The sequence below is a fragment of the Telopea speciosissima genome, chromosome 11 (assembly GCF_018873765.1).
Source record: "Telopea speciosissima isolate NSW1024214 ecotype Mountain lineage chromosome 11, Tspe_v1, whole genome shotgun sequence".
In the NCBI taxonomy this organism is placed as follows: Eukaryota; Viridiplantae; Streptophyta; class Magnoliopsida; order Proteales; family Proteaceae; genus Telopea; species Telopea speciosissima.
Genome location: NC_057926.1, coordinates 50,388,672 through 50,455,203, shown reverse-complemented (window position 1 = coordinate 50,455,203; position 66,532 = coordinate 50,388,672). Strand labels below are relative to the sequence as shown.

General features: G+C 38.1%; 5 protein-coding genes across 7 annotated transcripts in view; 2 read left to right on the top strand and 3 right to left on the bottom strand.

Moving 5' to 3' along the window:
• Positions 1 to 5, bottom strand: part of LOC122645288 (F-box protein At4g22390-like) — a 660-nt gene extending 655 nt beyond the window's left edge. The window contains exon 1 of the mRNA XM_043838609.1: positions 1 to 5. This exon is cut by the window's left edge and continues 655 nt beyond it. Coding sequence (XP_043694544.1) covers positions 1 to 5 — 5 coding nt within the window.
• A 10,878-nt stretch (positions 6 to 10,883) lies between these two features.
• LOC122645287 (UTP--glucose-1-phosphate uridylyltransferase-like) lies at positions 10,884 to 26,844 on the bottom strand. The gene is made up of 23 exons (XM_043838608.1): positions 26,762 to 26,844; positions 26,214 to 26,261; positions 26,036 to 26,121; positions 24,133 to 24,223; positions 23,905 to 23,965; positions 23,720 to 23,797; positions 23,576 to 23,626; positions 22,891 to 22,964; positions 22,621 to 22,693; positions 22,458 to 22,515; positions 22,240 to 22,286; positions 22,106 to 22,171; positions 21,744 to 21,776; positions 21,489 to 21,541; positions 12,888 to 12,963; positions 12,752 to 12,808; positions 12,573 to 12,656; positions 12,392 to 12,481; positions 12,014 to 12,142; positions 11,712 to 11,915; positions 11,301 to 11,546; positions 11,136 to 11,225; positions 10,884 to 11,063 (listed from the first exon to the last, which is right to left on the bottom strand). Exons 1-23 carry the CDS (start codon positions 26,842 to 26,844, stop codon positions 10,884 to 10,886), a joined length of 2,058 nt encoding a protein of 685 aa, XP_043694543.1.
• Positions 26,845 to 30,256: 3,412 nt separating this feature from the next.
• On the top strand, positions 30,257 to 34,469 carry LOC122645552 (cyclin-J18). 2 transcript variants are annotated; one of them, XM_043838863.1, is made up of 10 exons: positions 30,257 to 30,352; positions 30,463 to 30,539; positions 31,515 to 31,614; positions 31,701 to 31,799; positions 31,884 to 31,901; positions 31,966 to 32,036; positions 32,286 to 32,412; positions 32,493 to 32,553; positions 34,204 to 34,291; positions 34,383 to 34,469. In XM_043838863.1, exons 1-10 carry the CDS (start codon positions 30,293 to 30,295, stop codon positions 34,417 to 34,419), a joined length of 738 nt encoding a protein of 245 aa, XP_043694798.1. In that variant the 5' UTR covers positions 30,257 to 30,292; the 3' UTR covers positions 34,420 to 34,469. The 2 variants fall into 2 exon arrangements, with proteins under 2 accessions (XP_043694798.1, XP_043694797.1); XM_043838862.1 differs by having other exon boundaries at positions 31,506 to 31,614; positions 34,383 to 34,467.
• Positions 34,470 to 45,241: 10,772 nt separating this feature from the next.
• LOC122646042 (65-kDa microtubule-associated protein 6-like) lies at positions 45,242 to 53,385 on the top strand. 2 transcript variants are annotated; one of them, XM_043839498.1, is made up of 12 exons: positions 45,242 to 45,817; positions 46,574 to 46,777; positions 49,894 to 50,160; positions 50,901 to 51,116; positions 51,196 to 51,352; positions 51,469 to 51,624; positions 51,700 to 51,851; positions 52,009 to 52,096; positions 52,183 to 52,256; positions 52,340 to 52,414; positions 52,504 to 52,863; positions 53,092 to 53,385. In XM_043839498.1, the coding sequence occupies exons 1-11, from the start codon at positions 45,746 to 45,748 to the stop codon at positions 52,843 to 52,845; spliced, it is 1,803 nt and encodes a 600-aa protein (XP_043695433.1). In that variant the 5' UTR covers positions 45,242 to 45,745; the 3' UTR covers positions 52,846 to 52,863; positions 53,092 to 53,385. The 2 variants fall into 2 exon arrangements, with proteins under 2 accessions (XP_043695433.1, XP_043695432.1); XM_043839497.1 differs by having other exon boundaries at positions 45,243 to 45,817; positions 51,196 to 51,351; positions 51,465 to 51,624.
• A 4,117-nt stretch (positions 53,386 to 57,502) lies between these two features.
• LOC122646578 (protein OPI10 homolog) lies at positions 57,503 to 58,267 on the bottom strand. The gene is made up of 2 exons (XM_043840155.1): positions 58,057 to 58,267; positions 57,503 to 57,970 (listed from the first exon to the last, which is right to left on the bottom strand). The coding sequence occupies exons 1-2, from the start codon at positions 58,157 to 58,159 to the stop codon at positions 57,507 to 57,509; spliced, it is 567 nt and encodes a 188-aa protein (XP_043696090.1). The 5' UTR covers positions 58,160 to 58,267; the 3' UTR covers positions 57,503 to 57,506.
• Positions 58,268 to 66,532: the final 8,265 nt, after the last annotated feature.

Genomic DNA, 66,532 nt, shown 5'->3' with positions numbered 1-66,532 from the left:
ATCATATAAGTGGAAGAAATGTGAGTCCAAGAAAGATGAGGGTGGGGGGAAGCAAGTTTCAATGAAATGGACTATTTTATACTCGTTGGTAGACTCAACATATGCAAAACCGAAGGTAGCATTATGAGAATCCCGAAATTGTGGCAATGTTATGGATTCATGTGTACTTGGATTGCAAACATAAAATTTATCGTAGGATTTGAGACATACCAGATCGAAGCGAGTAGGCAATAAGTGGGATATAGGATCAGTGATCTTGAATTCCCTTAACAAATTACGTGATAAGGAAAAGAGACGAGATGGTGATTTGGAATTGGATTGCTGAGAGTGGAGGTCAATGAAATAAGGATCACTGGATATGACATCAAACCATCGTTTACTTAGGCACTTGAACCTGAGGAGGGACTTCACGGGGAGCCATGAAAACACTTTGATCAACACATCTTCAGGTACCACCACCGCATCGTCAGTCCTGATCCTCCTCTCCTTCCTCCTACTCCGACTTATAAGACGATCTCTGTCTCTGTTAGTTATCATTTTCTCTTGATGAGTCAATCAAAGATAATGTTTTACAAACCTAAGAATGCAAAAAAGAAAGGCATGATCGAACAGATTAATATAAATATAGGACAAAGTTTCCCTCACAAACCCCTCCTAGGGTTTTAGTGTGAAGAATTGGAATTCAAGAAAACAGGACTTGTCAACTTACCAATGAGAGAAGAGGCGTGCAGCGTACTAATTACAGTGATTAAGTTAGGATTTAGGAAGGAAGAGAATGGGTCCTCTGTCTTCGCTTTTTATAATGTTGAATTTTCTTCTTCTTTACTTTATAATTGGAGTTTGTTACGTTACGTGCCTTCCTTCCTTTTTATTTGTTGGGAAGCAGTTCTCTGTCCGGAAGTGTGGTCTATGCCGGTACTCCCATGTGTCAATCTCTCTCCTCCTTAAAATAAAGGGGCAGAGATGTCTTCTCACATGGGGAGAAAAGAGATAGACTCATGGGAGTGTTGGTATAGTGTGCGCCACACTCCTAGACAGAGAACTTTTTCCCTTATTTGTTTTTCTTTTTTCTTTTGAACGTTGCTTGGGCCTCTAGATAATTTTATCTCTCTTGACTCCGTTGTGCCATCGTGGCACGTAGGATAAAGGTCCTCACAACTCTTTTCTATACTTTGTATAGTTTGTAGTTTTGAGGAAAAGATTTACCCCTATTTTGTTTTTAGGGTTTTATTGGTTGATTTGAGTTGTACCTTTGTAGATGAAGGTTCTTTCCAAATAAAATAAAGGCATGTCGGGTGTGCAATTTTAGATAAGGGTTGTCTTAAAATAAAGGGGCGTAGATGTTCATACTTCTTTTCTGTTGTCTCTATTTTTCACTTTTTCTTTGAAAGGGACACGTTTCAAATGGATTTGTATACTGAAGTGGATTAAGGGGATCTTTATCCCCTCAATTTATCTGCCCATCAATTTCTTCAATTCCATCTAGTAGTGGATGAAAATGACCACCCTACCCCCTGCTCGAACACACTGCCTGGGTGGAATCCACCTCCCTCTATTAAAGGGAATTGAGGGGATTGATGGGCAAGTAAATTGACGTGTTCCTTTATGCTTATAATTTCTTGATATCGGGTGATTTTAGTGATGGATTTGTGGAAGACTAACTTCTGAAATGGTTTGTGTTTATTTTTCTTGTCTTATCAGTTTTGATTGGGTTTTCTTAACCCCCCCCCCCCCCCAACCCCTTCTTCTATTTGGGGTTTATCCTCATTTCCTTTTCTGTTTGCTTGAATCGGGGTCTCTGTTTTGATGATTTGGGAATTAGAGATGCTGTAAGTTGATTCCATTATCTCTAAAGATGTCAACGGAGATTCAAAAATCCGTATTTGATTCGTGTCCATATCCGTTTAGGAGAATCTAAATCCGTCCGAAACTAATCGAATACGAATATGATAATCCCCTTATCGGACCGATTATTATCCTCAAACTCAGAGAAGAGAGAATTGGAAGAAACTATCAGATATGGAGGGGAAACCTGGTAGTGATTCATCAAGCCAAGGTGTCCTGGATAGATTTGCAAAAAAATGTATAAGTACTCCCACCAAGCAGGATCTGTGAAGAAGCTGATGTTTGATTATATAGCTCAAGTTATGGCTTCTGTGCTATATCATCCCCCTAGCAATCCTACAGTCATTGATGTAGAATGGATGGGCTTAGTTTTAATAGCTTATTTAGCTTTATTTTCATTCCTAGTTGAAGTATTAGGGAAATCTACTCGCCTGATTTGAATTATTTTCAGTTTGACTATTCTTAGATTTATATCCTGAAACTTAAACTCTCTAATTGCTCTCAGATTATCCAACCAATCACTCACATCTTCTGAAGGGTGTTAGTATTCATTGTAAGGGATTGATATCTAAAGTTTGTCCTTCATTTGAGAAAATTGACTTTTCTTTTGACTTTAACTTTTGGGTTGATTTTTGAGAGTTTGACTATTTATTGAGATCCTGCTGTGAGATTAGGTCTGAGATACTATTACAGGTCTAGTCTTGCATTACTCATACCTATCAACCACAATGTGTTCTACCAAAAAAAAAAAAACCCAGTATATGTGGAGAGTAAGAGACTAATCATTGATGAACATGGTGTACAGATAAGTGAGTAATAAGAGAGTTTAATGGGAACAAAAATTGGGACTTAATTAACCCTTGGTATTAGCACTCTTGCATTGTCAAATTCAAGTCACTATACCGTTCAAATCACTGCCAACCCCCTACCCCTAGCATATATTGCATGTACTTGATTTCCACTTCCAATACCTAAAACCCTGTTTATTACTCCCCCCTGTTTGTTGGAGGTTCGAAATGTCCTTCACTATTCCCTAGCAGCCATCCAAGGCTAGTGATAGTCATTTCACCATGGCTTTAGAAAAACTCGGTCCTGAAACTTAGGATTTGTGTGGCAACATTCAAAAAAATTGTTTCTGGTGTTTTTGTATATTTTTTGCAATACAAATGGAACAGACTGTTTTCGTCCAGTCTTTTTTTATCTGGGAATTAACTGGGCTAAAATATACATTTGGAATAGTTTTGAGAAACAACTAAAAAAACTCCAAAAAACAAAAAAACAAAAACACAAAGTTAGGACAAGAACACGCATGAAACCGCCACTGCACCACCACCTCCAATGCAACTTCAACCATCGCCCCCACCACCACCACTTCTAGCACCGACCACTAGAAGATATACTTTTGTGAAGAAAGTTTGGTTCCTTTGTATGTTCCAATAGGTGATCGTACATGTGAGAGCTGAGCACATTTTAATTTTTGTTTCCAAAAATACCCCTCCTCTCCTTGTGAATGGCAAAAATAGGATAGGTGGTTGGCTCTCACATGTACGTTCACTTGTTGGTACATGCAGATGATCCATTCTCTTGTGAAGATGCATTCCATACATATTTCTTTTTTCTTTTTTTTGGAGTAGCAACATGATTTTTTCCAGTGAACGTACAGAAGATTGTTGTAATTGTGAATTGCCTAATTTAGTTGGCAAGTTGAAACATCTATGGTTTTTTAATCTCTCGTTTTCTGATATTGTGAGGTTACCCGACTCAATTGGAAATCTTTACAATCTACAATTGTTGGCCCTCACTGGCTGTGCGAGGCTTAAACAGTTGCAAGGTTTACTTCTCCATACAGACACTTACAGGAGATTGGCTAAATATAATTTACATAACAGATTTACATTTTCATTGCAACCATGAAGCCTACAGGCACTAATCGCATAAAAATCACCTTATTTGGAAGTGATCTTCGATAATCGAGGGGGTGTTGTGAGTATGAATTAAAGTACAAGGGTGGTCCATTTAATTTACACTTTCTTTTACTACCAAAAGAATAAAAATAAAAAGGGAACCAAATAATTATTACAACTCCAAACTCTCTGGGATGAACATACTTACTCTTCAACATATATATGTAATTCAATGGCCCAGAGAATTAAATCATTGGAATAAGAATGTACTCAAGAATCCACAATGACAAGTTGACGCCCTCACCAAATTATTTAATCTGAGAAATTTCCTAAGTAGGCAATAAATGCAAACATGCAAATCAAATATGACCAATTACCCCATCAGAAGGAACCATGAGTATTAAAACATGTGACTAATGGCTAAAACAAACAGACTGCATCACATTTTTTTCGTTTACGGATCCTTAAAATAAGATGTAAAGAAAATGACCAAATGCAAACTACCTGGGAAACACTTTGAACCTGTTACTCCTCTAGACTAAGGCTACGTTTGGTAAATGTCTGAACAGCGTTCAAAACTGTTTTTTCGTTCTTTAAGAACAAAAAAACGTGATTTTGTGTTTGGTTTGACGGTTCATTTTTTTGTTCTTTTAAAACGAACTGGAAGAATATTTGATGTAAAGAACAAGAACGATCGATCGTGCGATTCACAAGTAAAACCCGTGACCAAGGCTTGAAGACAAAAAAAACACAAAGACAGATTGGGAAAGGAAGAGCAGTAGCAGGTCGATCTCCTCTCTCTCTCTCGCTCTCTATCCCTCTCTCTCTCTCTCTCGCTCACTCTCTCTGTTTCTCTCTCTCGCTCATTCTCTTTGGGAATATAAATTTAGGACTAGTAGAAAAGGTCAGTACATGGAGGACTAGTGGTTACTAAAGTCTTTGTTCTTTTTTTTTTTTTTGGGTGCGGGAATATAAATTTAGGGAAAATGTTCTCTGCACTAGGAGACACATGGGGGTAGACGAAATGACCAACTGGCCCCCTGAATGATCGAAATAACGAGCCCGTCCCACCCCATGTGTCTAGGCATAGCTTGCGCTCCCAGGCAGAGAACATCACCCCTTAAACGTAATAATTTTTTGTGATATTATTCATGTAGCATGATCGAATTTACTTGCTATGTAGTAGAATTTGAATGTGCGTATGTGAGTTCATATGATAGATCATCCCATGGCTATGTCATCCATTATATTTCAGTCTAAGAGCAGCATGACAAGGGATTAAAAAATTCCATATAGTACAAGGATATTATTTCATTATAAAGTATTCCTGTATTTTTGTAATTTGTTTGTCAAATTGAATTTAATTTTAACAGTCTTCCCCTCCTTGTTTGGAGTTAAAATTTAACTAATAAGATGTGTGAGTTTTCTATCACATGGATCCACCTTTGTTTGTCAATGTTCTATTGTTTAGATGTGCTTCACATCACAAATTTGTGCAACCTGAATCTTGACCCCTTCCCCCCCTCCCCCCTTTTTTTTAAACTCTATTTTATATTTTGTGTTTTATCTTCATTGAGGTAACCTGATTGATAACTCTCACAAGTAAATCTTGAACGAATTTTATTTTTGGATGCTCATTTGGTAGATGGGGGTGAATGCCAAGTTCTTGAGGGATCACGTACAGTCACAACTCCTTTTCATCGGCATCATAGTTATCGCACCAAATCACATCACATGTGAAGGATTGGAGAATGCTACTTCCGGATTAAGAACATGAAATATTCATGTGTTGACGATTGGTTTAGCCAAAATCATGGAGAAATAGGGAAGAGTGTTATATCCGCATCCACATCCGATTAGCTTTCGGACGGATTCAGTTAGTGCTAAACGGATACAGATACAGATATGGAAGCGACTGAACATTTTGCATTTTCCACTTTTTGAGTAAATGTATATTTTCATATCATTCTCTATTTAATACAATGTAGACCATTAAAGTAGTTCACTTTAGTGTACATAGTAAATGATTTTTTTTTTTTTTAAATGTTTGATGCATCATAATCTAACCTTTTTTTTTTTTTTGGTAGGAATCATAATCTAACCTTGCATGTTGGTATAAGACTTGTTATCATAGGAGATTCTTATAAATTTAGAATCTAGTAGAAAGATCAGTTTAACTGGGTGAGATGGGGTGATAATACATTCCCACACTTGTAACCTAACCACTTACCCAAAATTTTTGACCAAACCATATGGAATCACGTAGCCCCTTCTGCTCACCTCGGATGGGGCTAGGTGGCGACTCCATTTATTTTAATTTATGAAACATGACCCCAATCCCTATGTTGATACGTCAAGATTCGATGCCATCCACAAACCCACACGTCATACGACACTCCTTTCTTCACCAACGGACCAAGCGAAACCGATTCCCACCAGGATTCAGACCACGTTACCTACACATGTGTATGACAGATTGGCCATGTTCCATTATGTGCTTTCATGACCTTTGTTATTTGTCTGAAGCTATAGGTTGTTCATTCACATGACTCTTTTATTCAGTAAATTTCTTTTCGACCAAAAATAAAAAATAAAAAATTAGACTCTATCATTGTTAATTACACATGGGAGTTAGTTAACCTTCTTCCAGGGACTAAGGTTCTTGACACAAAGTGGATCTTCATGAAGAAACTCAAACCTAATGGATCTCTTGACAAATTCCAAGCTAGACGTTCTCAAAGGATTCAGGCAGAATAGAGGATATAGACTACTTTGATACGTTTTTTTCCTATTGCTAGAATTGCAACTATTAGGCTACTGATTGCTGTTGAATCGGTGTACAAGTTTGTTATACATCATGGATGTAAAGATAGTTTCCTAAATGAAGACGTAGAGGAAGAAATCTATATCAAACAACCAAAAGGATATGTTGTTCTAGATGAAGAGCATAAGATTTGTAAGCTTATGCGTTCTTCATATGACTTAAAATAATACCAAAACAATGGCATGAAAAATTTGACAATGTCTTAATCTCAAATGGTTTTCATATAAATGATTCTGATAGATGTTTGTATATTAAATTTCACCATAACAAAGGTGTGTTTATAATTTTATATGTGGATGACATGCTTATAATGGGAACTAGGCATGATATTGTTAAATCAACTAGTCAAAATTTGCTTCTTGGGGCTACTTCTAGTGCGTTAATTGCTACCCACTATTTCTTGAAAACATTACTTCTAAAGGATCGAGGGCGGGCTTTGGTGCAACGATAAGGCGGCTCAATTGTGGCCAAGTGGTCACGGGTTTAAATTAGGAAACAAACTCTCTACGTAAGCAGGTAAGGCTTCGTACCTTGCACTGAGTATGCCCTTTATGGCTTCTAAAGGATCCAGACTTATTATCAAACACCTAATGCCCATGGTAATGTAGAGGGGAGTACATAATAGTCAATTTGTATGTTTATGTGGTTATGGTGTACCCAAAAAAAAAAAAAAAATGTTTATGTGGTTATGTTAATCCTCCTTGTTTTGGGGTAAGTTGGGAATGTTATAAGTTATGGAAATTTTCATCGACACCCCTTCCAATAGCCCGTTAAATTAATGCCACCTCACTAAGGGCCAAAATATCAAGTTTGGCTAAAAAACTAATGGAAAATGCCTTTTAATTGTTAATTAATGATGTCAACGTGTTAGGTTTTTTGTAAGGACAATTTTGCCACCATTGTTTTTATTTCTTTTTCTTTCCTTCTTCTCCTTCTGCTGTTTTTTGCCGTCGCCACTGCCACCGCTAGCACCACCACCACCACCGTCCTCCATCTCTCGCTCTTATTCTCCCTCCACCGCAACCCCCCACCACCCTCTCCAGTCTCCCCTGCCCCACCATGCTCTCAGCAATCCAACCCCATACATAGGTGCACTTTCCCTTTCCCTTTTATCCTATTCTCTCCTTGCTTCTTCTTCTTCTTCTTCTCCCTTTCACATACCCTGAAACCTCTCCCATAAAAATGTGGGTTTTTTTTTAAGACACTGAACAGAGAAGTATAATTTTCTCATAATTTTTGAAAACAAAGAACTGAATCCCGAAGATCCATCCAAAACCCACCATCATAAACAAAAATCCAAACTGGGTTTCCAGTTTTAAGTTTAATTAACATCTCATTCTTATCTTCTCCAAATTTATCTCTCTTGCTCTATTTCTCCCCCTATAATTTCTCTTTTATTTTATTTTCTATTTCGGATTATCTTGCACATATCACTTTATCTGTGACGTTGTCTAACAAAAACAACTTATTATCTGAACCACCATAGTTATCAAAAAGAATTAGGCGATGTGGTTGATTCTTCTTTGATCTTTCAAGCTGCAATTCAACGAATGATTGATCTTTTGTCAAACTGAACCAGCTTTTACACACGCTCTTGATTCGCATAAGAGACTCTATGGGGAGCCTTGACAAATATCTCTGAGATAATATCAAAATGTAGATGATGATGATAATGATGCTTAACTTGTTGGTCTTCCATTTGATGGACTTATTTACTTACCTTCAATAGATGAGAGGATGTGTTTATAAAGTTTTAAAGATGAGGGGGGTTAAAACATGCCATGGTTGAGGGTGTGTCTATATTTTCCCCTTTATTTTTTCTCGTTGGGCTTGTCAAACAATGATAAGCAGTATGTAAGGGCGGTGGAAGTGGTTGTTTCTCTTTTACAATAATCGGTCAAAAATACATGACCGATCATGGATAATTATTTTCGGTCAAACTGACCGATCAAGATGACATATGCCCCTTAGCTCTAGGGGTGTCATTAATACTCGGTGGATCCGAACCCACCCTGAGTCCGACCCGGACTCACCCCCGATTTGCCAGTCTGAAGAGCGGGTTAGGGTTGAGATTTTGGCTGACCCTAGGAAGGTCGTGTCAGGTTAGGGATAAGACTCCGGGCTTAGCCCGGCCCGGCCCAGACCCGACCCTCTATTGGTTATAAACATATATATTTATAATAATGTATAATATTTTAAATGAAAATACAAAAATGCCCATAAGAGATAACCTAGTAAAACCTAATCCCATGTTCCTTTTTGAATTTTCAATCTTCACTCTTCATCAGCCGCAGCTCGACGCTAGCCTGCTGGCTTCCTCTTCCTCGGTGCCTCCTTCCCGGCGGCGATTCACTTGACGATCAAGGCATTAAGGTATGTTCATCTTCCTTTGTTGTGCCCCTCTCCATGTTCTTCGATTTCATTAAGTGAGGCTCTCCCCATGTTCTAGAACTCCTTCACATTCCCCTGCATCTCGCGCTTCTCCCAAGGCTTATCTCTTGAATCGTGCTATAGGTTATGCCACTTCTGCTGCAGGAGTATCCCTCAATTTTTTGATTTCCAGGGAGAGCCAGAGGGAGAGCTTTGAGATTGACTTCTATTTTTGTGTGGGATTTTATTTAATGAAATACGAGATTTTCATCTCAGGAAATATGAGTTTTAATACTGCTATTGCCCATGATGATGCCTTGTCTAAGAGGTCACGAGGTTCTTTGAGTGTAGTGAGTAGTTTTTTGTGAAACCCCCCTCTCCTCCACCGAGCACTTCAGGTGGAGATGAAGAGAGAAAGCTTAGTTGCGAAACCCCGCTCTCTTGATTGGTTTTTTTTTTTTTTTTTGCTACTACTGTTATTTATTGATTAACAGTAGCAGCGGACATCAATGATCTAATAATAGTCGACTATAGAGTAAAAGATGAAATGGCAGTCTCATAAACTTGTAAATGATACTGAGATTTGTTTCTGCTGTGACTTAAAGACTATAGGTCGGTTAGCAGAGAAGAAGAAACGATGTGGGGTGGGTTCTTGAATGGAGTGGTCTGGGTCAAGGCAGGATCAATCAGGGCCAACCCGATCCTGCCCGACCCTATCAGGGTCAATCAGGGTTGGGTCTTGTTAGGAAAAACCTTGGCAGGGTCAGGTTTGGGTTGAGGGTTTCTTGACCCTGCCAGGGTTGGGTTAGGGTTAGGGTTTAGGGTAAGTCCAACCCAATCCATTGACACCCCTACTTAGCTCAAGGCCTCTAGGGTTGGGTTAGGGTTTAGGGTAGGCACGGCCCAACCCGACCCATTGACACCCCTACTTAGCTCAAGGCCTCTAGGGTTGGGTTAGGGTTTAGGGTAGGCACGGCCCAACCCGACCCATTGACACCCCTACTTAGCTCAAGGCCTCAATTGAACTAAACCCTACCTTGGGTTAAGTCTTGTTTTGCCAAATACTTTCGATAGGTCAAGAGCAAAGGTAAATAGAAGGATTTAAGGAGATTATGCATGATACGTATCGTACAATTGGATTTGTTTTCAATTTATTTTTTTTTTTTGGTCCATCAAAAGGCCTTTCGGTCCAAACAAATTTATTCAAAACACGCAGCAAAGTCCCTTCCGTCATTGGACTTGTTTTCAATGACGGAACAATGGAACATAGATCCATTGTGCCTACGGTTATAACGGCATAAACCTCAAAGCCGTGCAAAGGCCATTTTCTCCATTTTTAGTGCCGTAATGATAAATTAATATTCAGTTTACCATTGGCTGGGCAGTTTAAGTGGGAAAGTGATTATTTCAATAACCCATACACGAAACGTGTGGTTCCACGTCTCAAAAGTATGATATAAACCACCATAGTTATATCTCACTCTCTTTTCCAATTACTCTTTAACTCCCACTGTTATCTGAATTTTCATCCTCTCAGGTTCTTTTTCCGGTCAGGTTCGTAGGTTCCTCTCATAGGGAGGGCAAAAATGACGACCTCACCCCACCCGGTCAGTGTGTTTGGGTAGGGGATGAGGTCATCATTTCAGACCCCCTATGAGAGGAACCTACGAACCTGACCGCACAGGGAAAAATCGATACGGTTATCAAGGAAGAAAAGTATTAAAAGAATAAGGTTTTAATACGGTTAGACTTGTGCTACTTACGTAGTTACGTTGGCGTTATCTCACGCCACCACAATATCAAGCGGTTAGGTTCGCCACCGTCAATCATGCCCATCTGGAGGTGGAAGAAACTGTCCTCACACAGTCAAGAGCTACCGTAATGTTTTGGACGGCCATACATTCAGAAAACAAAAATCAAACAGGGAACGGGGACCCTAACTACTGTCCCGTGTCATCCTTGTGCTCAGTAGCCAGCTCGGTAACCGGGTTAGGCTGTCCCCTGTCATCCTTGTCCATGTTAGCCGGCTCGGCAGCCTGGGTTGGCTGTCCCCTATCATCCTTGTCCACGGTGGCCAGCTCGGTAGTCGGGTTAGGCTGGGGAGCAGCCAAAGCAGCCTCCTACATCGCATATCAAACATTAGCATCATCCATTATGTACTGCAGGTAGCAATACAACAATAATCCACCTACCAGTTGGAGGATCCTCTCGCTTTGCGACGCGGCAAGCTCTTTCAGGCTGGCAACCATTTGCAACAAGTCATCGTACCTCTGGCCAGGTACCTGCATAAAAAAAACCGATGGTCAGCCATTGCAAAGAAAGGAAAAGCAAATTCAAAACGATGTCAAGGCACTTACAGCTTCATATCCGCAAGGATATCCGATGACTACGGAAGACGGGCGTAGGATGGGCACTTCCCTCCCCTGGGAGAAGAATGACCATCCTGGCGCCGGAAAGAAAGTATCTTGTGTCGAAAATGACCTACAACTAACATCGCCAACAAGAGGCGCCTCCTCATCACCAGCATGAGGAGTTGCCACCCTAGCAGTAAGATCATTAGCTACTCCAGCATCACTCAAACCATCTCCCCTTATAATGATCTCCTATATTAAAAAGCAAAGTTAATCAGAATTGGTGTTTTTATAGCGAAAAAAAAAAAAAATCTGATGTGAAGATTGAATCTCAAAACCATCAAAAGCTCAACTCTTACCAACATTGGTCCGGAAAAATTAATCCAATTTCAAAGTTACAGGACATATGTGCATCACCTTGAATTTGGTAGGTTCGACTATTTGAAAAAATAGTGCGTCTCCAACGATCAACTTCTTTTTCTTAGTGAACTGGCCCCATCCGCCGCTGAGAGCCAAGTGTTTAAGAAGGAATTTTACTACGTGTAGCTTACCATCCTCATCTTCCAACATAATGTCACAATCTTTTTCCGGATACGACTCGCTGGAACCAGGAGGAATTCTCTATGGAAAATAATGCCTCCAGTTAAACCAAAAAATATATATGATTCACTATAATTAATTTTTTGTATATTCTAGTTATGAATTCGTTTGGGGCTCACCAACAAATAAGGTCTTGTGACATGTGATGGGTCCATCGATTTCACAAAATTTGGTGCTGGTAAATTCTTTGTAAGCTCCAATAAAGCTTTCTCCATTGAATTTGAGGTAGCTTTATTCCTTGCGTGTACCTATTCAAAGTATCAAAACGCAAATCAAATTATACCGGATGATTTCAAGGTTGGTCAGGTGTGGATGTGGTGCATGTCTGTCTCAGACTAATGGTTCACGTGCGCATGGGTTTGTGTATGCGTGTGGGGGTGGTCTGTTTTGGTTGTGTGGGTTCGATTTTGCTGGGGCTACATCCTTGCTATTTGTATTCCTATTTGCTCTCTTTCGTATTGGGCGAAAAGTTGTAATGAGAGCCTCAAAAATATTACCTTCTTCAACTCTGACTCCAATTCACTAGTGGTATTTGAAGAATTACTTTTAAGTGTAACAACGCCATCAGATAAGGTATAGGAATTAGACTGTAGTTAAAGAAAAAATATTGTTAACAAGGCTAAATTAATAAATATAAAGATTCCAACATATAATGTCAAAACAGAGAAATAGGATAACCTTGACATAACGCAATTCCGATTTTGTCTTCACTGGAAAGAACCGAGATCGGGGAACATTGATTCCAATAATCTGTCTGAAGAACTAGTTCATAGATAGGACACAAACATTAAATAAAAAACTGCAGAAATCACCAATTGATAAAATATCAAAAATGATTTGGTACATCTAGCGAGTACCTTAATTGCTGCACCAGCAGTTGTTTTCAGCTGAAGAGTTTTGACACCATCAATTTCCTGTGAACACCAGAATTTCCAACATTAAAAATCAAAACAAAAACTGTTAACCTACTACAAGCCTCTTTTGATGGCCTACCTTACGATTTGGAATTATCTCCATTTTTAGTGCATCTGCTTCCACAACCTTCTTGATGGCCTTCAAATTCACCCACCTGCACAAATTATATATTAATATCTCAATAAATCATTACTACACTTTTCTGGACAACCTAATGTCCCAAATTTGAAATACCCGATACATTTTTGAGACTGGAGTTTTATTCAGATATAAGAGTGCATAGCTGATAAACACTTATTAAGGTGAACGTAGCCCATGTAGGAATACGCTGGAGGGCCCAGGGCTCCGGTGATCGGGACTGCAGAAATGGTGTAAATGGCGGCCATTGACCCTACTCTTATAATGCGCAGTGGCAGATCAATGATCTAGACTTAGAAAAAAATGGACTATGAAATGCTCACTATCAATTTTAATTATGGCATGTTTGTAATTTCATGATGAATGTGATAGGCTTTTCTACTAATTTCCTAAAATTATGCATGCACCCATGAAATTTGGGGAATAAATAGACTACGAAATATTTACCATTGATCTCATTAGGGCAGGCTGCATACATTATGACCCTCCCCAGACCCCACAGTGGTGGGACCCTTGTGCACTAAGTATGCCCTTTTCTATATATATATACCTAGTAAACATGCACGTGGCCATTTGTTAGGTGGCAGAGCGAGAGAAAGAGGGAGAGAATGCATACCCCTAGGGGCAGGCAATAGGTAAAATTTGTTGGGTTAACAAGGCTCGAATGGCCCAAGGCCCAAAACTCAACCAACTGACCAATTGGGTTGTGGTTTGCACACTCTCAATTATGCTCAGTAGATTTTTTCCTATGCAATGATCTAATTGTGAATTATAGCAATAAGATATGTGGAAATGAGCTGACCATGCTGATTGATTGTAAGCTTCAATGAGCATTTGATTAGTCTTTTTTTTTTTTGGGTAGACATTTGAATAGCCATTTGATTAGATAATTTGTTTGATGTACTATAAAAATTCAAGGTTGTGAAAATACATGAGAGTGCGCCCTTTATACATCAATATATGTAAGAGAGAGAGAGAGAAAAAACGGAAGGCATGTAAGCATGGGACAGGACAATAGCAACTGATCAATATTTGTGCATCTTGACAATTTATTCAACAAGGTCTACTAAAATATATATGTTGAATCAATAATCAGTCTGATTCAATGTATCTAACACATAAGCACGTTTTTGTGCATATTTCTTTCTAAGCTTTAATTAAAACAAATTTATTGGCATGCTCAGATCAAGAAAATAAGAACCAAAAGTTAGTACATGCCCAACTCAATTTGAGTAAGAGACTTCAGCCAAAAAAAAGTCTGATTAAGAGACGAAGAAGAAGAAGATAAGTGTTTGTACGTATTCCATAGATGGGATTAATAGCGCGACCAAAATGGTTGACTTCTGTTATTTTGAAACAGCAAAAGATGAACCTCAAGACCCCTATATATGCAAACATTGTACATTCATCACGCTTTAGAATAAAGACAATCTAACAGTTACAGCTGATCCTCAAGACCCCTAGATATGCAAACATTATACATTCATCAATGCGGTAGAATAAAGACAAACTAAAAGATAAGTGCCTTAAGATCACCAAAGGAAAATAAGACACTCCCTACTTTGAAATTTTTCCTTCAAGTTCATCTCAAGGTATTAAGCATCCTTCATGACACATAATTGTTCATCAAGATCCTTGTGAGAAAACACTTAAGTATCCTAAACTGTATAGCATAAGCATCTAATAGATTTCCTCAAGCAGTCATTTATTGTTCTAATACAATGATATAATTCTCCTATTCTTTCTATATATTTTAATAGTGCACAATTTCACAACATATGAACCAAATAAGGTCTAATAATGTTTGACCCAATCAGGAACCTAGTCGTCTCTTCTATGCTTCTAAATGGCATGAATGATGAAAAAAAACGAGAGAATCAAACTCTATCAGTAGGACACAGATTAAGATATTCAAATTTCATATCATTGACTATCTACAAAAGTCAATAAAGAAGAGTTTATCTTCTTCTTTTTTTTGTAAAAAATGAACTTATTTATTGACGCATGAAAAACGCAAGATATCTAAGTTACAAGCTTTAGATAACCAAGGAGTAGAAGGATGCCAAGCTATCTCACATGCACAAGACAGGGCTTTCCGAGCTAGGATGTTAGCTACGGTGTTAATCTCCCTGGAAACATGGTTGAAGGTAACTGAGGTAAAATAAGAGGGTGCCATATGAAGGATATCCTCAACAACACAGACCACTCTGATAGGGGTTGGGGAGGGGGGGAGCCAGAGAGCAAGGTAACCAACTGCAGGCAGTCCAATTCAACGACCAAGTCTTCTACTCCTTCCGAGATAGCCAGCAGTAACCCAGATCTAAGAGCCAAGCCCTCTCCTTCCAATATAGAAGAAAAGGTAGCCGGAGACAATACAGCCGCAATAGGGATTCCTGCATCATTACGAATAACATAACCCAAGCCCCCTTATGCACCTTTGGCAGAAGCGTCAGAGTTCAATTTGAAGAACTTCAACTGAGGAGGAGACCAGCTAGAAGAGTCATTGGCTTGTGTAGAGGGAACAGTAGTAGCGCCAGTTGATGACATCTGAAATTCCTGTAGCCTAGCTATCTTCAGCAGTTCTAATAACCTCAAGAGGGGAGAATAACCGCCCATTAAACAGCAACTCATTTCACGCTTTCCATAGGGCCCAACAAATAAAGGCTGCAAAGATGGACACTTCTTTTCCTACCTGCTTGCTGGAGGAGCAGAGAGATCTCCATTGCTGAACGAAGTATTGAAGCTTTGGATTAGGAGGGGGAATAAAAGAGAGGCGACACCCAAACCAAACTGATCTCGCAAAGGAACAATCAAGGATAATATGATCAGCCGCTTCTAAGACTCCACATCTTGGGCACACCGGGTCAATATTAACTTTCCTCTTTAATAAACCAGCCCCTATAGCAATCCCGGAGGAACAAGCACGCCATAAGAAATTCCTCACTTTTGGGCTGGCATTGCAATTCCAGATAGTCTTCCAGACTTCATCTGGAATGTCATTGGACAAGGGTGTGGAAGATGAAGCAAATGCAGCTCTTTCTTTACGATCTCTTTGGTTACAAAGAAGGTGGTATCCAGCCTTCACAGAGTAAACCCCATTTGCAGAACCTCCCCAAACTCTGCGATCCTGCTGTGAGAAAATGCTCAGCTTGATTTGTAAAATGGCATTGGCATCATCGGGGTGGAAAACCTCTCTAATCAAATCTGATTTCTAGACTCTATTACCTTCATCCACCAAATCCGAGACCAAGTTATGGTGCTGCAAAAGCTGATGAGCGAAGCTTCCATGTTGAATCTTGCAATCCAGATTGGTAGGAAGCCACTTATCTCCCAAAATGCTAATGCTAACTCCATTCCCAACGATCCAAAGCATACCATCAAGAATGACTTCCCTTCCTTCAAGGATACTAAGCCATGCCCATGATGGATTAGCACCTAGTTGGGCAGAGAAGAAATCAGACCTTGGATAATAGATCTGCTTTGTAAAGACTGCCCAACAGCAGTCAGGAAAATTCCACAGCTTCCATTCTAGCTTGCCCAAAAGGGCTTTGTTGTGAAGCACAGAATCTCGAAACCCGGGGCTCCCTTTCTCGTTAGATCTACATAAACACTTCCACGATACCCAACAGATATTTTTATCCTTTTTATCACCCCCAATAAAATTGAGTAGCAGCCGACTTCAATTTTGAGTGGTGGGAAGCTGGTAGCTTGAAGTGGAATGAAGCGAAGGTACTCATTATCATTGCCATTGATTTTATCATAACTTCCTTCCCTGCCTTGGAAAGAAACTTCTGCTTCCACCCTTGAATCCTTTGTAGGGTTTTCTCATTGATGTCCTTAAACAAATCACCTTTAGAGATACCAAATTGTGTAGGTAAACCAATATACTTGCTAGGCCCATCGCCATAAGGCATCTTGAGGATGTGTGAAAACCACCTCTTGAAGCAAGGATGTGTATTCGGACTGAAGGTAAGGGAAGATTTGTTGCAATAAAGAAGAGTTTATAGGGATAGCACGCTATATAACAAAGGAATCATAAATAAAATTATGTAGTAAGGATTATAAAATAACAAAGAAGAACGTACAGTCAAAATTAAACAAGCTAGATGGAGACCCAACTTTGTAAGCTATTGGGTTCCTTATATCATGAAATACAAACTTTGTTCAACCTCTTTCTTTGGTGGTTGCAGCCTTTTCATTTTTTAAAACACTCCATAATGTACTCTAACATATGATCCCTATTCAATTAGAGCTTTGGTACCAAAGGTCTTTGTCAGTTCCTTCAATTCATCTACTAGTATGGCAGGGACATCAATAAGCTGAACTTTCTCAGTCTAAGCACCCTTTGTGAACAAATCACTAAGTTGATCACCAAAGTTGACAAACGGAGTAGAAATAATTCCTTTCATAACGGCATTCCTTACAAAATGATAATCAAACTCAATATGATTAGTCCTCTCATGAAAACCAGATTATTGGTAAATATAGATCGCAGCTTGATTATTAGAATACATCTTCATAGGGTTTGCAACTAAGAACCCCAATTCTTGAATGAAAGATTTCAACCACATCAATTCCGTTGTAGTATGTGTCATAGTTCTATACTCAGCCTATGCACTAGACCAAGTAATAGTAGCTTGTTTCTAACTCCTCTAAGTCAAAAGAATACCACCAACAAACGTGCAATATCTAGCAGTTGACAGGCGATCCTCTATAGCACCAGTCCAATCGACATTTGAACAACCCACGATATCTATGTGACCATGATGTCGATAAACAAGACCTTTGCTAGGAGCCCCTTTAAGATACAATAGAATAAGGCACGCAGCATCCCAATGAGGTTGTTTAGGATTCTCTATAAACTAAATAATAACTCCAACAATAAAGGAAATATCAGGACGAGTAACAATCAAATAAATAAGCTTCCCAACCAGACTTATGTATTGATGTTTATCCAAAAAATCTTTGTCATTACATGCCCCAAGTTTCAGATTAGGATCCATAGGATTATCAACAGTCTATAGCTCAACATATATCAATCGTATGATTCTGTTTGCCACAATGTATACACTAACGCATGACTTGGTGATGCAGATTCATCACCCAATCGGGCTTGTTTCCTTGGAATAAGCCTTGGGTTGGGTTCTATACATATTTAGCCTTCGATCCCATGGGTTTTTAATGTAACAGGCCACTTTAATGGGCCCAAACTATGGGTATTAAGGCTGCATACGGTATTTAGTTTCTTATATTTAGTTTATTTTTATGCTGTTTTGGGTTAGTTTAACTGTACCGGTTCTATGTGGTTCAGTTTAATTTGCAAGTATTTGTTATTAAGTGTTTTAGTTAGGCTGGACTAGGATTTTTTAAGTCCAATCCTATTTTGAGTCTGTTTCATTTAATATCACTTTCCTAGTCAATTCTGAAACTAGTAACCTAATCCTAGCTCTTAACCTTAGTTCCAATACCTACTTACCATAATACCCTCACTCCTACCCAACTAGAAATCAACAAAAAAAAAACTATTTTCTAGTTTGTTAACTAGTTCCCTACATCTACTGGTATGGCATCTATGGGATTCCTAAGTCTACCATTAAAGAAATGGAATCCCTCTTCTATGCTTTCCTCCAGAAGGGTAAAGAAGCATCTAAATTCCTCCACCCAATCAGCTGGAAGTCCATTTGCCTCCCCAAATCTGAAGGAGGTCTTGGCTTTTGCCTTATCGGTGATTCTAATATTGCGGGTATCCTAAAGCTCATCTGGAAAATCTCTACTAAGCATGATTCTATCTGGGTCAATTGGGTGTACTCCTACCTCCTCAAAAATGACTCCATTTGGACTGGGTCTGGCGTAAAATCCTTGTCCTTTGCCCTCTCACCCTCACTGCAACTTCCTATATGATTGTCGACGGGTCCTTCATCTCCCTCTGGTTTGACCCCTGGCATCCCCTAGGAATCCTTTACAACTTGCTTGGGGCTCGATCGGTTTACTCTTCAAGAATCCCCAAATCAACTCCTCTTTCCTCAATCATCTCTAATGGTTCTTGGACCCCCCCCCCTCCCCCCGGTGTTTCACAGGTCTGATCCTCTCTCCTCCCCCATTCTCCCTCCTCTCCCCTCTCGTGCGAATAAGGTTATTTGGCTCCCCTCCCCTAATGGGCTTTTTAGCTTCAAATGCGCTTGAAATTTTGTCAAATCCCCAGCTTCAAATGTTCTTTGGCTCAAAGGCCACATCCCCCACCATAGCTTCACAGTCTGGAGAACCCTTAACCTTTGCCACCCACCCAAGCTTTCCTCCTTCACCACAACATCCATGTTCCTCATCCTATATTTTTTGTTGGAATGGCATAGAGGATATTGACCACCTTTTCTTCTCCTGCTCTTTTACGTCCACTAACTGGAAAAAATCCCTTAGCTTCCCTTGGCCGTGTCGAAAAAAGGCCTCTTCCCTTCGCTCGGGAATGGCTTTGGTTAGACATTACTTTTCTGGTAGCTCCATCTGTGATACAGTTGGTAAGCTTGTGTTCGGGGCTGCTTTATCTCACATTTGGATGGAGAGGAGTCTTAGAAGATGGACCTCGAACTCTCACTCTTTCGACTTGATTTGGAAATCCATCTTTTTTCATGTCTCCTCTAAGCTTCATATGCTCCCTCATGGTCAGGCTCATTGTTATTTCTTGGGGATTAGATGTCTCTCTTTTTCGGTCTCCTAGCCCTCCTTCCTAGGGCTTGAGACTTGTATTGCTCTCCCCCCTTCCCCTTTCCCCCTGTATATCCCCTCCCCCTTTTTTCCCCTTCTCTCCCCTTCGGGGTTTTGGTAATGGATTTTTTATTCACCCAAAAAAAAACAAAAAAAAAACTAGTTCCCCAAGTTTGAACAAACCTTTTAGTGAACGATCTTGTTTTGACTACTGGTTTGAGCAACCAAATTCAGTACTACATTACTTAATTAGGTGGTTGTCCTCTACCTATACTGCTACCATGACCTCTTCCTCCCAAAGAACAATGATCTCTACCAAGAAAACCAGTACCACAATCACGACCACCACTATTTGAAACAAGAGGATTTATCCTCGGTAAAAGTAGAGTTAGATTTAGTGAAGGAGGGAGATACAATACATAGAATCCCACAGAAAGGCTCATTCATGGATGGAATCTTCTCATCTGTAAGTATTTGGCTTTTGACAGATTGAAGGTCAATATCCAAACCAGACAAAAATTTAGCTACTACGAATTTAGCACGTTGAGACTTTAAGATTTTAATATAGAAATCAATATAGTTGAAGATAGAAACCATCCACGGTAATAGATATAGAAATCCAATCACTAGAGCAATAACTAATCACAATAAACAGTGTAAAGTCATCTTGTTTCCACTGATGGAGAGAAAAATACTGCAGGAGGAGGTGCAACCTGGATCAGCCTTTATGATGGTGATGAAGAACCCTAAAATAGAGACAAATGATTTCCCAATGGACAGATTAAAAGTAATTAGAAAATTACACTCCACCAGAATCTTTAATAACCCTGAAACGGGAGATCTATTTCCACAGGAAAATGAACCGATAGAATACAGCTTGAAATCGGGTCAAAGGTCCCTAAGGTGATGGTCAGTAAACTCCCAAAATTCCACTTTAATCTGATGGCCAGATTAAGTATAATTGAAGATCTTCAGTCATCCAAAAAGGCTGAATAAACAGAGTGTCACTGGGAGAACTTTCCACAAATATATAGCAGAAAATCTGGGCTAGAATTAGCCTCTGTTTTGTGTAGAAGGATCTTACCAGCAGGGTGAACAATACCCTGAATAAAATTAGATCCAATCGATACTCATAAGAGAGGTACTGATGTCCATCGATTCAAGCAAAGTTGCACCAAAAACAGAGGAATGCACAGCAACCAGTCTTCATAAAATCGATGAGATCACTCCATGGAATTGATGTAACAGATCAACTCCTTGATGTAGGTAGAACAACCAAAAGAAACCCTAGTTTTCCGCAAACTAGGGTTTCACAAAGTAGGTAGGGCAGCATAGTTTGCCGCAAACCAAGAAAAAAACTTAGACGACTATCAAAGCAAGGATTGAAGAAAGACCTGATCAACCTTGCTCTGATATCGAGTGAGAGTATCAGACCTTAGTGAAACAGCAAACGAAAGAAGAAGAAGATGAAGTGGAGAGAGAGGGAGAGAAGGGGCTTGAATGTGATAGAAGAGAATACCCTTCTATCACACCAGACAAATACTTATATTAATCTGATTACCAGCTCTTAGTAGGAATTCTACTAAGAGCTAAGAGTGGAAGTCCAGTTACAATGGAAATAAACAAAATATTAAGCTTAAAGCCTAATTACAAAAGGAAACAGTAAAGGAAATTATAAGATAAAGACAACTAACTAATAGCAACAGCTAACTAAGCTATTAGACAAGAAATATCCCACAGGGCCACAGTACACTGGCCCATTGATGTCCATGGACCAGCACCCCATAATACACACTCTAACAACACACTACCAAACCAATTCTCAACAATTAGTACACTTACAAGTTGTTTGTGTTGAAAGTCTCGAAATTTTTAATAGACTTGAACTCACTGACCTGTATGAAACAAATAACATTGCATGTCACATTCAAGATCCAACAAGAATATTCTACAATATAAAGAGCCAACCATGAAGTTGGACAATGCTAGGACTATATGGAAACACGTTGGACTATTCATCATAAAAGTAAGCATAAATAATAAAGAACTGCCCAAAGCATTAGAAAGAAAAGAGAAAGGAAAAGAACTTTAACTTACATACTCATCAGGAACTTGTGCAATTTCCAGGAGCTGCATGCCATAATAGCAGAATAAGTATAATAAAGGGTAGCGGTTACAAGATAAAGCAAAGGAATCAATTTATAAAAGCAAGGCAAGGTTTTTTATTCGAATAATTACATGACACAACAAAGACATCTGATAATTCAAGGAGCTTAGCAACTAAATTAACCCCCAGACTAGACAAGTAGTTTGCAGTTCTAATTGTCTCAAGATGATTGACAAAAACAGATATGTCTGTCCCACAAATGAAGAAAAACTAAGATACTCTAGAGAGAAAACTAAAAGCTAAACATACAATTGCAGGTTTAATCCCTACAATTGCTACTTGTTCAGCATACCTGAACTCTCTCATCATAGTAAATCAGGGAACCACCTTTGCCACTTGCCGAGGTTTTAGGGGTCACCTGCACAAACATGAAGTTTTAGAAAATTATCCATGTCGAAAGCCAAAAAGGCGCATGAAAACCATTACCTCCATACAATACTCAAAGTTGTTCTCTGTCAAGTGGTTTAAGATTTCTATAATAACCAGTCAAGGAGTATTCTTATCAAAAAAGAGTTTGCATAAATGGTACATTTTTAATGTCAGATACTATACAGTACTGACGAAGAAAAATATATAAGCAAAAAACACTGACAGAAAAACACAATATAGAAAATGATGATCCAAGAAGAGTATAACAAGGATACTCAAGTCTACAACAGCTCCCAAGTTATCTGAGTTGGAGATGAAGACATATTCCTTACCCTAAATGATAAGGATTTGAATAAGACAATATAAGAGAGTTCAGAAGATGTAACAAGTAGTAGTCAAAATCAGATAAATTAACGCATCACACGTTCAAGGATATACCTTCGCTAATAATGCATCAAGCTTGCCACTGTTCATCAAGGAGGAAAAGACATCGCCACCACCAGGACTATACCTTCACATTTGTACAGTAGGGATGAGGCAATTGGATAATATAAAAAATGCAATTGTTAAATAAATGAAAAAGAAATAAGGGGTCCACCCCTCACTTATAGAAGCTAGAGCTTACACACATATAAAATATTGGACATAAATATGGAAAAGATTTGGTAAAACAAATAGTATTGAAGTATGGATAATGGAATGACTTACCATCCATTCTTGCCAGTTTGTCCTTTGCAAGGAAATGGCATAAAATCTTCCCCAACCAATCGAGGATATTGGCTCTGTCAAATTCATGACTCTTAGAAGGAGTCTAAAACTAAATATGAAGCAAAGGAAGGTGGGGGGGTTTAAAAAATTGTACTTGTAGTTAGGTCGGGTAGTTCTTTCACTATTTTAGATTCCCTGATCTCTTGAACTTCCATTAGAATTTTATTCGGCAACTCAACTTCTTAAATTCTTCCAATGTACACTTAATCCATTCATTTCATTTGGATGCCACGTGGAAAATCTAAATTGTCTATTTTACCCTCAATTTCTTTCTCCCTTTATTTTCACTTGAATTTTGTTTTTAAATGCAAATTTAAAAAATAAAAAATATTTCAAGAATCATCAGATACATGATATTTCATGATATTAGGCTAGGGTCAGTATTTTTCAAATATTTTAAAGAAACATAGGATACATGAAATCTCATGCATAAGGAATGAATGAATGGACAACATGTAAATGAAAGAAGTTATTTTATTGAGTTGTTATATGAATTTATTATTGACTTTCAACAAATCGGGAATCTTAAATAGTGAAAGAATTGCCTGGTCTAATTGTAAGAAAAAAAATTCAATAAGGGAAAACACTGAATTTCCAAAAATAAATTGCAAAAAAAATCCCAGACCTGATTAAAAGTATGAATCTCAACCTTTAACTTTGAATATTTTTTAATAATCTGGCATTGATCAATTTCACTGATTAGGATTATGATAGAAATGAATATAGAAGGTTCAAAGCAAAATAAAAATGATAAGAAAAGATCACTTGCCTCAAGTGTATCATCATTTGTGTGAAATGAATTCATAAGAAGCAGGGGAACATTGCACCGATATTTGGAATTAAGTACCTGCAAGAAATTAGAAAAAATAGTGAGTTGAGTGCAATCCATCATGTAAACCCCAGAGAGAGAGAGAGAGAGAGAAGAGATTAGGATGAAAACTGCCACAAACTTACATTAATTTGTTTGACAATTAAGTCAAGAAATGTACAAGATCTATGAACTTTGACGTTAGACCTGTAATAAAGCAGAAAATAAAAAGTTTACACTTTATAAACATTTTAGAAGTAAACATAAAATAGATGTCTACCCTTGGAAACTTAACCATTATATGGCCAATATAGATTCTCACTCCATGCCAACTTAATCAACCACAATTTCAAAAAAATGGCCAAAGATGTTACCTGGGACCACTAAAGCCCAATTTAGTTCCTAAAGCTCCATTGAGCTTCAGTACGACTAGCTTCTCTAAGATATTCTTCCTGTCCGATATATCTGCATTAATTTATTAATCAGGAACTAAAGTCAAAGGTTATTAAGAATGTGCAAAGCAAATACTCAACAATGTTAAAAATGTCAAACCATATTGGCACCAGTAACCCACAGTTGGACAGCTGCACATTTTTAGGCTTCAACTATACAAAGCTTCAGTGCATTTGAAGTAATGTGCAAAGTAAATACACTGTAAGCAAATTGTACAAGGCTCGTATTCTCAGAGTTCCACTAGTGTATAATTAGATTATATTGAAACTAAGAGCTCCGAATAAGGAATTGACAGAGAAATATTAAAATAATAATGGTAGCATGAGTGCCTTGTCAGCTTCCAGATAGCAGATTGATCTGGGTCTTAGGCATATTCTACCTCCTACCCATATTTTAGGCACATTAAAGTAGGCTATCACAATGAAAATCCATTGGACAAAAGGCCCAACACAAGGCTTATTTCCCCTAAAATAAACCCATTTTATCTGATTTTTCTGCATCACATAGCTGGAGAGGTGTCCAAATACAAAGAATCCCATGAAACTCCTGATCTAACCAACTTATCAGCAGAGTTGTTCGAGGGATTACTCATCAACTTGTGTTTTCACTAGCTTGATCATGTGCTGATTTTCTTAAGAGGTTGCGGTTGTGAGTCCTCTTATAATAGTTTGAATCCCCTAATGTTGCATGAGGTAAGATTTATGGATAAAAAGTTTATTTCTGGCACCCCTATTCCCTTACAACTCCTACTCATATGATACTAGCTTATATGAGAAAGAAATAAAATTATAAATATGCTCTTATAAGAATTGATATCCACCGCCCCATACAAATTTTACATGTATATCACTAGATATTCCAACAATGAACTCCTAAAATCTAGCCACGAAATTCTGACGCGCAAGGTAAAGAAGAAGCTTTCAAACTGGAACCCCATGAATACCTTTACCTAAATAAACTACTTACAAAATAAAATAATACCTGCCCTATACTTCTAACCTTTGGGCCCCACAAACAAATTAAAAACTAGTCTATTTCTAATTTTTAAAAGGTATCCTATATAATGCTCCCAATTAACAAATACAAATCCAGGACATTGATTTTGAAATCAAGCCAAATCAAACATAGCTGATCTCACCCGTGCAACAGACGTAGCCCTTGCATACGATTACAAACGACTGTAAACAGGACACAAACTAAGCCTAAAACTCCTCTAGACAATAGTTTGCTATGGAGGTAGTCTACTGCTGCTAAACTCTGAATAAAATAAGAAAGAAACAACTTAAACAAGGTTGGACTCATACAGACCTAATCCAAACCAACTAAAATACCTCCTACCCATATCTTAGGCACATTAAAGTAGGCTATGACAATGAAAATCCATTGAACCAAAAGCCCAACACAAGGCTTATTTCCCCTAAAATAAGCCCATTTTATCTGATTTTTCTTCATCACATAGCTGGATAGTATCAGCAGAGTTGATGGATTTTGTATAATGTTTCTTCTCTTTTCTTTTTTTCTTTTTTTTATTTTTTGGGGGGAGGGGGGGGGGAGGGGTGTTTCAAAATAAGTAGAAACTCTGTAATCTGTATTAATGCTTATACAAAAGGATGCAACCTATGAAAGGATGACATACAACCAAAACAGAGACCTTAAATGGAGGATCCCGTATACAAAAACAATCACCGATCTATATTAAGTCAACCAATTACCCCACACATTATCTGTGTTCTCTCCCCTAAAATCCTGGAGGACAAGATAAAGACTCACACGATCATGAATGCCAAAAATATGAATTCATCAAAAAGAACCACAACAAGTTACCTTCAGGAGAAGGAGGTAGTTTGTCGTATGGAACAACATTAGTAGGACTCTGTATGCTCCCCCAATCAATGTATTGAGCTTTAACACTTCAATTAACAACTCATACCAAACGGTCAGTGACAAGTTAAGAAAAATGACAAATACACAAATCAAATCAAATCAAATCCTATAACTCTACCTCATATAACGAGTTACAAGACTGATGAATCCTACTCGCTCCTTCTCACTGCCAAAAGCAGTACAAATACAATAAGTAAAAGCTTATCTAAGATGTTATGCTTCAACGCAGATCAAAAACAACAAATCCGAACTATTAGAACAAACTTCATGCATTGAAACCAAAGCAAATCGATTCCGATCGATAAGCTTTAAAGAGCTAAGTACGTGATCTGATTAAGGCCTTCAGTTAGCAATCATTCTCGGAAGGGTGAAGATCTGTACCCATTAGAGAGAGAAAAAAAGTTCGAAATCGAGAGAAAAGAGAAGTGAATGACAGAGACTGAAAAGTGTGAGAAATGGGAAGAACTCCTAATAACAGGTATTTAGCTGATGTGTTTTTAAGTCGTTTTGAATGACCGTGAAGCCCTGTAGCCACTGTGCAACTGTCCCAGACCAACAACAACAAATCCGAACTTCTAAAACATATTTCATGCATCGAAACCAAAGCAAATCGATTCAGCTTCAGAATCAACAAAAAATAAAAGAAAGCTTTGAATAGCTACGTACGTAATCTGATCAAGACCTTCCACCAAGCATTTAAGCTTCGACAACTTTTCGCTCTGGGAAGGTTGAACATCTGCATCCGCCATTTCATCTGCATCCGCCATTAGAGACACAGAAAAAAAGTTCGAAATCGAAACAAAAGAGAATGATGGAAGGACTTGGGATGAAAAGTGTGAGGAATGGGAGGAACTCCTAACAACGGGTGTTTCGCTAATGGGTTTTTAAGTCTTTTTGAATCGCCGAGAAGGTGAAAACAAGACAAGCAGTCCTGTACCCAGTGTATAACTGTCGTCCTAATGGTCCCCTACCCTGCCTGTTGCCACGTCACAGCAGAGGGATATCACCACAATGTTGGTACAACTACACGCAGCAAATATCTCGTCTCTGGTCGTTTCCATCCCATTCTTACTTGATTCTCAAGTTAAATCATTTGGCCAATCATTTGGCCTTCTACCCTTTTTGCCTAATATACAAATAAACCCTTTTCCCTTGTAATTCCCATCAATAGACCCTACATACCATAAACCCAGGTTCGCTTTATCTTCCAGGCCCATTACCCGACCCATCCCAGTTTCCAGTTCTATCACAACACATGTATAACCAAATAGGCAACTAGCCTCTTCCACTCCTCATCCTATTCCAAGTCCAGCCATCACTACGCTAAACCCGGTCCACCCCCCTACCCCCAAACCAATCCTTCAACATAGAAAGCCCAGAGTCAGTTCCAACAGCAAACCAAAACGAAAAAAAACAGAAACCAGATTAGGAGATTCATTTGGCTAACAACTCAGAGTCAAATACCCCTTCACAAGAGCAATTTTTATTGAGTGATCCCTTGGTGACTGGGGGAAATCAGCCCATCATGGACCATAAAAATCTTGAGCTGGAATTGTCATGGGATGGGGAGATCCGTGACATTTCAAAACTTGTAGAATCTCACCCGCACAACTCGGCCTGATTTTGTATTCCTTCTAAAAACAAAATGTAAAGAGAAGAAAATCCAAAATATCAAGCGTTGCTTGAAGTTACAGAATTACGCAAACGCTATGCAGCATTGGTAGATTGGAGATGTTTGTGGGAAAAACTTGGTCGCACTTGATTTATCCAAGTGTCACTTAAGGAGGCTTAATACCATCATTAAAAACTTGAAAATCGGGATCTGGAATCGATTTGGATCATTCCAGATCAGCTTCGAAATCGGTATATTCTAAATATCTAGGATTGTTCCTTACAAAATTGGCCCGAGCTGAATCAGTGGAAATTGAGATCGGCCTTGGCTTATTGGAGATCCCATCTGATTAGAAAATTTCTTAGATCTATTGGATAAAAAAATTAATTACAAGATAAGTAAATTTAAAAATTGTTTTACAATTAGTAGTTTTGATTTTGAAAATATTTACTTAATCCCCATAGTTAGTTATTTCTTATGGTTCAAGAAAAAATAAAATTTCAACTTCCTAAAATACCCTAGTATCTCATCTTCTTTCCATTTTTATTTTCATTTTAAATTATATTTTGTGGGACTCACCACCTCCTTCTTCTCTCTCCTCAAAGCCACACCGTCCTCACGGCTGCAACCCTGCAATTCAACCCCAACTTGTAACTCCCCTCCCTCTCCCTCTCCCTCTCCCACTCTTACTCTCCCATACCTTACAACCCTACCCCACCGTGATCTCATCATCTCTCTCCATTTTTTAATCATATTTTGTAGTCTGATTTGATGGAATTCAGATTTGGATCTGAGCCAGATATAGAATTGTGTGGTTGAACATCACAATTTGGGTGAATTTTGCCAATGATTTTGAAATTTCTTGGTTTCTCGAGTAGATTCACGAAGTTGATTAGTAAGTCACGGAGTATGTGGTTTTGTACGGATTCTCAGAGATAAAGGAACTGTATTCTATGATTTCTTCAGAATTCCAAAATCCATCCAAACGTGATAAAAAATATTTGAATTGGAACGATTAAAAGACAAAATCACAAAGAAACTAAATCTTTGACTGTATAAAGAAATGAAGGTGTCTCTGTACATTTTCATATGACGAATGGAATATGATTTAAGATTACCAAATTTCATCTTGTCATGAGAGCACAGTGGGGGGCGCGGGGTTGCAGGGGAGGGGAGAGTGAGAGTAGGAGAGGTAGAGGGAGCTAGGGGATGTTGCAGGATTGCAACGGCGGGGATGGTGCGGCCTTTTGAGGAGAAAGAAGGAGGTTGTGATGGGTCCCATAAAAAGTGATTAAAAATAATAAAAAATTGAATACAAATGCTTTAAAAAAAAAAAAAAGCCGAAGAGAGAACATGAGATATTAGGGTATTTTATGAAATTTAATCTTGTTTCTTTTTTGAAACCATAAACAATAACTAATTATAGGGATTAAGTAAATATTTTTAAAATCAAAACTATTAAAGGTAAAACAATTTTTAAACCTACTTATCTTGTAATTAATTTTTTTTATCTAATAGATCTAAGAAATTTTCCCTTTTTTAAACCCACTGATACAAGGTTAAGGTGATAAAAGAGGATCTGAACCCTATCCATTATAGAGAGGCCAAACACCAACTGCATGCAGGGGTGTCAAACACTAAACTGAATCGAATCAATCGAAAAAGCCCAAACTGAATCGTACTGATTTCTTATTGGGCCAGAGTTAGTTTAGCTATTATGGAATCCGATGAAAACCAGACCATACTGGACCGACTAAAAATTGCACTGAACATGAAAAACAGATCAAAACTAAACCAAACCGATACCAACCCAGAAACAATTATAGGCCTTTTTCCCATAACTATGGACATAAATACATGGCAAACTGAACCCGAATGGGATCGAATTTTATATCAAACAAATAAGAGAGAATCAAAATAAAACGAACCCAAACTGGATCGAAATTGAAGCTTCACTTTATTAATTTGATATCAAATTCACCCATGCTTACCCAAAAACCGATTCAGCCCAACCGAAACTATACCAAACCGATAGATTGACACCCTTAAGTGCATGGTTTTATATCTAGGTTAATTGGGGATGGGTTCGGATTTGGCGCACAACTAGTCAACTAGGGATGTAAACGGATCGAATTTGGCTCGAATAGTGCTATATCCGCATCCGCATCCGATTGGCTTTCAGACGGATTCGGATAGTACTAAACGGATACGGATCGGATATTTTATCTGTTTACATGTAAATATAGCTTTTCGAATAACTATAGTTAGGGATGTAAATGGATCAGATTCGGCTCGGATAGTGAAACATCCACATCCGCATCCGATTAGCTTGCGGACGGATTCGAATAGTGCTAAACGGATACGGATCGAATATTTTATCTGTTTACTTGTAAATATAACTTTTCGGATAGTATCCGTATCCATATTTGTTGAACACAAATACGAAAACGGATTTAGACTATTCATTTACATCCCGGAGCAAAACCTAGATGATCCACCACCTGCATGGTTCAACCCGCTAAATTCACAAACGCGCGAAGCAGCTAGATTTAAAAGCTTAAAAGAGAGAGTGATTTCGAAATCAAATGGAGGCATCTCGGCTGTTGCGGCTTCGAATTGCGGAGTTCCTCATCTCTTCCTCTCTTGTTAGTACTACTGTAACTCTTTCTCTTTATAATTAATTCGATTTTAATTTTTTCCCTCAATCTTAATAAAATTGTTTTTTGTTCAAATTTTCTTGCAAATAATCCAATAGCAACTGGGCGTTCCTCCAATTGTCAAATACACGGCCTTATCGATGTTTATTGAACGATTCTACCCGTCCCTTAAAAGGTAATCTTTTTTTTTGTTCCCCCTTCTTTTGTTGTTGATATCTGCAACTACGGGGCCCTATTCAATCCTTTCGTTGGGTTTCATAGACATCTGAGTTTCTTTCGTTTAATTTTCCTTCAATTTTGATCGAAGGGAATGTACTCACCATTTGTTCGAGAAAATGTTTCAAAAAGCTTTCATTTCTTCTATATGAGACTCTTTTTCACGAGTTCGCAGAATTGAGGTGAATATGTGATCTATAAATGCCCCTTTGGGTTTCTACCGATATATGTCTGAGCAGACTTTCGGCTTCATGATTGAAAATTGAAACATAAAGCTGTCCAAAGTTATGAAGATTATAATGTATGGCATTGTAGCCATGGAAATTGAGCTAGAATGAAGTAAGATTCAGTAAGATTAAGAATGGTTGTTACAGCTTGTGGACAACCTCGTCAATTCCTCTAGATGTAGTCCCCAATGAGTGATCCTTTGTCGCAAATTTTTGATGAATGATGATATTAGATCCTTTCTACCCTTATTTAATAACAGAGTTGCTTTTGCATCCTGTAAATCTAGTTTCTAATAATGATCATGAATGTCTAAAAGTGTCTTTGGCAAAATTAGCAGATTCTTTTAAGAAACCATGGATTTAGGAGTTTTTCAACTAATATTTTTTGTGTTCTCGTTTAACTGAACTTAGGAACTAAAAGAGCCAAGGGCAAGACCTAAAATGACCTTAGGAGAAATGGTGAGGAAAGACATGCATAGCTTAGGGCTTGTTACAAATATGACCTCGAATAGAACAGATTGGAGGGCAAGGATCCATGTACCCCCCCCGGCCGCCCCATTTGGTTGGGATAAGGCTGAGTTGTTGTTGTTGTTTAACAGAACTTGGGATTGATTTACTTCATGTTGTTTCTTTAAATTTTATTTCTATTGCAGTATTCTTTTTCACTTTAATTATGTCTCTTAACTATTTAGCTCTAGGAAGGCTAGGTTTATACAGGAAAATGACACAGGAAATTGGCTTTTGAAACCCCTGAGTGAGAGCAATTTGCAGCTTTTTGCCCTAATTTCTATATGGATCTCAAGCAAGGCAAGCTCTCTGCCTGGTTTCCTTCTAATTCATAACCATTGTCAGTCATTATTTTCTGCATCTTCTCACCATTTTATGTTTTGCAGCTACATGATTCTTGTCCTTTGTCCGTAAAAAGTTTGAAGTCTTTGGGAGATGAGGTTATTAAGGAACAGCATTTCACAACACGAGATTTTTCAGAAGCAGTATGTTTTCTAGAATGTTAACCAAAAAATCTTCTATTATTTTCTCCCATATCCACACCTACTGATGATGAGAACCAATTCTAGGAAGTAGTCTTTATGCAGGTAAATATCATGCTGATAAAAAGGTTTCTACATTAGTTAGGTTCTTCAACTAAGTCTCTATCAGGTGTTGGATTTCGAGATTGGTGTGTCAAATATCAGTTTTGTGTTCTTGGAAGATCTTCTAATTCAGTTCAGGTGAGTTTTAATATGCAATACTTCTTTGAACTGTTGATATCCCATCTTGGTTATGGAGTGGGACTTTAGGTTCTTCATATACTTGTTGGTCTCTCCTCCTACTAGTCTAGACTTTTGAGATGGAATCTAAGTACATTGGAGAATCATTTAGCAAGAGAGAGATTTTTGTTTTGTTCCTTTCTTTGCCGAGGCCCCGGCTACTTGTTACACCTAATCCTATGATAATATTCTCCATGCATGAAATTCCAGGGAACTAGCAAGGATTGGGGAACTTGTGAACTTTGAAGCATGCATGGATATCATGGATCTTCTATATGAAACAGAGGAGACATCAATGCTTTTTAACTCTCCTCGTTCACTTGCTGCATCTGTCTTGGTATGTTTTCTTCGTGTGCTGACACCTTTTGTTCCCTTTAATATCTCATTTTGCACCATTGAGAGTTCATATTTCTGTAGGTTGCTTCATATGTTATTACAGTTCCCTTGCAGCAGTTGGAGTTTCCCCTTCTTCCTTGGGGTAAGATTCATAACATAAATGTCACTAGGTGTGGGTATGTTGTTGAGAAACTCATTCTGCAGTGAAATGGCAGCATTATCTATTTTTAATTACACTGTAGCAAATTAAGTGATTCATGAACTGTTGATGGATTTCTAGCCCATATGAGTAGTGTCACCGCCTGTTTGTCCTTGGGCTTCGGTTGTCTTCAAGTTAAATCCATATAAAAGGAAACAGGTAAAATCTGTGTAAAGATTATACAACCTAAAAAATTTCTATTTACAAGGTTTTTATAATAGAATGGAGCCTAAGAAATATTTGAGTTATCAGATGGTTACCTAGTGAGTTTCTGGCCCATGTGTGTGCGGTCAACGTTCAATATCAGTCAAGCAATTGAGTGACTTACTATGAGATGTGTAGAGGTCGTATCTAGTGCATGAGGCTCCCACCACTGCAGGGTCTGGGGAGGGTCATAATGTACACAGTCTTATCATTGCTTTCGCAGAGAGGCTATTTCCAGACTTAATCACTCAAACCCGTGACCACTTGGTCACAATGGAGCAACCTTTACCATTGCACCAAGGCCTGCCCTATGAGATGTTTGGCGAGTAAAAATGAGTTTCTTGGCCATGTCCATGAGATTAACACTGACCAGTCACTAGATGCCTGTGGGAATAGGAGTTGGGCTGAACCCCGCTCTTGGCCCATGAATAAACCAAAATAACTTAGCGCAAATTGGACCAATGCTAGAAGACACAGCGTCTTCCTCTCCCAAATTGAAAATCTGTTTATGGATCTTTGGCCACCATCAATACCCCATGATAGTATCTGAGAGTAGCAAATGCTAGTAGACACAGCTTCTTCGTCTCCCAAACTGAATATCTGTTTATGGACCTTTGGCCACCATCAATAGTACCCCATGATAGTATTTGAGAGCATATGTGGTCCCTCACTCCATTCAAAAGAAACAGACATAATACAAACTCATGAAAGCCTGAATCAGATCAAATGTACAGTCATCAACTGTTACTAATTACCCCAGTTATGGCCTATCTCCTTCCTCACCCCTGTTTCCTTTTTTTTTTTATGATCTGACCTCTGTTTCCTGGTCCCATGAGTAGATTGTCTAAAACTGCAAAAGTACAGTACAAGGCCTACCGTCTGAGGATGGTCCCTTCTATTTGATATCCTTCGTTTGATGGGTCCCTCATAGTCTAAGTGGGTCTCATTTTCCATGCTAGTATTAGCATGTCAAGTTATTCAAAGGGTCTACTAATGGAGATCTTATGTGTCCTTTGGATTTTTTTGGTACTCCACTAGGGCCTGCGGATTGGGAGATCATGAATTTGTAATGGGTTTTGCTTTTTTATTGATTTGATTGAGAGGATGGGGGTGAGTGGGGACTTTTGATGTTTCTTTTTATGTTCCTCTTTACTTAGGACTCGGGGGGTAATTTCACACCCAGTTTCTAGAACTCATAGGAGGGGACCCCTACTCATCTTTCCCAATCTTTGAATTGGACCAAATTCTAACCTGATTATTGAGTCTGAGAGGTTGAACTTAGGCCTACTTAGTGGTGGAGTCAGGTACTGTGTCGGTGGGGGGAATCTGGTACAACAGTTATGCTTGAAGTTCCACTTCCGTGCTAACAAAGGTACTTTGTTTTTGCAGTGAAATTTGTGACCTCTTACAAAGAAGAAGATATTCAGGAAATAGTAAGGGCTATTCTTGAGCATGTAGTGAAGGATGGTTCAGAGAAGTATGATTATTTTTAGATCAAAAGACTTTATGATTGGGTATTAAAAACTATTATACCATATTCATGCCTAAATACTTGTTTGATCTAGCAGGAAGTGCAGTAGCCACTTAATTTTAAATGGTGTGTGATTGAATGATTGGAAATCCAGTTTCATGCAATGATGCTCAAGTCTGTGAAGTGTGAACCAAGAAATCCAAGTGAGATAGGCCAAGGCTTGGTTTTATCAGTGCCTTAGGAGCCAATGCAAGAAAACAAAGAAAGAAGGAAAGAACAAGTATCAACGAATATGGATGAAATTTGATCGGCTTGAATTTCAGGTAACCAAATGTATAATCTCCTTGCAATTACTGTGTACCACTTTAGAGCTCCAAAGTCTCTAATGTAGTTGAGTGAATTGTTTAATGGTTTGCTTAGGATGACAGGTTTCATGGGCCCTGTTCTCTCTTGGTGGTTTTTCCCATCTCAAACTATAAGTGTGTGTGTGTGTGATTCTTCACCTCCATAAATGAGGCCGTGAATGTTGACCTTTAACCACCAACCATGCGACAGTAATGATCTTCCAACAATCCATCTAAACCGTTCATGGGGTGTGAGACCCACCTCTAGGGTGTGGCACCCATCCCCCATGGAGGGGTCAGATCTGTCCCCACCAATCCCCATGAAGATAGCTGATCCGGATTCCTAAAAGATTTGGCATGTGTCGTGTATGTCATAACAGGGACCTAACTTTTCTCCGGCCATGGGAGACGTTGAAGGATCTAGTCCAGCGACAATAGGGGGTTTGGTCATTTCATACTAGGGGCCCACTTATGAAATGACCCAAAAACTCATGTTTTAGCTGGACAGATCCTCCAGCTCCCGCCACAACTGGAGGAGAGCCAAATTGTCATAAAAGAAGAAGAGTGTTTTTGTGGGGGGAGCGTGCTTCCAAAGAACGTCAACCCATCACAAAATGAACACAACCCAATGGTAAATGGCTAGGGTTTAAAAACCCAGAATTGAAATCCAGATCGATCCCAGCAGATTTGGATTGGTGAAAATTTGATAATCGGCCAAAACATGCCCTAATCATAGTTTTCATATAAGGATTGGCCGAGCCAGGTCAGACATCCCGATTCTTGTAACCCTAAAACAAGCTCAAACCAAAAGTCACCTTCAAGTGACCCAGCCCAGCTATTTCATGAATATCCATTGTTTGATAGCAACCAAACACCCCATTCCTACTCAGCTTTGATTGAAAATTGATAGAAAAACAAATCACCTTGTACAATCTTGTCAGTGGACGAAAATTTCATCCTTCCTATAAAACATGGTAGGATAGATAATGAACTGTTTGGATCTAGTGATGTTTATCTAACTAATGTAGAGAGGTAGTTGTGGAATTTTGGATTGGTTCTTCTTATATTAACGGGCCCATGGGGCCCATGGGCCCATTTTGGACGTGAGTGTGCCACGTAACCTTTGTGTCATAAAGAACAGTTCCCTACCTCGTCTGCCACCAAACTGAGGCTATGACCTATAGCCATCAGCCTATGTTTTAAGGTCCACGTGTGAGAGGAACAGGGTTTGGAGTTTTTGAAAGGAAAGAAGATTCTCTCACAGCCTGGTTTCGTTGGCTTCACTCGTCCAGTCACTCATGGTGATGATGAGGACAATTATATCAGACGACGATTGGATCTGACATTGTGGGCTCCACGTAGGCCCATTTCCCTTTATAGTTTATAAGGTTGCAGACGCAGTTGAGGGGAATTATTTTCTCACCAAACACACACATTAATATATTCCTTCCTTTTTATTGTTGTTCTTCTTCTTCTCTTCTTTATCAATTAATGAGGGTTAAAGAAGCACCGGATTCTACCCGGCATTCTGCATTTGATGAAGATTTTTGGCCGTTCAAAATTTATTGGACAGAGTATGTGGGCCCCACTTGATGGTCGAAAAGTTCAGTGAATTAATAGTGATATATGTAAGATTAGTCCTCCAATAAGCATGCTTTTTTTTTTGGTAGATCTCCAATAAGCATGCACCATGTGATAGGGACTCAAGTCTGAAGCCAAGTAATTAAGCTCATACGTGATCGAGGCCATAAGAAAATTAAGATCAAATTCTTTATCATGGTTCTAAGTATCGGTATCATATCGTTGGTATCAGGTGATATATATCGGTTTTGCTAGTCACTGATATCGATACCATGTTGATATTGTATCGATAGCACCGTACGGACAAGAGATAAAATGGTCAAAAAACTCATTTTTTTAAGGAAATTCAAAGGTAATTTTGTCTCATACAACAAATTCAGGCTGATCCTGCATCGGTATCATATCGATTTTGTGTGTTGCTGATACTCATTCCAATATCGTACACTAAAACCATGTTCTTTATAAAGCCAAATTCATGACCAAAACTTTTCACGTGACCAACTAACTCGAGACTCTCCATGATGGGATTTTTTTCCTCTAAGGTTCCCTCACCCATACGGTTGTGAGGTTCTCTTTAGGGATGTTCGACACGTGTCAGAGAGAAATCCAATAGTTGTGAGGTGAAATACATTTCACGATGGTGGTTCCTAAACAACGAGTGACTCTCCCTCTCTCTTTCCTCTCTCTCCTCTCTCCTCTCTCCACTCTTTCCTCAAAACCACTCTCTTCTCTCTCCTCTCTCCACGTTTGTAGTTTCTCAATGAAATTGCAACTCTCACGTCTCCTCTCTCTCCTCTCTCCCCTCTCTCTATACTATTTCCAAAGAAAAAACGAAGAGGGAAGCAGCAACGATTTTGTCAGCTCGTGAGATCCCCTCATACATGTAACACAGCCTATCATGAAATTGAAGCCTGATATTATTTGCTTCATTTTCTTCAACTAATGAATTGGAGAAAGAAGGAAGGATAACAGCCATCGGCTTCACTGGAGTTTCTCCAAGGCACGCTCTTCGTTGATTTTTGAAAATAGTATAGAGAGAGGAGAGAGACGAGAGCAAGAAAGAGGAGACATGAGAGAGGAGATGTGAGAGTTGCTGTTTCATTGGGAAACTGCTTACGTGGAGAGAGGAGAGAGACACGTCTGGTTTTGAGGAAAGAGTGGATAGAGGAGAGAGAGAGAATTACACGTTCATTGGAAACCACCAACGTAAACTATATTTGAACAGCCAGCCCTTGGATTTCTCTTTGACACGTGTCGAACATCCCTAAAGAGAACCTTGCAACCGTATGGGTGAGGGAACCTTAGAGAAAAAAAATCCCTCCATGATGTCAGTTACAAGAAAAGACAAATTATGTTCAGTAATGTCTATTATGATCTTCCTTCCGAATTCCAAAGTACATGTTATGCATGAGCTCAAGACTACGTGAACCTCAGATTTACTTGAATTCAAGAACATTCCTTTCTTTTTCTTTGTTTTTTGTTTGATTAAGAAGAACATTCCTTCCTCATCTTATAAATAGATTAAAAGTTCTTACGTGAAATCACACAATCTTATGCTTATTGCTCTTTTTGTGTTAAGCGCACAGATCTTGGTGGAGAGAAAATATAAGAGAGAATATAGAGATTTGGTTTTACGGACGAAGCCGAACGTCCTAACGTAATTGGAAAGCCATCAATCCTCTCCCAAGATAAACTCAAGAGTTAATTAAATTTTTTTTTATTACTTTCTACTTCTACATTCATCAATAAATACACATATAATAGTAACTACCCACTTCCTCACTAATCAAGAACGACACATAACATTTTGCTATTCTGTTCCACCTAACTAGTGTTTTCCAGAAATCTGATTTAGATATCGGAGAATCTCCCTCAAAGTCTACTCCGATCATCTTTTCTGCTTTGTTTCTTGGCTCCGCAAGCTTACCTTAGACAGATTTCAACAGCAACAAATAGGATTCTGTGAAGAAGCCAAGATGGTAAAAAACTTTCTGGGTACAAAAAAACAATATAAATGCTTTCTCGTGTGGATCGGGTTCTATCATGTCCAAATTGCAAACTCGGATCTCAAATAAGACAGGTTCCTGATTTTAGGTCAAAAAACATGAGATCCATATTTCGGGTATATGGGCAATCAGGCACAGTGTGGCACCATGAAGTCCGATTTGTGTCCTAACAAAAGGAATCATGTTACTGCATAGGACAATGTGTTTCATGATAGATCTTTTGGCAATCAGAGACTAGAAAGGACTTTCCGACACTTTTATTAGTCTGTGGGTTCCACCGCACGGTTGGTGCCATTACAGAGTCTTTGAACTTCCAACTGTCTGATTTTTCTAAAAAGGAAATGAGACAGGGATTATGGAATTGCCACATCACTGATGTGGACCCATCCCAAGAGCACATTTTGTACATTTTGAATAGTAATGAGGTAGGGGTGTCAATGGATCGATTTCGATCGATTTCATTGGTTTCAGTGTGAGAATGGATGAATTTGAGACCAAACCAATAAGCAAAATGTTTATTGCGATCGGTTTCAGTTTTCAGTTTCTCTTATTGGTTTGTTATCGGATCATAAATGTATAGTTTTCATTTGCAGCTTGTTTCAATTTTGATTAAATTTGAGTTTGATTTTTCATGTTCAGAGTATTACGGTCTGATTTGGTTTTGCATTCACAATACCCCAATCCAAAGTCAATCCAATAAGGCTCATTTTGAATTGGTATAATGTGGTTTCACCAATTCGATTTGCATTTTTTGCGTCCCTATTCCACATGGTCAAGGGAAAAAGGATGCTTGAACAAGTGTGTGAAAGGGATGATCATACCACTCGTGTGAAAACTTCTTTAAATAGTTCTTAATTCACAATATTCTTGTGAGATTGAAGGAGTATTTGTTAACAACTTAAGTTTTCAATTAATGTATAAGGTTGAAAATCAATTAGGAAAAAGCATATAGTTATCTGCACCTATATGGTACGAAGCAGATAATATCCTGCATAAGGCTGAACTCAAAAAAAAAAAATTCAACACTAAATATCAATTTATGATTTAATGGAAGACGAAAAGCAAAAATCAGTTGGAGAAAGTTTTCCTCCACCATGGGTGAATGAAAAGTACATCTAATATAGTGTCATAAATTCTATGCCCCTTTATAGTACAAAGTCGATAAGAGCCCTTTATTCTCCCAACATCTTTTGTTCACCGTTGAACCCTTCGATCATGAAATTCTCCCAGAATCCTCTCTTGACCGTGGGTGAAGGAAGACTACCTCCAAATCAGATTTTTCTATTTTTTAAAAACTTTAATCACATAAGATTTGACTCAATTGTTTGCCGTAGGGATTGAGATTGTCGGTCAAATGGGTTGTTGGGCTGAGACTATGAGTTCAATCTAAATATTCGATAGGTTGTAAGCATCTTTACATTATTGACGGAAGTGGTTTTTATGACTAAACCCTAATTAAGTCCCTATTGCTATTCATTGTCATTATCATCATTAAGCTCTCAATCAAACTCTTTTTTTAGTTTATCTACAATGAATAAAACCTTATTGTATACTAATGTCCAATGTCCCCACCACTAGTGTTTCCCTTTTCTTTAACAATAACAATAAAGTAGTGTAGTGATTAAGTTTCTCTCAAAGATATTTTTTTTATAGAATCTGTCTCAAACACACACAAACACAAAATAAACATGGGCCCATAAATCCTTCAAAATCTAATAAAGTCTTATAAATGATACCCTTAACTCTAAATCCCTTAAAAATAAAAATTTTCATCTTTATTTGCTTAATTGGAAACTTCCCAAACAAGAAAGCCCTAAGAAGGACCAATTTTATTTTTTAGGGATAGATAAAATGGTGCATTGAATCCCCACTTGAGAAGTATTCCAATATATAATCAAATACCAATATTATTATCTATGGTGGAGGTGTATGTATTGCCAAAGTTGTGTCTTTTGTTCTTTACTTGACTGATGATCTCTTTTCTTTTTATTATTATCAGATAAGATACAAACATTGTGATAGTGGTCCATGAAATATTCCAGTGATGTATGATTGTGATTGCTTGATTACCAATATTGATCTTTTTCTTATTTTTTTCCACTTCTTTTTCTTTTAATAATCTCTTCCATTAACCTACTTGTTACAACAGTTTAAAACCAAAAGTAATTTGGGTCTCATCAATATGTCAAGTCCCTTTGCATCCTTCAAAGACAAAAAACAAAAAAACAAAAAAAGTGGGTAAAAGCTGTTATTATCTCCAAACAAAGGTATCACTTTACTCACTTTTTTAGTTTATATAACTTGGTGGATGAGATGTCTTTACAAGTGATTATAGACTTATTATTAGAACCCTTATCTACATCACCAATCACTTTCAGATTGGTATCAAGGAAGTCTAAAGTGGGGAATTGTCAAGTGGATCAATAAAACATGAAAAAAAGAAGTGAACCTTTATTTGATTTCAAAACTTACTTGAAGTAATTTGTTTTTATCTACTTTAGTTCATGGGTTACATAGTGTGACTCTTACTGCTAGAATGAATAGTTCCAACCATAGTAACAGAAGATATTAAGTGCTTTGAAAGAAAAATAAGATAAAAACAAGGGCCCAACAAGTGTACTTTATTTAGCAATTTTAAATATTGATGGCATCTTCTAACTTTCTATGATTGATATTAATATATCTTTAAGGTCTATTGTGTTGATCCTTCTCTGCCAACAACTGTTTGTCTTTGTCTTGAACCTTACTTCATAACTCTATACCATGGTGTTTGTTAAATACTCTCTCTCTCTCTCTCTCTCTCTCTCTATTATTTTAGTTAGAGTTTTGACAAATATAATTAAATAAATTGACTTAATCTATCAAAACCAACTACTGTATTAAATTATTTATAATGTATAAATAAATTAAGAGACGTAAGATGGTATATATGTTGGTTGATTAAAGTCAATCGAGGGATCGATCTCTTATAAGCATAAATATGATAAGAAGTAATACCTGTAATTAGAGCCTTGTTTTTTGTTTTTTTGGTAGATATCAGGGTTATTCATTCACGCGCGTCCAACGCCAATAGAAAAACAGGATACATAAACGCATGCACTTTCGTGCCAATAGAAAGGATCCCATAAGTGCCGAAAAGATCTGTGCCATCATGCCCACGTGAACCGGCACGCTACCACGCCGAGAGGCGCTTCGGTGATTAGAGCATTTCAACTCCATTTGTTTTTGTATAATCGGGAAAAAAATCTGATTGAATTGATAGTCCATATTCTAGGCTTTCCGCGTCGCTACCCAAAAACAATCTAGTCTTTCCGCATGAAATATATATCCTGATGCATTCTCTAGGATTGGATGTTTTCATGTCAAAATGTACTTGAGAAACAATATTAGTTTTACTCTTGGGAAGGTAAGTCAACATTAATTATCATTTTTTTAATTATCTAATTAGATGTTCTCTTTTCCAAAATATGCTTGAAAATATTAGTTCACCTTACGCTTGAATGGTATTAAAACATAAAAAAAGAACATTCCATACAAAAAAAGATATAAAAAGAAAAAATGAATCTAGGAAAACGTTTACTTTTTCCAAGTTAGTTCCTTGCTTCCTTGAGAAAAAGTCTTGTTTAGCATGAAAGCCAACCAACAATACATTGCATTATATATGAAAGGCAAAAGTGGGGAACTGAAATACAATAGTCATTCAAGCAATGTTTGAGTAGAAGGTGAACAAATGTAGTTTAGGTAATGCAATAATTTCACCACCATGAGAGAGAGAGAGAGAGAGAGAGAGAGAGAGAGAGATTTGATCAAATTTATATGAAATTAGAGTCATTAGAGGACACAGAAGACAGGTGAGGATCCAAGGAGGTCTGTGGGTCAATTTAATAATTATCAAACTAAAGGCATTTAGCATAGGAGAAGATTGAAATCATTGTCAATGAAAGGATAGAGGAAATAAAATGTTTTAAAAATGGTGGCTTATTCTTGATCACATTGCAACCTATTGACCCTTTCACCAAAGATTCTGTCTTAAGAATACCATTTTTATTCTATTATTTTAGAAAAAAAAAAGAAGAGAGAATCATCTCAACCTTTGGAGCAACCATTTGGTTAATGCTAGTGGAATGCATAAGTTGTTCTTCAAAATTCAAGGTGGGCAACAGTAAACGAGCTCCTTTGAACCACAAATCAAAATTTGTGTGTATCAATTGAGTCAAGTTGACAAAGTTTGATCTGCAATCTTATAACAAATATGGACTGAATGATTGCATACTAATCCATAAAAGAAGTTTACAAAAAAAAAAAAAAAAATCCAATTGACATGGGTGGGTCCATGTGATACAATAACAGGGCACACGGTATTCACATCACCGATCCATCCACTCTAAAATTATAATTTTACCTTTTTGCCTTTTAGTATAACACATTTCTTTTAATGATAGTAAAATTTTGTTATTTCACACGTTTTTACTTGAAAAATATGTAAAACAATGATAGTTCTTGAGTATGAAATAATAGTAAATTGCTTTCAAATTATTTTAAAAATTCTTTTTTATATGATTTAGAATTTAGAATTTCTTAGAACAAGATAAGCCAATCAAAAGAAAACTATAACTAATTAATTTACTATTTTGACATGTATGCTAGGTGACTGCCCTAGTTCCATTCTGTGATTGACAGAGGCTTGTAACCTATCCACTATGTATTTCTTACGTTCAAATGAATAAGATTTATTTCTATCAAGAAAAAAGTTGTAACCCTTTGAACTTTTTTATTGGCACATGGTAAAAGATACTTCTGCACCCTTAAAAAGTGGGAGAAGGTTCTCCATGACATAAGTAGAAGAGGACCTCTCACGCTGCACCAAGGATACCATGGAAAATGATATATTCCACATAAAAACATGTGAGAGAAGATGATAATACTCTGGTATTATACGGAAAATTTTCTTTAAAATATGAGTACACGATTACACCTGGATATTTGTGAAGATCCCAAACTCAGATTTTAAATGCCCAACATTTCAAAACAGTTCTCATCAAGAAAAGGATAGCAGAAGAAATACCTAGGGCATTTAATTCCTTTTGCCAAAAAAAATGGCATTTTAATGGGAGGAGTGTAGAATTAAGTCAGCTGGTTCTATCTCTTAACTATTTCTCTTTTATTTAATGAGAGGAGTGTAGCATTATGTCAGCTGGTTCTTCCTCTTAACTATTTCTCCATTATTTTATGTGGTCTCTATTCCTATAACAAACTAATATCTAAAAGCATAATATCAAGATAATAAATGCAATTTCTTACTGACTTTGTACCAAAAAATATAACTCAAATCAACAATTATATTCCAACTCAAAAATAGTCTACAAGAATCATTATTTGCTATTTAAAAAATGGATTTTAAAAGTTATAGTTTACCCTTTTTAAAATAGTGCTAACTACCAACTTGAGCTCTTGAAGTACATTTTCGAACCCCCAAAAAAAAAAAAATACATATTTTCTTTTAGGAAAATACAAAAAGATTTGCAAAAATTGTTTTTTTTTTTTTAAATAAATGAATTTTTTGGGTGGCATTTAATTCTGATGCATAATTCCACTTCAGATGGAAAATCTAACCAACCCCTAACTACTAGTGTGTAGAGTGTATTTTTATCCCACCAAATTTTTTTTTTTTTTTTTTTTTGGTTTAATGAAAATACCAACCAGATTGTGAGCAGAGTTTTAAAATCAGGAATCGGTGAGAGAATCAATCCTTGCCAATTTCGATTTAGATTGGACCGGAATCAGTCTGATTTTAACCTTAGAATTAAGGGTGTCAAAACCTAAATTGAACCGGTCAAACTGGCCTGATCTGACCTGATTGAGTCCGATCCAAATTGAATTGAGGCCTTATCAGTAGGGGTGTAAATGAATAGCCGAAATCCGTTTTCGTATCCGTGTCCGTGTTCGTTTAGTACTATTCGAATTCGTCCGAAAGCTAAACGGATGCGGATACGGATACGCTATAGCTATTTGAAAAGCTATATTTACATGTAAACGGATAAAATATCCGATCCATATCCGTTTAGCACTATCCGAATCAATCCGATAGCTAATCGGATGCGGGTGCGGATGCGGATGCGGATATAGCACTATCCGAGCCGAATCCGATCTGTTTATAGCCCTACTTATTAGTTCTTTTTTAGTTTACGGGTTAGAGTACCATTCATTTTCGGCTTGCTTCGGGCTAAACTAATGGGCCACTGATTGGCCAGACCGATAGGACCAAACTAAACACTGAAACCGACCCTCAAAACCCTGCCTAAAACCAGTTTATACTTGGTTTTCAAACCGAATCGAATTGAAATCGGTATCACAAACCGAACCAAACCTGAATCAAAACCAAAAAATCGTTAATGGTTTGGCTTTGGTTTCCATGAAACTCACACAAAAATTGAAGAAAGTCGAACCGAACCGCCCGATTGACACCCTTTCTAGAATCATAGAAGGCAGAAATCAGGAGAATTTTGGGATGAATATTCGTTTTAAAATGACAAAAAATCAGAATCAATCTCAACCGATTCTAATACAAATCGGTCGATTCACCGATTTTTGAAACCCAGCATGTGAATATCCTGCAAGTTGCAGAGGTGCATGTGAGAGAAGCACGTTAACTTCCTCTCTCAATGATTAATTGCTTCAATTAATTAAATAGAATAATTAATTTTAATGAAATTCTGAAACATTTAAATAACAAATTTTCACTCCAATAGAGTATTACTCCTTCCGACGGCGACTCTTCTACTGCTTCGCTACTCCTCACTTAAACAGTAGCTATTAAAAAGAGAGCTCTGAGTTCTCTCACTCTGTAAAACACTCTTCAAAGCATTTTTCTCAAAATAAAAATTTCGTGATTTCGTCGGCTTCTACGATTCCCAAAAACCCTAGAGATCCTCTTTCTCTCTCTCTCTCTCTCTCTCTCTCTCTCTCTCTCTCTTGGTTATCTCACTCTACCTTCACCTGTAACTCATTTGAGTTCCTGTTGAAAGTTGAAACCCTAGTTCTGTCTGTTTATGTGGGTTCCTTAATGGCGGTTTTTTATCTTCAGAATTCCCGTAATTTGACTCTGCAGTTGTTCCGTTTCTCTCAACACTAACAGCTGAGGGTTGTAAAATGGAGTTTCTGTTGCTACAAAGCTTCAGAGTTCAGATCTGATAGTTTAAACGGAGGGAGTTATCAATGTGGCTTGCTTTCTTGAACTTTTTGAGTTGAAAATTGGAAATCTCAACTCTGCTTTTATCTTTGTCTGCATCTCTTCTTCTTTGAGCTTTGACTCCTTTAGTCCTGAAGATTATTTTTTTTATAATTTCTCTGTTCGTGGGTGAGATGGTGGTGGTGGTCGAGACTTGAAACTTTGGGAATTCTTGTTGCTGGTGGAGGACGAGCTAGGAATTAGCCTTTTTCTACTTTGCTTTCTCGTGTTCTGTCCCTGTTTGCGGAAAGCTTTTGGAGTTGAAACTCTGAGAGAGTAAGGAAGAGGCGTGTCCGTACAAATGCAGGTGCTTGGGAGCCCTACCAGTGTCCATGCGGACACCACTTGCAGTTCTTTACTCAGAGAACTTCAGGTATGTACTTTCCTTTCTCTGTTTTCCTTTTCTCACCCTCATCATCATCCGCTTCTTTTCTTTCTTCTCGGTTACAATCCTAGCTTAATTCTTCTTCTCTTCTAGTCTTTGACTCTTTTCTATGTTTTTCATTCATTTTCCTTAAATGGCTGGTGACTAGTGTATGGTGTTAAATTCTCCATCCTCTGTATAGTGATTCATGATGGGTTATGCAGAAAAGTTGAGAGAGTGGTTTTGCTTTAAATTGGTAAACAAATAAACAGAACAGTTCAGATTGCAAAATATTATCTTTTTCCCCCCTCCGTCCTCTATTCTCCTTTGTTGAATTATCTGGAAGCACATCATGACTATAATCGTGTTCTTAGGGAAAATTGACATGCATGATTGCAGAATTACTCCGTTCTCGAGAAAGTAAATTATTTATTATCTTCTTTTTTTCGCTTCAGTTAACTGAGAAGATGTATTAGGTAATTGCTTAGTTTTGTTTCTCGCTTTGCTTTCTTATTATTATGAATTTTTTTTTCTAGAACCTATGCTCTCTCTACAGTATTTTGCTGCCGCGATAATGATTAAATCAATCTTCTAGTGTTGCTTGATTTGCACGTTTCTCACAAATTCCTGCCGGATGATTTTTAATATTTTTTTTTTAGTTCTATCGTTAATGTCTATTTCCTCCAATATGCTCAAGAATCTCTGGTTTTTGTATCTTCAAGCCAAAAAAATATATTCTAAAATAGCCATTACCTGTTTGAACAGCACATATGGAATGAGATTGGTGAAAATGAACTGGAGAAGGACCGCATGCTGTTGGAGCTTGAAAGGGAGTGCCTACAAGTGTACCGGAGAAAGGTTGATGCAGCTAGCAGTGACAGGGCACGCCTCCATCAGTCAGTTGCAGCCAAAGAAGCAGAGCTTGCAGCGCTTTCCGCTGTTCTTGGGGAGCTTACTTTTAACACCGAGGTATATCTCATGTTCTGAACAAAACCACTTTATGGTTATCTTAGCTCCTAGGTCTCACTTCTTATATTATTGCATGGATATAACCATATCTCCCTTCCCTCTGTTGTTTATTTATGTACTTTTTCCACCAAAGTTTTTGTCTCCAAGGTTGTGCTTGATTTGTGGCAACATATTTCACGGGAATTGTTGAAAATCAATACAAATTCATATAAGGATTAGAAAGGGAGGAAATGTTTTACTAATGCAATACAAATAGTTGGAAAACAACGTCCATTTCAAAATTAAGGATGTTGTTTTCGCAAAATATTGATGATATCTTGATCATTGGTACTCTTGCACCCATGGAGGACTCCACCCCCAGCCATACCCACATCATATGGCTGGATTTTTTCCCTCGTTAAATCATGTTCAAATCTGCTTCCTGGTCATATACAACCAAAAAAGGCCAAAATGGAAGAATAATATGAAATAAAATCTATAAAAATGATTATTTATTTTACCGTAAAATATTTTACGGTGAAACAAATGCAGCTTAGGTTTGGTTAACCAGAAATATAATCCTTTTGCTTGACAGTGGGAAATCATCAAAATTGATCTCTACCCATTTTCCTTGACTTAGACATCAGAATATGGAGGGAAAAAATAAGCAAAAAAGAAAAAAGAAACTGCAGAGACACTTTCAATGGTCCAGATTAAGTGAAAACAAATGTGGGCTTCATTTATGTCATGTAGGAAAGTCCTTCCAGGTTGAAGTTTTAATGCATGAGGAGGTGGCCATCCTGTTTGGTTTTTGGGCTCCACGTTATCTGACATATAGCAGACATGGTGCCTATTCTGCTAAGCTTGGGGAAACTTGCATTTCCATTATCACAGCCCAATTTTTAGTTGCACATATTTATAATTTGAGAGTAAAAAACAATTTTTACTATTTCTATTCTCTAAAATAGTAAGTAGTGAAGTGGATATATTGAGCATAGTTTAAAATTTCAGTCAAAATGACTAAAATTTTGCGAAATATTTCAGTTTCCACAGAAATTGAAATGAAATGACTATTTCATTATTGCAGTGTTTAAATGGACCGAAATTCCACCAAAATATTTCGGTTTCGACATTAATCTTAATGGGGTTGAAATCCAAAATTTCAAACCCTAACATTAAGACATTTTTGTTCTTATACTTTGAGCATTCCTTAGCCATGACCATCAGTAGGAATTTTTTTTTTTAAGATACGTGAGTAGAAAACCTAGGATGCAAATCAAAACTATTTCTTCCCCCTATTATTGTCTGCCTCTTACCTCGTGGATTGTGTTTCAGATGGTTACAAACTTTGTACATATGGAATTGATAATTTAACAGTAGTTGTTGATGTTGGAACAGCAAAGCATTTGGAGGCTGGATGATGCAGCCAGCCAATCATAGATTGTAGGTTAGAAATCAAAGATCAGACTGGCTGCTCCAGAGGCCCAAATCTGAAATATATTTTTTTCCTGACAAACCAGGGCTTAAAATAGGCATGCGGATTATTTGACTTTAGCAGCAGCCTGCAATGGGGAAAGAGAGGGAAAAGGATGTCGTCCAAATAGAGAAGAAAGAATGACAGCCATAGGGATGAAGGGGATAAAAGAGGAGAGAGATACCAGATAGATAGGACAGGGAAAGAGATCGATTAGCTGTGTGTGTGTGTGTGTGAGAGAGAGAGAGAGAGAGAGAGAGAGAGACTTTGCACACACTTTCAAATAAAATTTCTTCATCAGCTCTGCTAAATAAAGGGGGGGGGGGTTGGTTACATATTTATAAGAAAACAAAAAAGTCTCCTAAATCTGAAATTCTTAGGCAGCTAGATTAACCTAACTAACAATTACTTTAAAATACTTAACTAATTAAAATTGTTGAAGCCTAAATCTCTTAGAGAACTTTTACCCCGCACAACTAACCCAAATGAGGAGTCTTTAATGACTAAAGTCAACTAAGCTATCTAATGGTCTCCATTACTAATTAAAATATTTAATTTTGTATACCCCCTTTAGAACCCCACTTTTGGGCTTTATATCCTGGACATTATAAATAAAAATAAAAATTTTAAGCCTGTAGCCACTAGATTCCAAAATAGGACCAATTTTTGGACTGGACTTGCATTAGTGAAGCTGGAGTTAAGGTGGTAAAGTGGTAATTTTCATTATCATTATAAGTTTGTAGGGGACACTATTCATGTACGACCTGCTCCTATGGGTACATATGTAGAAGTGGGTGTGAACACTGATGCTATTTGAGAACTGAATCCCTAAATTTGCTGGCAATGAACTGTGGCAAGGATGGACTATTAGCCAGGCTTGATTCCTAATTTCTCATTCATTCTGTCCGCCATATGATATGATGTGCATGCAGGACTACAGAATAGTAGAGCATACCCTGATTGTGTAGAATTTTCCACCCCTTTCTGTGAATCTGATCCTTGGATACTTGCACCGTATGTGGTCTCTTCCATAAGCCATTGAGATGGAGACAAAGAAATGATTCATTTTCCCAATCAAATGGTGATCTTGATGAAAGCAGTGAGGCTTTTGTGATCCTGGGTTTAAAACAGGAGTACCAAGTAAGAGAAATGTGTGGACCAAGTTTCAAGCCACTTGATGAACAACTGTGCTCATTTTTCTGGGCTTCTCAGTCATTGATGTTGTTTATATGCTTCTGGTATCTTGTGAACACGGTCAAGATGTCTAGATTTTACCTTGTTCTCAGTATCCCTATTGATATATTGTTATCTCCAAAAGCAAACTGCAAAGTATAGGCATATATTAGAGGGGAAGAAAAGGTAAACTGTGAATTTGCAGCTTCTGCCTGTAAGTGAAAACTTGTGTGTGTGGCAGAAATATCTAAACAGTGATTGTTCGTGCAATTGTCATGTAATCCTGCTAAGTGTCATTGGGTAGAGTACTTAAAAGTTTTTAATTCATGTATTATTTCAATATAGTGGCTATGCATAGCAGGAATAAGGATTTTATGATTTCATCCGGTATGCTATATCATTTGTAGTAAAGATTTTGTGATTTCATCTGGTATTCATATCATTTATCTCAAATCATTCTAGTGGATTATTGATTTTGTGAAATTTACAGACACAAAATGACAAGCGTTTTGCAACACTGAAAGAGAAACTTGCATCAGTCTCACCACTGGTAGAAGATTTGAAAATGAAGAAAGAGGAACGCATTAAGCAATTTGCTGATGTAAAGGCACAGATTGAGAAGATCAGTGGAGAGATTTCAGGATATAGTCAAATCAATGGTGCTGTAACCAATTGCTTAAATATGGAAGAACAGGACTTGTCATTAAGAAAGCTTACTGACTATCAGACACATCTCCATAACTTGCAGAAGGAGAAGGTATCAACAGTTATCTTTCTTCATATTTTTGATAATATATCTCCCGCTTCACCATAACTCCCTTTAAGGATAGTTATTTGAGTTATTCCTTGAAACTGGAAGCTTGCACATAAGTTTCTTATTAGCAACTTGCATTGATATGTTGAGCCCAATGAATCACTTAAATGATGATCAATTTATCACTTAAATCATAAATTCCACCCCAATTGAAATGAAAGAATGAATAAATGTAGCTTTACTGAATGTGTACAATTAACCTAAAGACAGTCAGGAGTGAACGAAGTGGTTTACTTTAAGATCTGAAGTAAAATATTGCGTTTCAATTCGGCTTCTCATCCTTGAGACCTGAAATCCTACTGCTACAATGTATTGCTATGGTACTAATTATTATCTTTGGGATGATTCTGAGTTACGTTTAAGCAATTTATCTGATTCTCTCAGAATAAGTTGGAAGATATAAAAACGATCTTGCTTAGCTTGTATCAAAGAACTAAGTCCCCATCCCCCCCCCCCCCCAAAGAGGAGTGCTCAAGGCTCCTGCTACTGGAGGGTCTGGTTGGGGCAAATGTAAGCACCTTACCCCTTGCTTTGCAGGAGAGCGCAACGGTTTAAAGTCCCCCCCCCCCCCCTAAATATGAAAGAATTAAGCATGTTAAAACATTTAACTCCCATTCATTACAGTGGTTGTATTTGCGTGTATTTTATTCAGTTTGTCTGATTCTTAGTGTTCTTCCTTGCAGGCTGGTCGCCTTAATAAAGTTCTGGAATATGTAAATGAGGTGCATTCTTTATGTGGTGTGCTTGGACTGGATTTTGGGAAGACTGTGAGTGAAGTGCATCCAAGCTTAGATGAGACAGGTCCTGAACAATCCAGAAACATCAGCAACAAAACTTTGGAAGGTCTAGAGCAGGTCATCGTTAAATTGAAAGCAGAAAAAAAAGCTCGCGTTCAGAAGGTAATGCAGACAGACTGACGATGTTATACATCTGTTTGTTCTTTGTTGTGGAAGTAAACCCCTTTTTCCAAAATTGTAGTTGAAAGACGTTGTGGGATCATTGTTTGAACTTTGGAATTTGATGGACTCGCCTGAAGAAGAGAGGAGCCACTTTAGAAGCATTACTTTCATCCTTAGATCATCGGAACCAGAAATTATAGAACCTGGGGTTCTCTCCCTTGATATTATCAAGCAGGTTTGACTGCCGTACAAACTTTTTTCTGTTTTCCCTTTTGATTGACGTATGAACATCTGTTACTATCAAATTTTTAGAAGAGGATCTTTAGGTCTCCACTTATTTTCTACCAGGCGACAGCTGAGGTTGAGAGATTGACTAAACTGAAAGCCAGTAGAATGAAAGAACTGGTCCTGAAGAAGAGGTCCGAGTTGGAGGACATATGCAGAAAAGCACATATTGAACCTGACATGAGCACATCTGCTGAAAAAGCTAATGCATTGATTGACTCAGGTATGGTATCTTATCTGCCAGCTGCTGTTTGAAGCTAACGATGAAGATACATTTCTGATTGTTACTGTTGTTCAGGTCTTGTGGATCCCTCTGAACTTCTAGCAAGTATTGAGGCACAGATAACTAAGGTAAAAGATGAAGCTGCAAGTCGAAAAGAAATTATGGACAGAATAGACAGATGGCTTGCTGCCTGTGAAGAGGAAAATTGGCTTGAAGATTACAACCAGGTAAGCTGGAATTTTCTTATATGGTAATATTGTAGTTCCAATACTTGTATTTGTAAGTCGAACTTGTTGCAGGTCATGCGGATAGCATCATTTGTAAATAGAATCATTTGAGCCATCTGGATAAGTCTGCTCTAATATAAGCTGTTCTGGATTTCAGGATGAGAACAGATATAGTGCAGGAAGAGGTGCTCATATAAGCCTAAAACGTGCAGAAAAAGCTCGAATTACTATAACCAAGATTCCAGGTATTCCATTCTTCAGTAAAAAATCTTCCATCGTCAGTCTGGGACCCACTAATCGTTGCAACTAATAATCCGGTTCCTCATTTCAGCTATGGTTGAGAATCTGATAAACAAAACACTAGCCTGGGAAGGTGAACGAAAGATGACATTTCTTTATGATGGGGTAAGAGTTGTAGACTTGCTTAGCTTGGCATGTCCTTGAACTTTGCAAAACGAAGGAATCCTACTTGATGGTCTTATTTCCAGGTCCGATTGGTCTCATTCTTGGAAGATTATAAACTAACCAGACAATCGAGAGAGGAGGAGAAGAAGAGATACCGGGTAGGTGTTGATTCTGCAATTGCAATTCAAAATATTTTTGGCCTTTGCTTACCCAATAAATTATAGATTTTTTCCGACTGTTCTGGCAGGATCAGAAGAAGCTACAAGATCTGCTCCTTACAGAGAAGGAGGCCATGTACGGTTCTAAGCCTAGCCCAAAAAGATGTAACAGCTTTAGGAAACCAAATGGTTATCGTGCAAATGGAAATGGGTCAATGACTCCCACGCCACGCAGGAACTCAGTTGGGTGTGCAACGCCTGAACTAATGACACCACGGTCTCACTCTGGGCGCCAAAATGGATATTTTAGAGAAACAAGAAGGTTGTCCACTGCGCCATTGAATTTTGTGGCCATTTCAAAAGAAGATACAATGTCGTATGCATCTACATCTGTTTTTGGGTCAGAACCAGGGTCTCCTCCTCAATGTTAAAACCTTGAGTCCAAATTGGTAAGATTTTCGAAAGCTTTTGCTATTGCTTGCCACTCCAATAACCTGCATATGACATTTGTCAAATTTTGGAATTTGAAAGTAACATGAATTGAGTTCCATTGTTAGATATTCGAAAGCTTTTGCTATTGCTTGCCACTCCAATAACCTGCATATGACATTTGTCAAATTTTTGAATTTGAAAGTAGCATGAATTGAGTTCCATTGTTATGCCTTTTGTTTCTGCAGGATTGAACCATCCATGAGTTACTGAATGCTGGATTGAAGCAGCGGAAAACCTTGTGAATAAGAAAGGAATGTACACTAGTGTTTGATTGTGATTTATGCGAGGATAACTGTAGTGTGGAACTACAAGTTAACTTTTAATTCGTGTCTATCAAAGTAGGGGCTAAAGGTGGAAATGGTATAGTACTGACCATGTAGTTTTGAGGGTTTGTTTGTGTTTCCCATGTACTGACCAGCATATTTATTTTGTGGGTTTGCTTGTGTTTCACTTATACATGTATATTTGTACTAGTGTGTGGCTGGTAATTTATTGAGAGGCTTATACTCGATTCTAAGACTTGTGAAAACCTCTACTGAATGCCTGCCATTCAGGTAATGAACCATACCACCATCTGATTACCATGTATCCACATCTCCATCGGCTCATGAATTGGTAATGCCGCTGGATTACAGGAACCTGGACATCAGCAATGCATATTCAAGTTTATTTATTGACCCCCAAAGAGAATAACTTCCCAGTAGACTTGCTGTTTGGAACTGCTTTTGCAGGAGCTGTATTTTTCTTGGCAAAACTGGTTTTTTGTACAGCCAATTGTCATGGAGGCTCTGCTTTTTCTTTTGATGCAAGAAGAAATGGATTTAAGAGTGGTTGACTTTCTAGAGCATGGTTGGATACAAGTGGTTCAAGCTTTAAAAAAGTTTTGCCCAAGTGCTGGCCTGATGTAATTGAAACCATGGCCGTTATGAATTACAGTTTCTTATTTTTGGATGAAAATATGAATAGCAGCTGTGAAAGGAATTCAAGCAACATTTTAGTTTTGAACCTACGGAATCTGGCTTTACTCACCCAAATCGACTTCATGAATATGTGAGCTTCCTTTGAAGGGATCCCTACAGGTTCCATTATTGGGAATTGGAAGAAGATCATCAGATGCCATTAGTTTGTTACTTCCCCATTAGAACTTAAGCAAATAAATTAACCAAACTTCACAAACATACAGAGTAATGGACTTGCGCGGGGATAAACATTGGGTATCCAAATATAACACGCAGTTACTCCACATTCATGCCATGCCAGGCATCTTCATAAATGACGAATGTTCTAGCTCTACACTCCAGTACTTGTCATCTGGTTATGATTCCCATTGTGCCTCCAATCTGCAATGTCCATGGTGTTCAACAAAGGTCAAGGACGCACTAATGCAAACCCTAACAAAACAACCATAACACAATGAAATACAGCAGGTAAAAGTAAAATAACTGTAGTTAATTAGTTTATCAAGAAACGGAATCAACATTAAGTGCTTAAATAAACAAATCAGATACTACTGCTGGTTCACTGTCATGTGAACTGAGGTTTTGTGCCAGATTTGGGGTGGTGAATACCAACATGATAAATCATTCATCCAATTTCTAGCAAATGATAAAGGATTTTGTCTGTCAACCCTGTAATTCAACCTCTCCATCCTTGAGTTTTGCATGCCATCAGTAGAATATAGCTGTACAAAAGCCCCATAAAAATACTATAGAAAGTTGAGCATCAAGATCACATTATTCTCAATGAGTGAATGTTCTTTATAGGGTTTACCCCAATAAAAAAGAAGAAAGAATGTTCTTTATAGGGCAAAATGTGACAACTTGTTTGGCTCTACAAGACATCATACACACCAGTTCTATATGATTTTTGAATGTCCTCTGTTTTCTTTCCAAGTAAACTACCCAGCCACCTCCAAAGAGCTTGGAGGCACCACCTCAAAATATCTGTAATCATATCTCGTATAATCCAGTTGATTCCAGGATATACCAAAAATAGATTCAGGCATCTTAAGCAGACTAAAAATGCAACGCAAGAACAGTCCCTAGACTTTCCAATGCTAAGAAATGCATGCTTGGAATAATACAGCTTCTGGAAATCAAATGTCTTATCAGTAAGAATGCAATCAAGCACCTCTGTTCAGAGAAAGAACTTTGCCAATCACTGATTAACAAAGGACAATGTTTTTTCCATGGAATACTTCAGATCAACACTTAACAGGTGAAACACCAAATGAATCAAAGCATCATATTTTACTGCACCCCTAAACTTTGTGAATTACACATGTTTCCATGAAAGTACTGAAGTTTTACCAAAAGAGGAGAATCACGTACCAACTCTTAATCAGGCACCAGATTCCAAGTCATCAGCCACCAAAGCCCATATTTGAGAAGTCAGGTTGAGTATTTCTTTAAGGGGTAGATCAAAACAACTCCATCAAGTTGCAGGTCTTGCTTTTCAGGCTTGAAACCTTAATAAATATGTTCATCTATTTCAATACTCCTTTTCAACAAACTGCACAACAGTTGCTGTTTACCAGCAAACTATTCCACTCAAATATACTTTCCATATTTGATGATTTTGCCCAGATTTTTATTGAAAATAATCACCCTAAATTTCAAAAGTTGGGAGCTTGATTCTAGAAATTGGTTGTACAAAACTTGGTTCTTGTCAGGGATGGCTCTAATAGGAGGACCCGACTGGATACGAAGCTTATTTTCCTGAAAAGAGCCAGACATGTTTTACTGGCTGGTATTATATCTGATCTAAATTTGTATGTTTGAATTCATATATACATTCACAAATGCATACCACACACACACAGAGACATGCATGGGAGGATCATAAGGTAACATACAACTCAACTCAACTCAACTGAGCCTTATCCCAAATAAATGGGGTCGGCTACATATTTCCTTTCCCTCTAGTCAGATCTATTCAAAAAGCCATACTTGTTACAAGGCCTAAGTCATGGATGTCTTTCCTCGCTACTTGTCCTAGTCATTTTAGGCCTACCCCTGGCTCTTTAGCTCCTTCAATCTGAATCAAATCATTCTTCTGTACTGGAGCATCTAAAGGCCTCTGTTGCACATATCCATGCCACCTCAAACAACTTTCTTGCAACTTATCATGTATCGGAGCTACTCCTAATTTAGCTTTAATTTGATCATTCCTTATTTTATCCTTTCTAGTTTTACCACTCATCCATCTCAATATCTTCATCTCAGCTTCACTAAGTTTATCTATGTGTTGCTTCTTTACTGTCCAACATGCAGCTCCATTGTTCAGTATTCTTGAATAACATCAGACCAGAACCATCAACCAATTCTTCTTTCAATTGACCACCATATAAAAGCCACAATCTCCATCAGAGCTCCTATTCAAACCCTGGACCCCTAAACACTAAGCTCCAAGAAATCCTTTTATGCTCATCCTAATTTACCTGAATTGGCTGCCATAAATTCAAAAGTTGCTCCAACCCTCCTAACATAAAAAGGTATGAATTCATACAAACTATTATATTATTAATCAAGCAACCAATCATCTCCAGTATCAATTCAGTCTGATGTTCCTTTCCAAATAAACGGTTCAATCATTTAAAAAAGGAGAAGCATGCAAAATAGAATATCTTTCCAGCCTTCGAAAAAAAGACGGACTATGATGTCCATTTAACACATCCACCACCCATATAGGAAAACACATCAAACTTGAAACACGTATGATACAAATCTTTAATACATCATCTACCAATCCAAAGGTGAAATAACAGTTAGATTGCAGCCTAACTTGAGGCTTCATTCAACAAAATTAGGCAAGCACTACTAAGTATCACGTTGAAGGATACCAAGTGTACCATGCATATAACTTGAATTTGGCACACCAAAGTTCTGCCATTAAGAATGACTAGAGAAACATCATCCACATGAGCACCAAATAGAAACAAATCTGTAATTCCACATCAAAACTCTGAAAACCTACCTCAACATATTTTTAACAATTACTTGACTGAAATATCCAATTCATTTATGCTCGTAGATCCTCCAATAATCACTCTGCAATATTTTGCTAATTGGTTCCATCTCAGCAACAGTATACTGAGAGAAATGAACTCCAGAAGAATAATCAATTACAAATTTACTTTAAGTAGGCTGCGTAATAAGAAAGTAAATTTTCTTTACAAAAAGAGAAAAGCATTAGTATCAGTCCCTTATATGTGCATGCTGTACACAATGCACGATCAAGGAGTTGGAGTAGGGTAGAATTCCAACTTCTCTACATCACATCCACAAGTGATTTCCAGTTTGCTGTACGAGACTATTTATTAGTCTCTCAACTTTTCTCTGTCTCTAATCCTCTAATTTTCTTCTACCAAAAAAAAAAATCCTCTAATTTTCTACATTTATCGGAATCCCACGACCAAATGCCCAGAAATAACAAAAATTTAAGCAAGAGCAGTTCTGATAGATAAATTTATTAAAAAAAAAAAATTTATTTTTCTTATTTTTCTTCTTCCATTAACAGTAGAAAGAAAACCCACAAGGCCTAATGAATCGAATTTCAAGTAATCGACTCGAATGGATCATGGGTACCTCTTATCAGGGACTTATAACACGAAACCCTTCAAGTACTCGGGATCCTTGGTGGCCTTCTCTTGAAACTTCTTGAACCACCGATCCAGTATATCCATAGGAACCACAAGTCTGCTACCATCGACGCTACAGAAGGACTGCATGAAGTTGAAAAGATTCTCCCCAACTTTGAGCGCCAAGTGTTCGATTCTTTTCTGGGCAGTAACATCAAGGGAAGGCAACGACGCGAGGTCCTCAACAGAGACACCAATCTTGGCGGAGAGAGGGGCGGAATCCGAAGAAGTGAGCTGCATCTGGCCACCGGGCTCCGGCCATTGAAGGGTTAGCACTGCAGAGGGTCGAGCGATAGAGATAGCACCGCTGAAGACGAAGGGAGAGCCAGGGGACTGTATATAAACCGCGAGGGCTTTGTCCGGTGGAAGAGAGAAGCCATTAAGCAAGAAGATACACATCTCTCTAACCTGATCATACCCTTCTCCTGCGCATGATAGACATGGATGGTTTCAGACGAGAATTGAGGCTAAGATAACGTTTTGGGTGTGGAGATTAAGGGAGAGTACTTACCAACGAAGGTGTTCATGTCCAGGACCCAGTGGAAAGTATCGATTTGGGCGAAGGTGGAGATATCCATGGGGAAGCTTCGATTAGGAAACAAAACTCCAAACATTGTTGTTGTTGTTTCACCAGAGATTCCAAGTCCAGCTCTACGGAGGCGGAACAGTAATTCAATGTAAGCGAGCTGGGTGATTTAGTTGCAGTAAGGAGTGAAGAAGGTGTTCGATGCTGGGCTTAAGAGAGAGAGGAGATGGGGAATCAGAAAGTCTAGTAACGTCCAGAGAGATCTGGCAGCGACAGTAACTCAAAAGCATGATTTTAGAAACCGGGAACCCTGAATCGGTGTATTCGAATCGATCCAGCCGATTCCAGTATGTTTCCGGCCGATTCAAATTAGAATTGGCTATTCGATTTCCGATTCCATTTTTTGTAAAACATCCTCGAAAGGGAGAACGGAACCAGAAAGCGTGGGGCTCTCTGTGTTGGGCTGCGTGCCCGTGCGTTGAAGACCGTTGAATATGCACTACACGCTATGTCGTGCTACAGAAGACCTAAACCCAACCAGAAGGGAATCAAAAGACACGGTGGCGTCTCTGTTTCATGGTATTTCGGAAAATTATCGCCCCCAATACTGGGGGCGGTCAAGTACGCATCATGCGGCTGGGGCACCGCCATGTGTGCACAGTGGGCCCCACAGTGCACACATGGGTGGTGCCCCAGTCGCATGATGGCACTTGACCGCCCCCAGTACTGGGGCGATAAAGATCTGGTATTTCTCAGGAGAATGAAGTAGGCCGGTTGGACTGCATCTGTCATGATTCATGAACCGGGGTTTAGTTCACGGGGTTAGTGTCGGGTATCGTTCACCTAATGCCGATGTGTATCAGTCTGCTCAGACTGTTATATCCCTCAAAAGACCGATACCTAGATTTTATTTTTTTAGCCTTTCCTGCTCTGATATCACTGATACAGTATTAGTCAAGTATTGTATCACTCACGATCGATACACGTCATTTTATATCATTTTTTTCTTCTCCTTATTATTTTATGTTAGATTAAGATTTTTTTTTTGGGTAAAATGCTAGATTAGGGTTTAAAAGAACTGGATCGGTTCAAGATCTAGATTTGGATCAGTCCAAAAATCAATTTCACTATGAGAATTGGCCAGTTTTGGGATCGGCATAGATTTAGTTCACGCCTCATGGTATTGGATCGGGTATCGGCCAATTTTGAAACGGATATCAATATAGATACATATCGGTTGTATCAGATGTTTTTACACTAAAAGATACCAATATTTACATTATTTTGACTATTTTACCCTTTGTCCATATTGTACCACAAATCCGATATCAGCCAAGCATTAGTTTCAGTGTCATATTGATATAGATAGGTCGATACAACCGATCCAATACTGATTCCTAAACCCCTAGAGGAGATGGCCCACTGTGCACACATGGATCGTGCTGCGCCGCACGATGCGCACAGGATGCCCCCAGTATTGGGGGCGATAAAGATCCGTCTCTGGTGTAGGGGCCACACAATCAAACAACATTCTTTTTCCCATATTTTATTATTAGATGGGTAAAGGAGTTATTAATTCTCATTGTGTACTCACCTCTCGATTAGTCTCTCTCAGTACTGGGGGCGATAATTTTCCACCACAGACAGGGACACGCAAAATTACCGCCCCCAATCCTCATCAAATAAAAAATCCATCCATATTGATACCCTGTGATCTCATCGGCTCACTGGTGTAGGGGCCATGCGACCACACAGCGATCTCTTGCCCTAAAGAAAATTACAAATTTTCCCATGATCCTACATCAATTCTTCCTAAAAGGCCAAAAGAATCTGATAGATTTAATAGAAAATCCATTTACTAAGACTGTAAATCCCAATCAAATCATTTCACAAATGCAATCTTATCTTGGAGGCTCAAAAAGTCTAGTAGTATAATCTACTTAAGACTTTTTACTAAAAAAGAAATCTACTTAGATTTTTTTTATTGAAAAAGAAATCCACTTAGATTATTTTTTTTACTGAAAAAGAAATCCATTAAGACTTTAAACTGTATAAAGCAGGAAAGCTCATCATCATAGGAGTGTCACTGTGTAACTAAGCAGGTTTCAGATAACAAAAGCAGGTAAAGCTCATCATCTTGTCAAAAATGGCCGCCAAGGTCTTCCCTGCAACCTTTTGCGTCATCTTCCTTGTCGCCTTCATTTCCATCTCAGGCAGGTCACCTTGTGCTTAAACCCTAAACCCTAACATTTCTTGTTATCCATTTTAATTTCTTTCAATGCAATAATCCATGCAAATCCCTGAATTTGAATGAACTAAGTTTAGTTTCCACTTCTTATTCATCTGTTGTTGTTTGTGAAACAGTTGAAGTGTTTAAGGTGAAAGCTGAACGGTGCATAGCTGAAAGTTGGAAAGGCTGCAAATATGAATATTGCCAGGCAAAATGCGTCCAACACCATGGACCTCAAGCCCAAGGCTACTGTAATACGTCCACCATTGGCCCTCCTGTGCCAATTTGCGTCTGCACCATACCTTGTTGATCTATTTTCATGTGCAACAATAACCCTTATTTCATCTTTCTCTTAATCTCTATCTATGTATATAGAAGAGTTTCAATAAAGAAATAAGGTAGTAGAAATCCCTGAGTTGGTGTTTCTAGATAGTAATGTCTACTAGGTAAGTGTTGTGGTGTTTTGGTTAGTTTAATGTTTCAGATAAAATTGACTTATGGACCTGGTTTGGGTACGGTTTAAAACATTGGGAATCGAATCGGTGAACCGTCGATGACTGATCTCGATTCTGACTGATCAAATACAGCCAATTCATACCAAGGAATTCTAGCATTAGTGAGCTTTCAAATCAAGGGCCAATTCTAGGGTTCTTGGGACTGATTCTGGTCGATTTCAATCTGAATTAGATCATAATCGATTCAATCCGTGATTCCATGTTTTAAAATTGTAGCATCAAATGATGTAATTAAGAGAGATGTATTTATTTTTTTAAGAGAATGAGAACTTGAAATGTTGATAAATTCAGTATGATGACAGAGTAGGTTGAGGTGTACCAATGGACACTCTCCTTACGACCTTATTCACCCCCTACAGGTGCAATCGGGTGTATGTGAATAGGCCTCTAAGATACAACAGCTTTGTTGGCTTCCAACAGTAACAGTGCACTCCGCTAGCTACTACAAACCCCTTTGAGATTCAAAGTAGTACTCAAGCCACACAACTATGCCATGGAATCATGAAAACATTGTAGTGTTTTTTAAGTAAATAGGCAGCATAACAGTATAAGAGAGAGAGACAGAGTAGCACAAATTTGTGTATTATTTTTTAGGGTGCCCTTGGTTCCTATGGATTTGATTAAAAGATTTCAATTCAAGTGTTAGGAAGATATTTATATGTGTCTATGTATCTATACTATAGGTATGATGTACTTTTTACTCCTTGCCTTATGGGCCTGAATCCAAGCCCATTGAACAAATATAATTAATATGTGATTAAGCCCAAAACCAGCCCAACAATGAACCAAAAAGATAATATGGGTTGAGCCTCACCACACCACATCACACCTGACCTAGCCCGGCCTGCACATGTGAAAAATCATTCTGAACCCCGACACATGGATGAAGGGAGGAGAGTCTCTCCTCTTACACCTTTATTCTTTCTTTTTCACTTCCAATGTGGGACTAAACATTCCACACAAAAAGTGTATTACCCAAAAACAAAAACAAAAAGAGAAAAAATGCAAGATCTTGTAGGAGGGAAAACCAAAATTTCAAAAGAAAAGAAAAGACTTTAGAAATTTTATTATTTAAGTACCATTTAACACAACAAAAATGTTGGGTTTGAGTAAAGAGTCACGGGTTTTGGTGGATGGATGGGGCTTTGGAAATTGGAATAGTTCCAAAGATATTTCAAACTTTGTAGAATTAAGGGGAGAGAAATAATGACACCCCAATAGCTAGATTCTTTTTGCCCACAATGAAGAAAAGCTTTATCCTTGACTAAAACACTATTTGATTCAGGATGATGGAGTTTTTCCTAGAATGCATATTTTATGGATCTGCTAGTGTTTGATCAATTAGTGCTCAACTTTGTAGATTTGTGCTTAAGAAAAAATACAATAAACAATGGGCCACATGATTGAATTCTTTTGCAGGCTTTGACAAATGTTCAATTCACATGATCTCTTCAATGGATTGAATGGCAATATCAGCCATCAGTCCTTTAGCCATAAAAATAAAAATAAAAAGATGGACGAGGGTTGTGCACTGATGAGATGCGACAAAATGATATTGTACATTTGTACATCAAAAGGTAGTAATGTCATTTCATATGTGGAGGAGAGAAAGATACACACAGATAGTGCTAGCATATCTTGCGGATGACTCTGAAAACCTTTTCCCAAAAAGAATATACTAAATGATGTGTTATATAAGTGGCGTGGGCACGAGAATGGAAATAGTCACTATCTATGCAATGGAAAAGAGTTTTCATTGTTGGCAGATTGTTGGCAGATATGTTATATGGTAGGTTTTGATGAGTAATGTCTTCCCCTCTCTCCCCTTGAAAATATAAAACAAATAAAAAAAAACAAAAGTTTCCTTTTATCATGTGCCAAATTTGAATTCAAACAAACGCAACCTTCCTGAAGTATATAAAATGTTCAATACACAAAGAGTTAATTCCTATCACTCCCTTACACTTGCCCTATAAACTTTTTGGAGATTAAATAAAAGAGAGGGTTGATAACGTAATACCGGTGAGTTTCCGTCTCTGTTTCTTCACTAGAGAGAAATAGAGGAGAATAGTACTACTCGCAATTCATGTTGTTACCTTTCAAATCATGGTGAAGGAAAGTTTTCCTCTAGTTTTCCTCCACCGTGGGAGAAAGAAATCACATAATCTTACTGTCATTATTACTCTCCTTACTAGTTGAAGGTCAAAAATACCCTTCCCTCATTTATTACACCAATCCCATCCTCGTTAATTCTCTTGGTGAAGGAATACCTCATTTGCTGTGGATGAAGGAAAACTGTCCCCTAAAAGGAGAAAATTTTCTTTCACCATGGGAGAAGGAAAAACTCATGATATGATCGCTTCTATTACTCTTTTACTAGTTAAAGGTCTGAAATACCCCTCATTTATTACACCCATCCCACCCCAATTGTCACACCCCCATCTCAGACAAGGAATATAATACAATATAAGGGGTGACTAGGACGACGCGTGTCATCCCATTAAACTGTCAGGATCACTGACATAGTATCCCAACGCATAGTCATAACCAATATTAAAGCAATATAATATCAGAGTGCGAAAAGGGAATATTACATTCCAAAATATCAGTAATTTTGTGGAAGCGTATAAAATCAAATAGTTACAAGATGTTTAAAGGCTAAATGATAAATATTGTAATTAATACATTTCTCAAGACCATCTAATAACTATCAACAAAGGTATAACAGTAAATGTTTATACATGGGCTTTAAGCCCTAAAATAATCAGAAAAGGGACCAAGTCCCAACCATCACTATGCCCTGTAGGCAACATCATTTCGAGGACATCGATCACGGTGCTCCTCGCTACCTGCATCGTAATCTAAAAAGTGTGTACACGAGGGGGTTAGCTCCACTGAGCCAGTGAGAGGATGGGGATGCACAAACACATAGATCACAAAGTCCAATGATGCATGCATATGTTAAATAAAATTCACCTATCATCACAACTAAGTCAGAGGTATATGCTACTATGACAACTCGGGTAACACTGTGGGTCACTTCTATCATCACCACAATGAAGCCTCAATTATCACATGGGGCCCTACGCCGGACAATGCCACCAAAACATCCCAGTGACAAACCCCTTGATAACCATCACTACCATAACTGGCTCTCTCTCACACCACAAAATCCGGGCTCTGGTTATCCAACACCTAAACCCTTGTTGGTAAGGGTCGTAGCATAAGGGTGCAAAGTCCTAGCCGCAGATATACTACATGCAAGTCCTATCGTCCCGAGAGGTAATCCGGGCGCATCAAATTTTCATCTGGTTTAGCACCCGGGTATCAACACGGTACGGTGCATACAGTTTAATATGACATTCAATCAAAGGTATTATATATGTATTCCGGGGTTCCGGCACCGACATTCACCGACACCGTAACTCAATAAAGAATGGAAAGCAACCACAACATCATCATATCAATCATTTAATAAAATATGCAAAATGCACAATCATGCTTAATAAAATATACTAATAGTATGATACATATGAAATTAATAATAATAGCAAGTCCAAACAAACCAAACCCACTCACAATATAAGTTATGTCCCAAAGTTACAAGTTGTCGTCGCGATTAAGTAATATGCCACAAGATGTGAGTTTTAAACCTAGACAAAGAGTAAGAATATGGTTAAATAAGTAAAGGGACGAATCCCCAAAAGGTCTCTCTTAATTCTTTTAAGTATAAGATTTCAGAGACAGGGTGGTTTTATACGTGGTCTCATGCCCAATTCCTGAAACCACAGGTAAATCCTGAAAAATCAGGGGCTCATAACAGTCTCAGTCAAGTGCGGTTGCACAAGTGGTTTATCTCAGGAAGTGAAACCGCACATAAATCTTAGCTTTCCAGGGGCCTTCTTAGGGAGGTAATTTCAGGGTGGTTTCTTGCAGGTCTTAAGTCACATGTAAAACCTCACACCTGCAGGTCCAAAATCCAAGGGACCCTCTTCCAAGGGTTCCATTTTCAAGTAGTTTAAAAGCATAGGAACACCAAGGAAGCTCTTTTCTATGTCCATTAGGGTTCTAAGGCCTCATTAAGTCCATTCAATTCGAGGGATTCAAGAGGAAACCCAAGAAGAACCTAATCCAAGGCACAATAGGGTAGAACCCCTAGATTTCTCAAATGAAAAGAGATTGCTTAGGCTTAGAGCTTGTAATGGATTGAAATAACTCCACCATAGCCTAGGCTTAGAGGTTCCATCGATTCCTTGGATTCCAAGAGAACCCTAGGTCAAGTCTCTCCAATTTCCCCAAACCTTAAAACCCAAAATAGAGGAAGAGGTGTAGGATTTAATGGCTTACCTACCCCAAGAATAGGAGAGCTCCACGTTCATGGCTCCAAGAAGTGGGGTCTCAACCTCCAACCAAGCTTCTCCACCTTCCTCCTCATTTTCTCCATCCTCTTTCACTCATCTTTCTCTCCTCCACGATTTAGGTTAGATGGGAGAAGTAAAGAGAAATGAATGCTCTCTCCCCCTTTAGTCTTATTTATAGAAAATTGGTCTTGGGTCCTTTAAGTTAAATGGGTCAAGAGCTAAATGGGTCGACCCATGATTGTATTTGAGAATTAGGAATGGAATAACCCATCCTTGGGTTAAATAGAGTTAAATGGACCCTTAAGTTAAATGGGCCATATAAGTTAAATGGCCACTTGAGTCCAATGGGTCTCTTAAACTAAATGGGCATGCCCACTGGTTATAATTAGGAAAGAGCCTAATTAAAAGATGGGTTCATATGATATGGCTTAAGCTCTTCACATGTTTCCCGAAGTAAGTGGGACCCACCAATAAAATATTTTCTGTCCAATTAAAATAGCCCGGGCGGTTCAAACCTTAGCCCGCACTTCGAAGGCATCGAGGGAAAGGATAAATAAATAAAATTAAAGGCTAGAACTTACTTCTTAGCCGTCATGGTTTGTCCCCCATGACCCCGATAATTTCCTCTACAAGCAAACCTGTATTGTGGTAAAAAAAATTGTAGCTGGGTTTGACCACCAGTGAGAATAGCTCACCAGCATACATGGCAATGGTAACTACACGTCATAGAAAAAAAAAATAATTAATTATACTCCCGATGTGCGAGTATAACACCAATAATGCCAACGATGAAGAATACCTCATTCATCGTGGGTGAAGGAAAATCTCCCCCTAAAAAGCAAATTTTTCCTCCATCATGGGAGAAGAAAAAAAAAAGGCATGATCTGACTAACATTATTACTCTCCTATCGGTTGAAGGCCCAAAATGTCCTTCCCTTATTTATGACATCCATCCACTCCCATTGATGACCATGGTGAAAGAATACCTCATTTGCCGTGGGTGAAGGAAAACCTCCCCCAAAAATTAAAAAGTTTTCCTCCATTGTGGAAAAGGAATGTCCATGATTTGACTGGTATTAGTACTCCTACTAATTGCCCTCATTTATGACACTCATCGCACCCCATTAATGCCCACGGTAAAGGAGTACTTCCTTGTTGTGGGTAAAGGAAAACCGCCCCTAAAAGGAAAAAGTTTTCCTTAACCTTTGAAAAAGGAAATCTCATGATTTGATCTCGATCCATTATTATTTCTCATACTATTTGAAGGTCTAAACTACACCTCCCTCATTTATAATATTCATCTCACCCCATTAATGCCCTTAATGAAGGAATACCACTTTCACCGTGGATGAAGG

Bases quoted from the DNA above. Each gene is read 5' to 3' on its own strand.
- LOC122646042 (XM_043839497.1), top strand. From the start codon at position 45,746: ATGCAGGTGCTTGGGAGCCCTACCAGTGTCCATGCGGACACCACTTGC. The intron at 50,161-50,900 runs GTATCAACAGTT...TCTTCCTTGCAG, and splicing joins ATAACTTGCAGAAGGAGAAG to GCTGGTCGCCTTAATAAAGT. The intron at 51,352-51,464 runs GTTTGACTGCCG...ATTTTCTACCAG, and splicing joins CCCTTGATATTATCAAGCAG to GCGACAGCTGAGGTTGAGAG.
- LOC122645552 (XM_043838862.1), top strand. From the start codon at position 30,293: ATGGAGGCATCTCGGCTGTTGCGGCTTCGAATTGCGGAGTTCCTCATC. The intron at 30,540-31,505 runs GTAATCTTTTTT...ATTTAGCTCTAG, and splicing joins TTCTACCCGTCCCTTAAAAG to GAAGGCTAGGTTTATACAGG. The intron at 31,615-31,700 runs GCAAGCTCTCTG...TATGTTTTGCAG, and splicing joins CTATATGGATCTCAAGCAAG to CTACATGATTCTTGTCCTTT.
- LOC122645287 (XM_043838608.1), bottom strand. From the start codon at position 26,844: ATGGCGGATGCAGATGTTCAACCTTCCCAGAGCGAAAAGTTGTCGAAG. The intron at 22,172-22,239 runs GTAATGGTTTTC...ATGTTTGTGCAG, and splicing joins ACTTTGAGTATTGTATGGAG to GTGACCCCTAAAACCTCGGC. The intron at 12,809-12,887 runs GTAGGCCATCAA...TGGTGTTCACAG, and splicing joins AGATAATTCCAAATCGTAAG to GAAATTGATGGTGTCAAAAC.
- LOC122646578 (XM_043840155.1), bottom strand. From the start codon at position 58,159: ATGTTTGGAGTTTTGTTTCCTAATCGAAGCTTCCCCATGGATATCTCC. The intron at 57,971-58,056 runs GTAAGTACTCTC...TATCATGCGCAG, and splicing joins GGACATGAACACCTTCGTTG to GAGAAGGGTATGATCAGGTT.